General features: G+C 40.7%; 3 protein-coding genes and 1 long non-coding RNA gene across 7 annotated transcripts; 3 read left to right on the top strand and 1 right to left on the bottom strand.

Annotated features, from left to right (window-relative positions):
• The first annotated feature begins 669 nt into the window (after positions 1-669).
• LOC113023349 (uncharacterized) lies at positions 670-7823 on the top strand. The gene is made up of 9 exons (XM_026169366.2): positions 670-870; positions 974-1085; positions 1203-1293; positions 1942-2026; positions 2122-2252; positions 2369-2573; positions 4975-5059; positions 5163-5235; positions 6059-7823. The coding sequence occupies exon 9, from the start codon at positions 6170-6172 to the stop codon at positions 7037-7039; it is 870 nt and encodes a 289-aa protein (XP_026025151.2). The 5' UTR covers positions 670-870; positions 974-1085; positions 1203-1293; positions 1942-2026; positions 2122-2252; positions 2369-2573; positions 4975-5059; positions 5163-5235; positions 6059-6169; the 3' UTR covers positions 7040-7823.
• A 154-nt stretch (positions 7824-7977) lies between these two features.
• On the top strand, positions 7978-26293 carry LOC113024626 (uncharacterized). 3 transcript variants are annotated; one of them, XM_080303184.1, is made up of 12 exons: positions 7978-8330; positions 9613-9732; positions 18286-18344; positions 19153-19356; positions 19460-19571; positions 19680-19770; positions 20002-20089; positions 20185-20318; positions 20435-20639; positions 22162-22246; positions 22350-22422; positions 23174-26293. In XM_080303184.1, the coding sequence occupies exons 4-12, from the start codon at positions 19266-19268 to the stop codon at positions 24152-24154; spliced, it is 1860 nt and encodes a 619-aa protein (XP_080159310.1). In that variant the 5' UTR covers positions 7978-8330; positions 9613-9732; positions 18286-18344; positions 19153-19265; the 3' UTR covers positions 24155-26293. The 3 variants fall into 3 exon arrangements, with proteins under 3 accessions (XP_080159310.1, XP_080159311.1, XP_080159312.1); XM_080303185.1 differs by having other exon boundaries at positions 8309-9732; XM_080303186.1 differs by lacking the exons at positions 7978-8330; positions 9613-9732 and adding an exon at positions 17937-18022.
• Positions 26294-26764: 471 nt separating this feature from the next.
• Positions 26765-45054, top strand: tmprss6 (transmembrane serine protease 6). 2 transcript variants are annotated; one of them, XM_026171822.2, is made up of 18 exons: positions 26766-26997; positions 27456-27588; positions 29564-29706; positions 30471-30538; positions 32587-32774; positions 32880-32921; positions 33753-33957; positions 34212-34348; positions 34823-34935; positions 35114-35223; positions 35726-35868; positions 35985-36083; positions 38863-38976; positions 39608-39724; positions 39930-40098; positions 40675-40952; positions 43705-43841; positions 44610-45054. In XM_026171822.2, the coding sequence occupies exons 1-18, from the start codon at positions 26908-26910 to the stop codon at positions 44772-44774; spliced, it is 2451 nt and encodes an 816-aa protein (XP_026027607.2). In that variant the 5' UTR covers positions 26766-26907; the 3' UTR covers positions 44775-45054. The 2 variants fall into 2 exon arrangements, with proteins under 2 accessions (XP_080159309.1, XP_026027607.2); XM_080303183.1 differs by lacking the exon at positions 32880-32921 and having other exon boundaries at positions 26765-26997.
• On the bottom strand, positions 36617-40086 carry LOC145429543 (uncharacterized). The gene is made up of 3 exons (XR_013909787.1): positions 39912-40086; positions 37400-37488; positions 36617-36968 (listed from the first exon to the last, which is right to left on the bottom strand). It is a non-coding gene; the product is annotated as an uncharacterized LOC145429543 (long non-coding RNA).
• Positions 45055-71710: the final 26656 nt, after the last annotated feature.

Raw genomic sequence — 71710 nt, forward strand, 5'->3', positions numbered from 1 at the left:
TGTAAGAAAACATCCAGGAGATCAGGTTGTTGTTATTTATGTATCAGTTTTATTTGATTTGACATGGTGGAGCAGATCAAACCAAGTGAACACAAACCGAGCAGCCAACAGTTTGTGAGGCTGTGGTAGAGATGCATGTCTGAAAGAAAAGACCACAAATGCAACACCAATGGAAACATTAATTCTTGAAGCGCTTCATGTAAATTATGATTTCAATTCAATTTCATTTTATGTAGATGTCTCCAAACCACAATAACAGTTGCTGAACAGCACTTTGTATTATATAGTAAAGTGACTTGTCCAGGGTGCACCTTACCCCTCGACCCGTGCCAGCTGAGATAGACTCTAGCTTTCATCGCTGCGATGCTAGATCGGATAAGTAGAAGAAAATGGATGAAAGTAAATTAAAACACAGTAAGTTTAAGTGCTCCTTAGTATACACAGTAGGAGTCTGGATTACATCATCACTGCTTTTAGTTTTACAAACTGAGGCAGGATCTGAAACACTTGTGTGTCTGTTGTTCCTTCCTCTGTTTATATTGTGTTTATCTGTAGCCAGCTGTTTTTCTTCTATGTGGGTTGATGTCTGACTGTTTGGAGAAATAAAACTGTGTCGTCTCTAATCATGTTGCTAACATGGTAACATTTTATTTGCATCCTTTGCAGGATGAGAAGAATCAGAAGGCAGTCAGTCAATACCTAAAGCAACTACAGTCCTTCAAGTCTTCCAGTCACAGTCACCATCCCAGCAGCCTCTAAGAAAGAAAACTGTCGACTTAATGGAGAGAAATAAGAAAAGCCTTTCCCTGTTTATTCTGCTGCCTCTGCTGCTGCTCTGCACAAGTGATGAGTGTCCCAGGCTTCCAGAGAGTTAGTCTTTATTCCTCTTTATTCATGTTTAACTGATTTTAAGATCTGTTGTTTAACATATTTACTCATTTTCATTTAATCTCTCCTGTTTTAATTCTCACAGATCTCACTTGCTACACTGACTACAATAGAAACATCACATGTTTGTGGAACAGCAGATACGTGTCTGATGACACTGCATGCACCATACATGCTCAGTATAAAGGTCGCTACATGTAAGGACCTCAGTCACAAAGAGAAAAGCTCAACACATAAAACTCACATAACAGAAATCATAGATGTTATCAGTAACGCCATCTGCAGGAAAATCAAATTAATATTCCTCTTCTCAGTTCTTACAGCGCTTCCTGTGACCTAAAGTCTGTTGACGTCTCCAGACCAGCGCTAAAGAAGTGCTCCCTGATCTTTGAAAAGAAAAGCACTGTGAGTGTGTAAAGAAATCAAATTATTTCTGAGCCCCCGAGATAAAATCATATATCCTATATCTCAGTTTGTATTTTAATTAGAAGTGAGATCTAATATTCTACGGAAAGCCTCGGGGCAGTCACTGACTCCTTCCAAATAGTTTTTTTATCCGGTCAATGTCAGAGATTATGTTTTCTGAAAATCCTGTGCATATGATGAGAGGGAAATCAGCTTGCATGTTTAAATTCGTACTATAAGCGCAGCTGCTAAGAGGTTGGTTTACTTTTCCCTGTTGTGTATTTGAAACTAAGGTGAAGTTTTTATGGCTTCTGTACAGACATGGAGCAGTATCAGTAATGTCATTCTCAGCAAGAAAGCTCAAAAAATGTATAACACTCCTTTCAAATGTACCCAGTAATCTCATTAACTATTTTTACTAGATCTTCTGCTTGATGTACTCAGGTCATTCTCTGTCTAAAAGAAGCTTCATCTCTTCTCTCTTTATGCTGCTCTTTGTTTTTACCAAGTCTATTATCTGATTGGATATTTGTGACTCCAATTGTTTTACTTTAAATCAAATTTGAAGTTTGCCAAACAAAAGACTTCTATATTGTTCTCACTCAATGTTTTCTAACAGTAAATATTTTTCAAACATTTTTTTTCCAGTTTCAGTTTTTCCATGAGTTGTCCCTTAATCTGAGCTGCAACCAAATGAAGAGTGTAATCACTTCCTTCAAGCCATCCTGTCACAGTGAGTGTAATCTACAGTATACATACTGGCTCTTTGTGATTTACAGTGCGAGCTATTCATGGTGACCTAAAACAACTGTGTGTGTGAACTTGCAGTAAAGGTGAATCCTCCTGCAGAGCCAAAAGTCAACTTCACGTCTGTTTCCTGGTTGTCCCAAGTCCACAAACATGTAATCAGGTTATACAGAAGTGAATTGCAGTGGAAGAAGCAGGATTAGTCATGGAGTGTAAGTTTAGATTTTATGACACAATGTGAACAAGTTTAAGTATAAAGTTGAGATCATGAAAGTTCACATGTGAAACAAGATTCGTTCTCAACCCCACACTGGTTTCTGTGTGTCAGGATCCTGCTGTGCACAAAAAAGTTGGCATTCAGTGTGAGCAGGAGTGCAAGGCAGAGCTGGAGCCAGATTTGCTGATACAAGGCGAGAGGTACAAGGCACGAGTTCGTGTGCGGTCTATTTTTCGGCACCGCGAGGGAGCCTGGAGTGACTGGAGCCCCACTGCATCATGGGAGTCACCAGTAGGGAAAATAAAACCACCACCAGGTACATTTATCTCAACATGTTTTGTTTAACATAACATACCAATGTCAAAATCTTTCCAATTCATTTATGCTGGGTGGCTGTAGCTCAGGTGGCAGAGCAGGTCAGCCACTAATCAGAAGGTCGGTGGTTTGATCCCAGGCTGCATCCTGGCTGCATGCCAAATATCCTTGGGCAAGATACTAACCCCATGTTTGCCTACTGGTGGTGGTCAGAAGGCCCGGTGGCGCCTGTGTCCGGCAGCCTCGCCTCTGTCAGTGCGCCCCAGGGCAGCTGTGGCTACAATGTAGCTGCCATCACCAGTGTGTGAATGTGAATGTGAGTGTGAATGGGTGAATGACTGAATGTAGTGTGAAGCGCTTTGGAGTCCTTAGGGACTAGAAAAGCGCTATACAAATGCAGGCCATTTACCATATGCTGAGCATGATTACTGCAGTATGGAATAATTATGTATATGGGAAAATGTTTGAAGTGTGTTGGTGTATAATACACAGCATAGAGGGGAAGAAGCCATTGTGAAAAATGTCCAATGCTGTATGTGGCAGGAGTTTGGTCCCTGGCTCAGCTGCAGGGTAGACGTGGTGCAGTAAGCTCAGAGGGCAGTACTGGGATGCAGGTGAGCCACAGATGGTGCCGATTGACTGATGACGGTGTCTCTTTTTGTTTCTCTATATCAAGTGCCGGTGTCCTGCAGGTTTTAGACACAGCTGATTCAAATGGCTAAATTACCTCCTCAACATGTCTTGAACTTCTCCAGTGGCCTGGGAATGAACTAATTATTAGATTCAGGTGTGTTGACACAGGGTGATATCTAAAACCTGCAGGACACCGGCAGTCGAGGCCTGTAGTTGCCCACCCCTGCTCTATATAGTGAAGGCAGATTTGAGTGGGGAGGAAGGAGAAATGAACTGGAACAGACTGTTTGCGTTGAGCACACAATAGTCAATAAAAAGCAATAATAGTGAGCACATTTACTGTGTGTGTCGTGTACGTTTACACTGTAATTTAACTTGCAACCTTCAACATACAAGGGAGAGGTGAGAGAGAGGGCTGGCTCTCCATTCAAGGTCAATAGGACTTTGTCACCAGAAAAAGTGAAATATTTCATAAACAAAGAAATAGTAGCCGGTTGTTATGAGGTAAGAGTGATCTGTCTACAACAATCAGAGTGAGACTTGTTAGCCACCAAAGAAGAAGAAAAATGGCAGACAACAATAACACATACTACCAATAAAATATCAACCAGTTACAACTGCATTAATTCTCAGATTCAAAAGCATCAATGTCCACATCTGGACTGTTTCCTTGAGTTGATGAAAGTGTTTAGTTTCCATTTGGTAGTTTTTCATGGGAACATAAAATATGCAGTCCATATGGGGAACCAGTGCAAGGCCTTGAATGGGCTAAAAAACAAAAGAGACTTATCATAGAGGTCCTACAACAATTAGAGCAGCGGTCTCCAACCTTTTTTGCGCCACGGACCGGTTTATGCCCGACAATATTTTCACGGACCGGCCTTTAAGGTGTCGCGGATAAATGCAACAAAATAAAACTAGTACCAGTACCGAAAAAAAAGAAGATTTATTCATAACACACGTGAAAAGACCCAGGAAAACCGAGTTAACGATAAAAACGATAACAAAATAACGCTGAAAACTGATAAAAACCATGAAAACCATACATTTCACACCTGAGCCTCAACTCTCGCGGCCCGCTACCAAACGATTCACGGACCGGTACCGGTCCGAGGCCCGGGGGTTGGAAACCGCTGACTTAGAGGGTTGTCACATCAACAGCTTCATGGCACTAGCATGCATGGCTGCTGATGGAAATAGTTAGCTGGTCTTTACTGGTGAATGCTTACAGAGCAGCTACAGCAACAACAATACTTTCTTTTCTGATTCAGTCAAATATTACAAACTCACAGGATGGGCCTGTAATGACCCAAAACATGCAGCAAAAGGAACAGAGATGTTCATAAAAGGACAAATCGGTCACATGACCCCAGCCCAACATGGCGTACTTTCACTTAGTGAAGACAGACAGAAGAAAGACCCAGAAGCAAACAGCAACTGAAGGAGGCTGCAGTAAAGGGAAGAAATGGCATTTTGAAGGTTTCTGACTTCAGACAGTCACATACAAAAGATTTGCACTCAAGGATTAGTAATAATAATTAGATGAAGGGCATAACTGAAAATGTCTGTATTTTTATATTCCATGCACTTCATGCAAAATTCATCCTTAGTCTCTTGAATAATAAATCACACTCACATCTTGACTTCTATTTAAATTCACTGTATCGGCTGCAGAAGCAAACTTGTCTGTGTCTCATGGACTTGGCTGTATGACCCAGTTTTCTCATGTTTCTGAGCCACTGTGTCCTGATCTGTCCCGTATTTTTCAGGTAATACGTTTGTTGTTCCCGTAACGATAGTCGGTGTGGTGGTGTTGCTGGCAGGCCTGCTCTTAAGCACTCACAAAACCACCCGGTACGTGAGCACAGACACAAGTTTCTATGGCAAATAATATTATTATCATTAATTCTATTTTGAGTTATTTTCTTACAACTCTGATTGATCTTTAATTTTTTAGGGTTTACATAGTAAAGAAAATCAAAGGTCCACCCATACCAGACCCAGGAAAATCCTTCCTGCGAGAAATCCAGGTACAAACCGCAGATATTTCCTCTGTTATAACAAGTTATTATTACATGTTATTATTCCATGCATTAGATAATACTGTGGCCACTTCAGGGCAGTAAACATAACATTTATGAAATACTGTGGTGAATTTGTTTGCAGGAAATCAAATTATTATCATATATTCAAAGCTGTGTTTTAGCCAATAGTTTTAGTGCAATAGTGACTCTTCTTTAGTGTAGGGTTAAGAGTAGAGTGCTTCATCACAGTGTTAAAATAAAATGCTGGATAAGTTCATGGGAAGTCTATTATACAATGATTTAATTTTCGTTCAGTACAGTTTTATTCATGCAGCACCATTTAACAACAACAGTCACCTCACAGTATTTTCTCTGTTAACCTGTTGCCTGCTGGGAACAAGGCTCACTGTATAACCACAGAGGTGGACTGCATCAAGGTCTAATTTTCATGTCTAAACATATTCATTAAAAAAAAAACCTCTGCAAAGTAGCAGGGAGCTACAGAGAGTTTAAGGAGTCTAAAAGCAAAACAAAATAAGCTAATGTAGCTTAAAAAGCAGACGGACACAACATGTACCATAAGAAGACAGAGCATTGCAGATAGCTGTGAACTCTGTGGGAGGTGGAACCAGACAGACAAAGTGACTCACTAATCCAGCCACAGACTTATGACCTTTATGATCCAAACAACTCAAATTCACTAAAGTTTGAGTGAAGCACCCGAAACACCTGATGCTTTCCTATTTAATCCCATTAAAGTGCAGATTGATAATTTTATATATTTCAAATCTTTCTAATCTCTTCTGTTCTGTGACTTTCTCTCCTCCAGAGTGGGTTCTCCAGTGAATACTTTCACTCCTTCTTGAAACCAGTGGAAATTATCACTGTAGAATTAACCTCACCTGTGGATGCTGCTGTGGCCTACAAGCCAGATGAGAAGATGGTGTTGAACAAAGGCAGCTATGACTCCACCAGCTCCAGCTTCACTAACCCAAGTTACTCTGAGCTTTGTAGCCCTCCTCCTATTTCCTCACTCACTGCTGGGAATCTGAAGCCCTGTGCGGTTGACACGCCTTATGGTCCTGTTGGTACTCGGGGTGAAGGAAAAAGCGCAGAACAGGAAAGTGATGAAGCAAGAGAGAAAGAAAAGGAGACGTTAATGTTGCTGCTCAAAGGCAGCAGTAACAGTGAGCCAGTGCAGGTGATTTCAGACTACGAGAAAACTGAGAGGCTCGACAATGATCGATTTAGGCTCCAGAGTCTAGATTCAGGCATGTGCAGTTGTGCAGAGGTCAGTGAAGAGAGCATGGAGGCAGATAGCATCAATATGACTGATAGCCATGATGAGGAACCTGAGGGTGAGGAAGAGAAGGAGGGAGGGAATAAACAAAAGGCAGATTTTCAGAGGCTGTTTGGAAGCAGCGGAGGTGTGTTTGGCAAGTCTATCCAGGTTTGTTCTGATTATGAGCGAGTGGAGAAACAGCAGGCTGACAGCCCGGAGCTTCCCAGCTTGGATTCAGGTGTTAGCAGTGGGGGAGAGGAGCAGCTGAGTCAGGATGAGGGCATGGAGGATGTTGATAAGTCCACTGAATCTACACGCTTCCTGTTTCCGCCTCATCCTTCCAGTGCTTTACCATGCTCCCTGCTCTCTTTTCCACAACTGCCTCTGAACTTGCCTGGGCCACAACTGAGTCCAGCGTTGCAGCTCCAGCCAGGTCACAAGACACAGGGGTTTGCTCTGATGTCAACAGGCAGGTCGGTGGAGCCCTCTGGTGATGGATATATGCCAGTGAAACAGGAGGAGGACTGAGAACAGACAGCAGGCTCAACTAGCAGGACAACATAGCATGTAGCACATGGAGGAGTCATCACAGTCAGTCAGTTCTCAGGAAAATGTAACATCACATAATTCTTTATCCACTTCACGTTTTTCAGCAACGTTAAAAGTATTTTCTTTTATTTTCATAGTTATGCAAAATTATGTTTCATATATCAGAACTGTGCACTATAACCTTGCTTTTAAAAGTGAATTGTTACATCAGATATTTCTACTGTTAAAAAAGAAATGCATTATCTAATGAAAAACTAAACTGAAATTAATAATAATGTGGTTATAATAATAAAAGTTTTTGCATTTTTATTGTGTTTTTAGAGATCATCTAAATGGCATGTAGCTTATTATACTGAAACAAATGTTGGTGAAGGAATGTAAGTTCCAGATAGCTGAGATAGTTGTGTTATCTGTATAGTGTGTGAACTGATGTCATTTAGAGGGTATCATGATAATCACATATTAAATATAATCAGGATATTTGAAAATCAAATGCCTAGATATAGACTGGTATAGATCTTGTGAAAAATTTGATATTGTGCCAGCCCCAAGGACAACAGCAGAATAATAACAGAGCTGTGTCTGTCGCCGTCATCTGTCCCGTGTCAAATAAATATTAACATTTCTAACTTACATTTGAACGGCAGCTAACATAAAGTTTACTTCATAACATTACTGATCTATATAAGAGCTTGCATTTGTTTTTTGTTTTTAAGAATTTTACTATTTTTTTTAAATAAATATACATACTCAACATCTTTAACACAAAGTTCTTCCTGTGTTTTCTCTGGGTTTAGAAAGGGTGGCCATGCCCACTCTGATCGATGTCGGGAGACCCGCCTCTTCCTTGTCCCTGTCGTTTAGGGTTGTGGGGGCGAGGGGACAAGGCTCCACGCTGACACTGGCACATATGCACATATGATGAATCTTGGGGATCCGAGGATTGACCAGCGTCACTGCTGCCGCTGTTTTTTGCGGCAGTCATGTCGGTACGCGGTTCCGTCGCTCTGACGTCTGTTTGAGAAGAAGTGATGAAAGATTTCATTTTTTCTTGGAGAAGAAAATGTGAAATGTATACGAACCCTTTCAACAAACATACTTGAGATTAAATATTTTATTCACAGCAGTAGTTTTAAACAATTCCTTCCATGTTTAATAAGACACCAACTCCCACAACACTCCCAAAACAGGACGTAAATACGGTGACATCATCAGCTGGTTTCTGACGTGCCATTTTGAAGCCTCACTACTTTCAAGCAACCGGATGAGGGTAAATACAGCGTTATAACTTCTGAGTGTTGCGGTTTAAATTGTGTACATGAACCTGTCGTGTCAAAATGCTCCAACTAGCGAACTGTTAACGAGGACATAAAAAGCGTAAGCACCTGTCGGCTTCTATATTACCAGACGTGTCATTGTCAGTGTGAATGGATAGTTCGTTAACCAGAGTGCTTTAGTGCATGGACAGCCTGCAGCGTGCAGCCGCACTGAACTCTTACGCTCGTGTTTGTGTGTTTGTTGCGCCAAGGAGTAAATAAAATAACTTATTTCAAAGTTATATACAACTCAAAGTGCCTTTGCGTCTAAGTGAAATGTTGGCGGCATTTCTGAGGTGAAATGGGCAACATGAGGTGTCGTGGGCAACATCACCATAACGGAGATGTCTTAACTTTGATGAAGATACACGGGAGCGCACGGCTCGGGGGAGGAAGGGGAGGGGGGGACTTAGTACTATGGAAAAATCTGAAAGATTGTGGATTTTCCACTGACACCAACTCAAAGAAGCCAAAATCTGCAGGTGGAATTGTCACTGCACCCCAATGATTAATCAAACGATTCACAGAATCCATGGAAAATTTTACTGATGATAAAGTACAGGATGCTTCAATGCATTATTTTTGGAAAATGTTAAACTGTGGATCCAACAATAGGTAGCACTGTCAAGAGTGAAGTGTTTAACTGAAAGATACATCTCCAGAGAAGTAGTGGAGCTCTACAGGATGAAATTAGGAGGGTGAGTACAAGAGTGGATAGAACATCGTCAAGTCAGCTGACAGCTCCGCAAAATGTCTTTCCTACAGCAGCAAACAGGATTCAAGAAGTGACGGTAAGATTTCAAGATCTGTGGTCAGAGTAGGAAAACAAGCCAGTAGGACTCTGAGTGAAGCAAACTGTGCATTTGAAGTCATGGAGCTTGTGACCAATTCACTCATTCAAGATAAAATGTGACCTGACTCTCCCTTAGTTAAAGGAAATATTGAAAACACATCAAAAAAAACTCATGACTTTGAATAACTCGTTGTGTTTGCATTGTGATAGCTCTGAGGAAGGGATCAGTGCAGCACTGCCCAAGAGACAGTGAGGAAAGCTATCCATCACTGTTCATGGGTCCAGAACTGCACCAAAATATAATTCTCCATTCCTGAAAGTTAGAGCTTTTAGCAGTGAGGGAGGCAATTTATTAAAGATTTTGAGAACATATCTATTATGGTCTCTACTATTTATACAGTCAATAATGTATTAATCCTGTGTGTCTATCCTATGAATTCTAGTCAAAAGCACCTAACTGAGAGCATTCACACGATGGGGTGAGCAACAAGTGTCCAGAGCGCAGCGATGAAGACAGAGTGAAACAAGTTTCAAGGAAGAGGAGATACTCTCTGACCCTCTAGGTAATTGCACATAGATAAACTGAGACATATGTGAAGCATACAGTGGGTCTGTGTAATGGCTTATTGGGTAGAAACAGGGTCAAAACCAGGGGTGTTTTATACAATTATATCTGGCCCATGAGATAATCTCAATTATTAATGGCTCGTTGTATGTGGGAGCCAAAACCATGCAGGCAGACAGTGTTGGGGAGTAACGGAATACACATACGTTACGTATTTAAGATACAAAATATGAGTAACCGGTCGTGTCCAAATTCATAGGCTGCATCCTCCTGAGGACCCGGCCTTCGCGGCCTGCGTGGGCCGGATTCTCCGCAGGGCGGGTAGACCGGAAGTGAGCTGTTGTGAAACTGGATGGTCTAGCCTTCAGTTTTGCATTACCAGCTGTCTCGCTGGAGTTTAATAAACTCAACCGTTTGTTTCTTGCTATGTAAAACATAACAGGACATTGGCCTAAATTCTCAAACCATCTCACATTTCTGTTTAATCAGTTTTCTGTTTGATGTTGATTCAACTGTGTGAAAACTATCACTTTAATGTCAGCCAAACTGATTTACTCACGAACAAATAAAACACTGAAAAAAGCCAAACAAGAACATTTTTAAGTTGTCCAATTGACAGGATACATCCGACCAATCCTTCAAATCTGCACTGAAAAAAAGGCCATGTTGGATTTACTTGATTCAATAGTGGACATTGGTTGCACACAAATGTTTTGCTTTGGCAGAAACTTAAACAACTGAGTTAAATCAACACAACTTTTTCATAGTCAGTAAACCTGTGCATTTTGTGTTCATAAAACGCGATTGGAACATGTTCAGATGAAGTAAGTTGAGCTCTTGGAATATTTTAATCCTTCACAATTTTGTCATTTTATTTTAACACTATTCAATAACTTTTACCCCAATACTACTTGGTCACTTAAATACTACATGCTGTCTTCATATTACATAATGTTCAACAAAGTCTAGAGTCTGGTTACCATAAAAATTGAATGGGTCTTCAACAACTACCATCCTTCTATCTTTATCCTGGTTGCAGGAGGGCTGGGAAATAACCCTGAAGTGATAGATTACGGTGCAGGGTACACCCTGGACAGCTCACCAGTCTATCACATAGAAACAAACAACCATTTACATTCACAGGTAATTTAGAATCAGCAGTTAACCCTAACAACTGCATGACTTTTAACTGCGGGAGGAAACCAGAATACCCAGAGAGAAACCTGCAAACTAGCCAGAATGTGGATTTGAACACAGGACCTTCTTACTGTGAAGCAACAGCACTAACCACCATGCCAACAATCTAGGAAATGTAGGAAAGCTATGATTTCCTGTATTTGATGCAGAATTTTTTTGTTTTTGTAATAATACACAATAAATAGCAATAGCATGCACGTGGTGCGTGCAGTTGTCTGCCTCTTATAACTCCAGTGATTTTCCTGCAGTTTGAAATCTTGTGCGATCTTGTGAATTTCATGAGTTCAGCAACTAACCACTCTTACTAGATTGTATCAGGTCGTCTCAACAAGAACAAATTAAGTTGTTGAATTTCGTACAGATTCTTCATGATTTAATTACGTTCATAGAAACATGAAATTATTGTGTTCAAATTACAAGTTAGACTTTTTTAATGTAACAACCACCCAATTTACTTTTTTTGGTATACTAAAAAACAGTAGAGGTGGCTGCTCGACTTGACTGAGATGGATGCCTTCCTGAAACCACGATCTAAAGAGCGCGAGTCTGAAACCCGTGCAGTGTCACGGGATTTAACATTGATATATTATTGACTTACTTCACTTGAACATGATATGAACAATTTAATCTAGCCTCTCTGCATATCATGTAGTTTCTACACTATGTAGTTACACTTAACTTTAAAGCACGAGGCACTTGTGTTAAATACACGCAAGATGCTTACGTAAATACAAGAGTTGGCCAATCCCTTTTTTTCAGTGTGGGGAAAAGGAGGACACATTTGCTGTTACTCTCATTCCCTTTTATTTGGTATTCCAACTCTGTAACATGCAACTTCTGTCGGTGCTATGCTACTGGAAACTGAATTTCCTAGAGAAACCCACCCGAGGGATTAATGAAGTGTCATCTAATCTAATCTCATCTCATCTCGTCCCTTCTTGCACCAAGATGCCAGGTTCTTTCATTATCCCTCATTCACAGCAGCAAATGCAGAAGCAAGTGTAGCTGTTGCTGTTCTGTGAGTCTATGGTGCATGTGGTGTGATACAGTATGTCCATGTAGAAAGGACGGCACTGTGACGCTGGACTTGCCCTTACTCTGGGCTCCCTCTTTATTCTGGCAACTGGTACAAAGAAAACAGCACACAGTCGTCATCAACAGTGTGAAAAGCAACTGCAACATTCAGTTCACCAGCTTGGGAGTATTTTCCTTTTTTTTCCAAACATAACACTTAACAAAAGACTAATATATATTTTTCCAACACAACATTGATAAAGTCTTTCTTTAAAAGTTCTAGCTGAAACCAAACCTGTGATCATAAAGTGGCAGTATTATTTATTTATTTTTCTCCTTATGGTAACTAAGAGATGAGAGACATTATATCTCCTTTTTCCTAACCAACAACAACAATAAAAAGAGCTTTTCTCTTATAAAACAAAATCATTCTTCATCATTTTTTTATACAACATCAACTAAAACTTGTACTTAACAGTGCCTTCCTGGTACAAAGAAAACAGCATACAGTCGCCATCAACAGTGTGAAAAGCAACTGCAACATTCAGTTCTGTTAACAAGAATTAGAACTTGTAGGGCCCTTCAATTGACCCGTCACCCCACTAGGAAAATGATGGTATGACGGTATGACAGATTACCAGTCCAGCCCTGTGGGGATTACACATTCTTCCCTAGCAGCTGGTGACTGTATCGAATTCACTATAGTAGACAGCTCTTCAGCAATGTAATCATGACATCTTGTGAGAAACCATGATACTGTCACATCATGACATGAATGTCAAAGTCAATAAAAATCATCCAAGTCAACCAAGAAAATCTTTGATACTTGACATCAAAGGCAAAATATGGGCAAGATTGTATTTGGTGCTTAGTTCCCACATTATCCTTATTACTATTATTAGCTAAAGCCACTAGCCACTACCTTAATAATGGCTGAACAGATGGCCAATGTGCCTTCACATAATGTTATTTTACGGTGCTGCCCTTATTTCCACAGGGTTTCCTCAGTGGATGGATTCTTGTGCTTGATTTGGCAAAGATATACTCCCAGATGCACCCCCTTACGCAACCCTCTAAACTTTCCTGGTGACCCACTGGGTAAAATGGTAAATGGCCTGTATTTGTATAGTGCCTTACTTAGTCCCTAAGGACCCCAAAGCGCTTTACACTACATTCAGTCATTCACACACTGGTGATGGCAAGCTACATTGTAGCCACAGCTGCCCTGGGGCACACTGACAGAGGCGAGGCTGCCGGACACTGGCGCCACCGGGCCCTCTGACCACCACCAGTAGGCAACGGGTGAAGTGTCTTGCTCAAGGACACAACGACCGAGACTGTCGGAGCCGGTGCTCGAACGGCAACCTTCTGATGACAAGACGAACTGCCGACTCTTGAGCCACGATTGCCCCTGCTAATTGCTAATAATAAAGCAACTGACAGTAACGTATGTGCCAGCCAGGTTAACACTTGTAAAAGTAGTTGTTGCATCACTCCTCCCAAAGTGTTGTTCAGTGTAAACATCCTCTACTTCAGCTATTAGTGAGGGGAGGCGATGTCTGCCTGCCTGTAGCACTGCTGTGTAAAGTTGTGTGTCAGCAGGTGTGTTGGTACTGACACTGTTGCAAATAAGTATCTAATCCAATAGTAATTTTTAGTAGAAATTAGTAATGAACCCTGTACAGAGGAAAGAGATCTCAAGGTTCTCCCAGCAAGAAGACATATTTCCCAAGGACTCTTTAAAAATCGCCTTAATAAAACAGAACTTATTATTTACGTTTAAAAAGTCAAGAAAAAACAAAGACATAAAATTAAGGTTTGTGTGGCTGTTTAAACTGTTTAGTTTTGAAATCATACTACTTTCACTTCACTTATTTCACAGTCATAGTAACCATGAAACATTTTTAACACATAAAGAGTTTCACTTTAACAAGTCTACAAGGTGCTGTTCTACCTGCCGTTGATGGCTTACATGTTAAGTAACTTGATAAAGAGTACAAAGGGGATTGAAAAACTCACATACTCATAATGGCTGTTTCATTCTCAGATATGAAATGTCAAAACATGTGACCAACCATATCACTAAGTTACTGTCATCAGTAAAAAAACAAAAAAAAAACCCAATGTGCGTAGCTTCTTCTTTTCTTTGAACTCTCTTTCATAAGTCACACTAGATGATAGATATAAAGAAGTGTTATATAGGGCAAAGGTAAAGCCTGAATTATCTTACAGACATGGAAATGACAGAACACTGAACACACCCGGATGTCACTTATTTTTATTTTATTATATTTTAGTTTAATAGGCAGGCAGTCTAAGAACAAACTGCTCTATTGGGATGAAACAGAGGTCTTAAAGATAAGCTGGGGCCTGATTATTAATGACTTTGTATGTGAGGAGAATAATTTTAAATTATATTCTAGATTTAACAGGGAGGCAATAAAAGAACCAATATGGGAAAAATATGCTCTCTCCTTCACTGTTGGTGTTTTAGGAAGTTGTTAAGACAACTTGATAATAATGAATTACAGCTCATTATTATCAAAAGTATTGCTTGTAATTTCACCTCTGCACATCAGACAATCAATTTGTGCTTGGAGTGCAGACTTTCAGCTTTATTTCAAAATTCAAAGCAAAAGTTTTGTATCTGTTTATTATCTGATATTAAAGACATTTCTATACATCACCCAATGCTGTGTGTCCTCCACTGAGATGCTCTGCTAGGTCTTTACTGTTTGTGGGTCTCTTTGTCTTCAGTTTTATCTTCAGTAACTTAAAAGCATGCTGTATGCAGTCCTTGGAGAATATCCTTTCTTTATTTGAGAAACTCTTGGGTTGTTATGCTTTTACATCCATTATCTATTTGCATTATGAAGTGCTGGTCAGCCAATTCTGCAGCATTTGGCTGATTCTGAGCTGAGAGTATAAACCTGTACACTTCAGAATTTGTCCTTGCTATATCTATCAGCAGTGGCATCTTCACAGTGGCCCTGACCTCATGAGCTGTATCTTCCCTTCTGCATACGTTTGTCTCGTCATCCTTCTGGTACAAGTCCATCTTGGTTTCTCCTAGAGTCGTCTTCTCCTTCTTTCAGCTGCTTGTTTAAGAAATCATTACAGTAGATCATTGGCCTCCATTTCACCCTGCCCCGAGCACCCAGACTGTCTGGATGTTAGGACTCTTTTCTTCCTGTCTTCTTGTTTTTCTGCCTTGCAGCTCCATCTTCAACATCCACTCTCAAATATCCCTCCTCTGCACGTATGCAAACCATCTCAGCCTAACCTCACTAACGTTGTCTCCAAACTGCTTAAGCTGAGCTGTCCCTCTGATGTTCTCATGTCTAGTCTCATTCTTCTGGTCACTCACATTGAAACCTTAAGATCTTCAATTCTGCTACTTGTTAGTGCTACCATCTCCAAACACACATACACACATAAACCATACATACCAACTACCAACTTGTAAACCTTGCCTTTCACTCTAGCTATATGTCTGTCACAAATCCCTTCTGACACTTGTCTCCACCCTGCCTGATCCCAATTATTTAAACTCATCCACCTTCACTATCTCCACTCCTTGCACATGTCTCTCTCTCATTCACATGCATTTATTCTGTTTTGCTTCTACTGACTTGCAGTCCTCTATCTGACACCAGTAGAGCTGTTTTTCAGCAGGAGACTCACTGCTCCTCACTGATAAGCTCTTTCCTATAACTTCATGGTATGGATCCTCGGCTTTATCATTCTGTAGTTGTTAAGCTTTAGACAACACTGTCATACTTGAAAATTACCTCAGACATCCTCTCATTGTCCAGGATTGTGTTTAACAATGTCATCAGCCATTTCCTCCTTACTAATCATTTGCACTTACTGATTCACTAACTCTCTCTAGATCCTTTACCACCTGTTTGAAGCTGTGGCCTCAGATGCCTTTCAACCACTCATGTAAAGAAAAAACACCTAATAAGGAAGGAAGGAAGAGAAAGCAGACTTTCTGGGTAGTGAATGACGTTTTGTGTTTGTTTTTTTATCAGTGGAAAGAAAATTGTTTTCTGTGAAGAGACGAGGGTTAGGATGTGGTTTGAGCCTTTAGTGTGTATTTGTGGTTATCGTGCTTCTGACTCAGTGAGGCAAAAAGAAAGCGATAAGAGGGTCATCTTTCTCACTTTTTTCTTGTAATGCGTTAGGGGAAGTCCAAAAGTCAGAAGACGATATAAATAAAGAGAACATACGCTTCACAGCTCTGTGAAAATGATAAGAACGAGTTAGAACACAAAGATACTTTTTTTTAAATGTCATGGTCAATCATCATGACGCTGCTGGGCTAATGAAATTTACTTCAGCTGTCGTTTTCTTGCATTTATATTTAATGCACCATGTTATTAGTAATCTGCAGGCACTTTACAGGTCACACACTTACCTGGCCAACTCATCTGCATCAATCATCTGATGTAGACTAAAGAATGAAAAGACACGCAGTGAGAAACCACAAACAGTGGGAAGGTTGGTGTGACAGTAATCAGAAACATGTTTCTGGAGCTGGAGACACTTACAAACAGGTACAGAGTGAGGAAGAAGCCAGACTACAGGAAAGCGAAGCCACACAATGATCACAGATGGGATCACAGAAATGCATGGGAGGAGAAAGAAAGGAGAGCGGAAGGAAGGTGAAGTGCATCATGGAAGATCTAGCTGAAAGAAGGCAGTGCCAAAGACTTGATCTGAGGATATGTTGGAATTAAAAATAAATACGATTGTCTGGGGGTAATCACAATGAGAGTACTTGAGGCAGAGGTTATACTAAATTTAGAGCTATATAAATCTAGATTTATATTATTTATATTATATTTAGCTCAGTATTGTCTGAATTATTTAGACAATTATGACTTTAAGACATGCTTAAATTGGACTAAATGAACATTTTGTCTGGCCTCATAGATAAATATAGCTGGGCTCTGACATCACAGCAATGAAAATGCATGCAGTACTTTAGTGATATTGTTGAAGTTAAGCATGAATAAAGATGAGTGTCAGCACAGAACCTCGTGAAACCCCATGATGAACTTTTTGTGTTTAAGTTCTATGAAACAACTGGAATCTGTCTGAAAGGTTTAAATGCAGAGGATTTCAGTACAGGAATAAACAAAGAGCTGCTTCACATCAAACACTATATGACATGTTTCAACCATTGGGTAGATTTGGCAGAGTAAAGTTCAGCTTCTTCTTTGATATTTATAACAGTAGATCAGGAAGGAAGTGCTATTTCCTTCATGCATTTGGACCACCTGTTACAGAAACCATAAACTGCTTTGAAACATTTTTGTGAGTTGCAGCACACAACTGAAAGCTCTGAAAGCTCATTTTAAGAGGATCAGTCAGCATGATTTCCTCTTTCACACCTTTTATATCAACTTGAAAAGCTTTGAGCAGGAAGTGAACCTGTCAGATTAATGGAACATTTGAGTTCTCAGAAAGATCCACAGTTTTTGTTCTATAGAAGATGTGATCTGAAGATCTTCTTTATGAGTCTGGCTCTATGTTTGGGGCAAAGCTGGAGTATCTAATGTGACGTGATATTTATTATGTGAATGAGAATCTAAACCAACTTCAGTACTATGCTGTTTAAACATAATATGTTTGTATTGAGCACTATGAAAAGAAAAGTTTGTCTGAAATGTGTTCTTGCAAAGATAAAATGCTTAAAGTCAGTTAATGCATAATGTGAAGACATTAGGTGAGGATGTGGGTGTTTGTGGGGCAGCTTGCTCTTGGCTGCAAAACCACAAAAAGCACAAATCCACACAAACACACAGTTTAAATGTCAGTGTGGTCCACATGCAAAGGGAGCTACTACTAATAAGAAGTGCAGTGTGTGTGTGTGTGTGTGTGTGTGTGTGTGTGTGTGTGTGTGTGTGTGTGTGTGTGGTCAGAAATACAACAGGGTGGGGGAATTGACAGGCTGTACTAAAGTCAAGGAAGATGAAAAACTGTAGCAACAACCCAGAACAGCCAGTTTCCACCTGATGCTGCATGCTTGAAGTTATCAGCTCAGAGTTATACAGACAGGTGCACTGCAGGTACTGTTATATACAACCGTTTATAAGTTGAAGAATCAGATTCGATGAAACTAAAGGGTTACAAGGCTTCAAGTGAAACACTCAGAAGCTCAAATGTTCGTCAGAAGAGCTCTGTGGGTTGTGATCGAGAGATGATCTAGATTTGTGGCTGTAGTTCTGGCAGTGACCTCACAGAATTCACCTGCCTTTTTTGTCTTGTCAGTTTAGTTGGTTACATTTGATACGTAAACAAAGTAACACCCTCATGTGATGCTCTTTGACAGGATATCAGGTGAAATTAAGTCAGCAGTTGGAAGCAGATCAGTTGCAGCTCAGCCAGCAGGTAAGTGTCACTGACTGAAGTCCTTTAATGTACAGCTATTATTATTTTTATAAGAGAAATGTATTATTACAATTACAATATTAAAAATGTTTTACTGAATGTTGTTCAGTTTAAGATTCAGTGCAAATTTCTTTTGTGTAAGAAAACATCCAGGAGATCAGGTTGTTGTTATTTATGTATCAGTTTTATTTGATTTGACATGGTGGAGCAGATCAAACCAAGTGAACACAAACTGAGCAGCCAACAGTTTGTGAGGCTGTGGTAGAGATGCATGTCTGAAAGAAAAGACCACAAATGCAACAGCAATGGAAACATTAATTTTTGAAGCGCTTCATGTAAATTATGATTTCAATTCAATTTCATTTTATGTAGATGTCTCCAAACCACAATAACAGTTGCTGAACAGCACTTTGTATTATATAGTAAAGTGACTTGTCCAGGGTGCACCTTACCCCTCGACCCGTGCCAGCTGAGATAGACTCTAGCTTTCATCGCTGCGATGCTAGATCGGATAAGTAGAAGAAAATGGATGAAAGTAAATTAAAACACAGTAAGTTTAAGTGCTCCTTAGTATACACAGTAGGAGTCTGGATTACATCATCACTGCTTTTAGTTTTACAAACTGAGGCAGGATCTGAAACACTTGTGTGTCTGTTGTTCCTTCCTCTGTTTATATTGTGTTTATCTGTAGCCAGCTGTTTTTCTTCTATGTGGGTTGATGTCTGACTGTTTGGAGAAATAAAACTGTGTCGTCTCTAATCATGTTGCTAACATGGTAACATTTTATTTCATGTGGTTACCTTTGCAGGATGAGAAGAATCAGGAAGCAGTCAGTCAATACCTAAAGCAACTACAGTCCTTCAAGTCTTCCAGTCACAGTCACCATCCCAGCAGCCTCTAAGAAAGAAAACTGTCGACTTAATGGAGAGAAATAAGAAAAGCCTTTCCCTGTTTATTCTGCTGCCTCTGCTGTTGCTCTGCAGAAGTGATGAGTGTCCCAGGCTTCCAGAGAGTTAGTCTTTATTCCTCTTTATTCATGTTTAACTGATTTTAAGATCTGTTGTTTGACATATTTACTCATTTTCATTTAATCTCTCCTGTTTTAATTCTCACAGATCTCACTTGCTACACTGACTACAATAGAAACATCACATGTTTGTGGAACAGCAGATACGTGTCTGATGACACTGAATGCACCATACATGCTCATTATGAATCTCGCCGCTTGTAAGGAGCTCAATCACAAAGAGAAAAGCTCAACACATAAAACTCACAATATATAAATCACACCTGTCATCATGTGCACCAAAAAGAGAATAATAATGTTTTTCTCAGTTCTTACAGCGCTTCCTGTGACCTAAAGTCTGTTGACGTCTCCAGACCAGCAGTAAAGAAGTGCTCCCTGATCTTTGAAATGGAATACACTGTGAGTGTGTGAAAAAATCTAATTGTTTTCAAGCCCAAGATATACAATCATATATCCTATATCTCAGTTTGTAGTTTAATTTAATTAGAAAGAAGAGCTAATATTCTAAAGAAAGCTTAGGGGCAGTCATTGCATTCTTCCAAATAGTTAGTTATCTGTCATTTAACAAAATCAAGCTTTTATTAAGCCCCCTTCTAACATTAAATATTTTTCAAACATTTCTTTTTCCAGTTTCTGTATTTCCATGAGTTGTCCCTTAATCTGAGCTGCAACCAAATGAAGCAGAGTGTAATCACTTCTTTCAAGCCATCCTGTCACAGTGAGTGTAATCTACAGTATAAATACTGGCTCTTTGTGATTTACAGTGCGAGCTATTCATGGTGACCTAAAACAACTGTGTGTGTGATCTTGCAGTAAAGGTGAATCCTCCTGCAGAGCCAAAAGTCAACTTCACGTCTGTTTCCTGGTTGTCCCAAGTCCCCGAACATGAAAGGATCAGTTCATATAGAAGTGAAGTCGAGTGGAAGAAGCAGGATCAGTCATGGAGAGTAAGTTTAGATTTTATGACACAATGTGAACAAGTTTAAGTATAAAGTTGAGATCATGAAAGTTCACATGTGAAACAAGATTCGTTCTCAACCCCACACTGGTTTCTGTGTGTCAGGATCCTGCTGTGCACAATAAAAGTGGCATTCAGTGCAAGCAGGAGTGCAAGGCAGAGCTGGAGCCAGATTTGCTGATACAAGGTGAGAGGTACAAGGCACGAGTTCGTGTTCGGTCTATTTTTCAGCACCGCGAGGGAGCCTGGAGTGACTGGAGCCCCACTGCATCATGGGAGTCACCAGTAGGGAAAATAAAACCACCACCAGGTACATTTATCTCAACATGTTTTGTTTAACATAACATACCAATGTCAAAATCTTTCCAATTCATTTATGCTGAGCATGATTACTGCAGTATGGAATAATTATGTATATGGGAAAATGTTTAAAGTTTGAAGCGTGTTGGTGTGTAATACACAGCATAGAGGGGAAGAAGCCATTGTGAAAAATGTCCAATGCTGTAATATAACTCACAACCTTCAACATACAAGGGAAAAGTGAAGGAGTGGTAACTGCCACTCAGCCACTAAGGGAGAGGTGAGAGAGAGGGCTGGCTCTCCATTCAAAGTCAATAGGACTGATCTAGGAGTGGTCTGTCTGCAACAAACACTCGTTAGCCACCAAAGAAGAAGATAAACGGCAGACAACAATAACACATACTACCAATATTACAACTACATTAATTCTCAGATTCAAAAGCATCAATGTCCACATCTGGACTGTTTCCTTGAGTTGATGAAATTGTTTAGTTTCCATTCGGTAGTTTTTCATGGGAACATAAAATATGCAGTCCATATGGGGCACCAGTGCAAGGCCTTGAATGGGCTAAAACACAAAAGAGACTTATCATAGAGGTCCTACAACACTTAGAGGGTTGTCACATCAACAGCTTCATGGCACTGGCATGCATGGCTGCTGATGGAAATAGTTAGCTGGTCTTTACTGGTGAATGCTTACAGAGCAGCTACAGCAACAACAATACTTTCTTTTCTGATTCAGTCAAATATTACAAACTCACAGGATGGGCCTGTAATGACCCAAAACATGCAGCAAAAGGAACAGAGATGTTCATAAAAGGACAAATCGGTCACATGACCCCAGCCCAACATGGCGTACTTTCACTTAGTGAAGACAGACAGAAGAAAGACCCAGAAGCAAACAGCAACTGAAGGAGGCTGCAGTAAAGGGAAGAAATGGCATTTTGAAGGTTTCTGACTTCAGACAGTCACATACAAAAGATTTGCACTCAAGGATTAGTAATAATAATTAGATGAAGGGCATAACTGAAAATGTCTGTATTTTTATAATCCATGCACTTCATGCAAAAGAATCAGAATCAGAATCAGAAACTTTATTGTCATTGTCATGAGAACAACGAAATTAAGAATGGTCCCCGATCATTGCATCATCCCTAGCAATATCAAAATATAAATAAAACAATAAAATTCAATAAATAAAATAGATAGAATACTTAAAATACTAATAAGATATAACAGTAAAACATTCACATACATTCCCACACACATGCTTCAGACCGTGCATAGATTAACACAAGAGTGGCGTGATGGACATTTTTTTGTAGTATTCAGATGTGTTATTGCAGTTGGATAACAGCTGTGTTCATCCTTAGTCTCTTGAATAATAAATCACACTCACATCTTGATTTCTATTTAAATTCACTGTATCGGCTGCAGAAGCAAACTTGTCTGTGTCTCATGGACTTGGCTGTATGACCCAGTTTTCTCATGTTTCTGAGCCACTGTGTCCTGATCTGTCCCGTATTTTTCAGGTAATACGTTTGTTGTTCCCGTAACGATAGTCGGTGTGGTGGTGTTGCTGGCAGGCCTGCTCTTAAGCACTCACAAAACCACCCGGTACGTGAGCACAGACACAAGTTTCTATGGCAAAAAATATTATTATCATTTCTTCTATTTTGAGTTATTTTCTTACAACTCTGATTGATCTTTAATTTTTTAGGGTTTACATAATAAAGAAAATCAAAGGTCCACCCATACCAGACCCAGGAAAATCCTTCCTGCGAGAAATCCAGGTAAGTGTACTTCAGGGCAGTAAACATAACATTTATGAAATACTGTGGTGAATTTGTTTGCAGGAAATCAAATTATTATCATATATTCAAAGCTGTGTTTTAGCCAATAGTTTTAGTGCAATAGTGACTCTTCTTTAGTGTAGGGTTAAGAGTAGAGTGCGTCATCACAGTGTTAAAATAAAATGCTGGATAAGTTCATGGGAAGTCTATTATACAATGATTTAATTTTCGTTCAGTACAGTTTTATTCATGCAGCACCATTTAACAACAACAGTCACCTCACAGTATTTTCTCTGTTAACCTGTTGCCTGCTGGGAACAAGGCTCACTGTATAACCACAGAGGTGGACTGCATCAGGGTCTAATTTTCATGTCTAAACATATTCATTAAAAAAAAAAACCTCTGCAAAGTAGCAGGGAGCTACAGAGAGTTTAAGGAGTCTAAAAGCAAAACAAAATAAGCTAATGTAGCTTAAAAAGCAGACGGACACAACATGTACCATAAGAAGACAGAGCATTGCAGATAGCTGTGAACTCTGTGGGAGGTGGAACCAGACAGACAAAGTGACTCACTAATCCAGCCACAGACTTATGACCTTTATGATCCAAACAACTCAAATTCACTAAAGTTTGAGTGAAGCACCCCAAACACCTGATGCTTTCCTATTTAATCCCATTAAAGTGCAGATTGATAATTTTATATATTTCAAATCTTTCTAATCTCTTCTGTTCTGTGACTTTCTCTCCTCCAGAGTGGGTTCTCCAGTGAATACTTTCACTCCTTCTTGAAACCAGTGGAATTTATCACTGTAGAATTAACCTCACCTGTGGATGCTGCTGTGGCCTACAAGCCAGATGAGAAGATGGTGTTGAACAAAGGCAGCTATGACTCCACCAGCTCCAGCTTCACTAACCCAAGTTACTCTGAGCTTTGTAGCCCTCCTCCTATTTCCTCACTCACTGCTGGGAATCTGAAGCCCTGTGCGGTTGACACGCCTTATGGTCCTGTTGGTACTCGGGGTGAAGGAAAAAGCGCAGAACAGGAAAGTGATGAAGCGAGAGAGAAAGAAAAGGAGACGTTAATGTTGCTGCTCAAAGGCAGCAGTAACAGTGAGCCAGTGCAGGTGATTTCAGACTACGAGAAAACTGAGAGGCTCGACAATGATCGATTTAGGCTCCAGAGTCTAGATTCAGGCATGTGCAGTTGTGCAGAGGTCAGTGAAGAGAGCATGGAGGCAGATAGCATCAATATGACTGATAGCCATGATGAAGAACCTGAGGCTGAGGAAGAGAAGGAGGGAGGGAATGAACAAAAGGCAGATTTTCAGAGGCTGTTTGGAAGCAGCGGAGGTGTGTTTGGCAAGTCTATCCAGGTTTGTTCTGATTATGAGCGAGTGGAGAAACAGCAGGCTGACAGCCCGGAGCTTCCCAGCTTGGATTCAGGTGTTAGCAGTGGGGGAGAGGAGCAGCTGAGTCAGGATGAGGGCATGGAGGATGTTGATAAGTCCACTGAATCTACACGCTTCCTGTTTCCGCCTCATCCTTCCAGTGCATTACCATGCTCCCTGCTCTCTTTTCCTCAACTGCCTCTGAACTTGCCTGGGCCACGACTGAGTCCAGCTTTGCAGCTCCAGCCAGGTCACAAGACACAGGGGTTTGCTCTGATGTCAACAGGCAGGTCGGTGGAGCCCTCTGGTGATGGATATATGCCAGTGAAACAGGAGGAGGGCTGAGAACAGACAGCAGGCTCAACTACCAGGACAAAATAGCATGTAGCACATGTATCCACTGTTGCCAACTTAGCGACTTTGTCGCTATATTTAGCGAGTTTTCAGACCCCTTAGCGACTTTTTTTCTAAAAAAAGTTGCTAAAAAAAGACGTGAAAGCGCGTATCGCTTTTACTCTCAACAAGCAGCGGGTGCTGTAACGCAGTCAGTTCTTCTTTTACTCTTTTACTCTTATGCTGTTTTGTGGATCACAAGGTTTAAAACTACTTATAAACACACACACACAAAGTAACTCCACCAGAGTGCCAATTTCGGGTCACTTTTGCCGGTCCAAGCCCGGGTAAAGGAGCAGGGTTGGAACTGTGACATTAAAAAAAACAATAATTGCTAAAAGTTAATTTGTAGTTCTAAATAAACTCTAAATGCATTTAGGATGTTTTTTACTCACTTTATGTTTCTTCCACAATGTTATTTCTCTCTCCAACAACATAGGTTACAATTAGATTAGCATGACCAATTATGCAAATTAGGCGATGATGTCATTTGACTTCTAGCGACTTTTAGGACAACCAATAGCGATTTTCCTTACTGAGGCGTTGGCAACACTGCATGTATCACACCCAATCCGGTCGTTAAGTGATGACGTGATGAATCCTACTTCCGGGCCTAAAGTAGTCTGCGTTTAATATGGCTTTTGTGTTGTTAACATGTTTAATGTTTTGTATTTTCTTCTATTTGATCTCAAAAAGCTCCTAAAACAGTCAGTGATCACTGTTGACCTCCCTCGGCTTTTATTACCACTAATCATTTATTTAAGCTCAGTTTTTAAAACCTTAGGATGTAACTACAGCCCAGCCCATGCAGCAGTATATGAATGACTAACCTCATATTGTGGATGGATTATCTCAGTTGTTCTCCTGGCTGAAGTTTGGTCCTTTTACAGCATCCTGCCATGCGATTACATTTGTTCCTGACCACCAAGAACACTCACGTTAACTTTTATCGAGTGGAAAAAAAGTTAGCTTGTTTATATTATGCTAACATAGCAGTGTCACTAGCGGTCACGTAGCACATCATTATATACCAGCTAGCCAAACTTCAGTAACCCTACAAACGTCCCTGCTGTTTAGTTTTCTGTCTTCATTTATGCTGGAAGTGATAACAGAGCTGTACGTTTTAATTTGTTTCCAAAACCCCGCAGTCAGGACATGCTATATTGTATTTAGATAGAAGCTAGCGAGCTAACTTCCTGCTAACTTCTAACTCTGTTAAATGTCATAAATTCCGTTTTCATGGATGCCTGGATGTTAAACTCAATTGTTACACCTGGTAGAGCAGAACGCTGATCATTTTATTAAAGATGAAAGACTTCAGACAGTTTTTCAACTCTCAGTAATGCCACAGTGATCGTTTGATACATGGCGCTGCAGCGGAGTTTAGACCCAGACACGGCTAGTGACGTCAGACTGAACAACCGGATAAGTTCTCAGGAAAATGTAACATCACATAAAACTTTATACACTTCACGTTGTTCAGCAGCGCTGGTGGTGATATTTATAAGTGTATTTTCCTTTATCTTTAATATTTAAACAAAATAATTTTTCATATATCTGAACTTTGCACTTAAACTGTTACTGTTAAAAACCAAATGTATTATCTAATGAGAAACTAAACTCAAATTAATAATAATGTGGTTGTAATAATAAAAGTGTTTGCGTTTATATTGTGGTTTTAGTGAGATCATCTAAATGGCATGTAGCTTATTGTACTGAAACAAATGTTGGTAAAGGAATGTAAGTTCCAGATAGGTGAGTTTGTGAACTAATGTTGTTATCATGATAATCACATATTAACCATAACCAGGATATTTGAAGATGAAATGTCTAGATGTAACAGATCATTAATAGCATAAATGACTTATATAAGAACTTGTATTTGTTTTATAAAAATAATTTTACCTTTTAATAAAATAAATATATGTATACGTCTGTAATGGAATGGAAGTATGTCAATGACAAATAGTCTAATAGTTCACATTATTGTTTTGATCTTGGTTTCCCTGTATGTTGTAGACCATCAAGTCAGTCGTAAAACATGTTGTTTACTGTGATGAACTTCACAATAAAATAAATGACAAGTGTAAATAGCTTGTGGGCCTTTTATTTTTAAAGTTTAATGTAAACCGAAGAAAAGATTTTACATGAACATTTTCAAAAAAATGTGCTCCTGATAATGAATTGATTTGCAGAGGCAAAATTTAAATCAGTGAGAAACTCTTTAGTCCCTGAGATAAAGACACTCATATCTCTGTGTGTAGTAGACTCTTGTTTGCAGGGAAAACTAACTCTGGAGAATAGAGACTGTAAATAACTTATTATTCCCTGCAGTCCTACCTGTGCAGGCAGTTGCCTGGGTGCACTGCTGTTGCTTGGTTATGATTTGTGATATCAGGTTGTGTACCTGACTCACTTTTACTCCTCCCAGTTATATCGAACCATCAGTTCTTGCTTTGCTGATGCATAGAGGTAAGTCAGCTAACTCTGAGTGACATGCTTAAGCCAAATGAGGTTTGGGAAATATTGACTGTCTTTTTTTTTACCTTTGGACTTACAAACAGAAATTGGACTGCTCTTTGTCTGTCAGAGCAACATGTGCAGCTTTGTGATTACCAAAGATGGCTGGTAAAAGACTTTTGGTTGGAAATTCAGAACTCAGCGACCCCTCATGGATGTCAAGATGATTTCTCAAGGACTAAGAAATGTGGTGTGATGCAATGGCACTTGGCCACGGGTCAAAGAAGTCCGTATCCTGTGACCAGGGGATCACACATGCTTCTCTAAGCAATGGGGTCAGTAATACTGAAACATTAAAACTGCAGCAATGCACTCTGATCTATGTCCTTTGTAGGGATTTTTGCATATCTAACATTTTTTAGAGTAAATGCATGTTTTAGAGAATGCACAAGACCTTTCAAAATGGAGGCTCCTTCTGTGCTTTTAATGCCATGACTGATGCAGGTTCAGGCACTTCTACATACATGTTTCCATAAACTGTGTCAGTATGCTTTGTAACAATCAGTTGTGTTTGATTGGGATTTGCAGATATCTAATAAATACAATAAATAAATATAATAACATTTTAAACAAATCGATACCTACTTCCCAAACATAACTTACTCAAAAACCAGGTTAGATGTTAACTAAATGATTCACTACATTTTCATTTTTCTCTAAAACAAAGGATGACACAGCGTTGGGTCTGTCTCTGTCAGATTTTTTGTAGATCATGTTAAGCTTTTGTTTTCAGGTGGGAGCTGCTACACAAGCTGTGGCTCCGCCCACTAGGAAGTCTCGGTCCTGCAAGTGTGTCCTTGCCTTCCTCATCATCCTCATTGTCATCATTATAGTTGCAGCAGCAATTTTGGCTTGGTATTTCCTGGGTGAGCAAAACATTGTCTCTCATTTTGTTAATATTTTAATCTCAAGTTGTGCTCCTGACAATGACAATGCTGTGTGAGTGGCCACATGTATACAGCATCTACAAAATGTGGTTTGCATGTTTACCTATGATCTTTTGCAACATGCTCAGTTTCAAATAATTGTCAAGTCATGAGGATTATTTGAGGATAGTAGTCATCATGTGCATGAGAAGCTGGCTCCGTAATTGTACTGCTTATCGGGATATAATTTAAAGACCCAAACCAGAACACCATACGTTTGGATCCCTGTAGAATTGCTGTTTTGGCAAAGGATTTGCACTTCAGGATATGATGGAACTGGAGAAACATTTAAATGCTTTGCAGCCAGATCAAATTTGCAACACGCCAACAGGATTCACATCCTGAACCAAGGCCAACTCTTCCAATTGCCGAACATTAAATACCAAATAATATTTTACTGACGTACGCTATTGACAATGCAGCCGTTATGGAGTACTATCTAAATGTAATATTTTAGTTCTCCCTCGGCTGACTAAAACATGTTGGTCCTACAATGACTACAGAAGCCAGGGTCATGCATTTTTATCGGGAGGAGTAGGGAAACAGAATTCAGTTGACCACAAGCTGTAATTCAGTGACATCTAGTCATGAAATTTTACAAACTAACTTAGAGTTAGGCGGCACAGTGCTTAGCACGGTTGCCACACAGCAAGAAGGTCCTGAGTTCAATTCCACCATCAGGCCTGTGTTGAGTTTGCATGTTCTCCCCATGTTTGTGTGGGTTCCCTCTGGGTTAATAGACTGATCTAAATTGCCCATAGGTGTGAATGTGGGTGCGGATGGCTGTCTGTCTCTGTGTGTTAGCCCTGCAACAAAGGGGGACCTGTCCAGGGTGTACCCCACCTCTCGCCCAATGAGAGCTGGGATATGATAGCCCCGTGACCCTGAAAAGGATAAGCAGAAGCGAATGAATGGATGGATGGAACTTAGAGTTAGTGTGTAAAATAATAAGAGTTGATATTGTCCTCTGTGTTGTAGTTTAGTGGTCAAGCAGGTACCAGCTGTGATTCTAAAATGTAAATGTAAGGCTTGAATTAGGTTGACAAGGATGTGGTAAAGAAGCAGAAACTCACAGACAGCTAGGGAAAGCAAATCAGAGTCAGTCTGAGATGCTATATTTATAATGGTACCGCACACGTATACTGAAACAGAGTGAGCAAATATTTTCCAGTTTCCTTTTTTCTTGCCTTTCATGTGTTACGAGTTCAAAATTGGGGATGGAAACAAGAGAAAAAACCACAATAACAACACTGGTCCGGTCGGGTTGAGTCAAACGATGATTTTAATGAACACACGCGTGGGAGATGGACACTGATGCAGACAGCCTCAAAATCTCAAAATGGTGGAGCATTGCTCAAACTTTTATAGCCCCTGGTGCCTCCACCTTATCATAAAAAGCCTACACATTTACATGCTTTCTCTCACACAGCGCCTAAGCTACGACCTTGGCTCCCTGCTTATCTGCTCCTGCTGCGATGGGGCAGAAAACTCCAGCATATTCTGTTCTCTTCTAATCAGACAAATAAGACAATAACTCTCTGTGAGAAGTATTTCTTATAACTCAGCAGTATAATGCATCATAAAACAATGTCATTCATTCACAACAAGTCAGCAGTTTAATGTCATGCAAATCAGTTTAACTAATGCAATAGTTATCAGCTTCTTCTAATTCAGGAGAATAATGCAAACTAATCTACATAATAATTCACAATCTTTAATTCGGGGTATAACATGGCATAAAATAACACTACAATCCAACACATGCCTATTCTTAGCACAGATGGGCTGTCCCATGGATCATTATCATACGACAGATGAAGAACATTGGATCACTGTTATGATACTATTATTATGTAGCATCACAGTTACTCTTTGATGTCTTTAATTTCTGTGTTGGTCCACATTTCTGTAACAGAATACAAGGTTTGGGTGTTAGAGGCTCGTGTCCAGCAGCAGTACACTGCCTACTTATCCATCCTCAACAGGAACTTCTCTACTGATCTGTCCTCTCACAACAGTCCTGTTTTCAAGAAGGAAGCCAAGGGCGTCGAGAGTATGGTGAGCAGGGACCACGAATTCCTCTGATGCAGATGTCCTAAAAATTTAGGTCACTTAGGTGATCCTGTCAGTTTCAAAGGCTTTCTGTTTTTCCACTAATTTTCACAATGTAATCTTAACAAGTAAACAATAACAAAAAAGGGGGCTGAAACAAATAATGCTTAGCAAGTTTGTTTAGGTGCTGTAGATTATAATAATTCTGAGATATTACCACAAACAGTTGTTATCATTAACGTACATTACACTAGTAAGTCATAGACCAGAACAGAAGTCCAGAAGTTTTGTTTTTTTTCATGTGCTCTTATGTGCAAAGGTGTTTTTTTTCTGTTCTCAAACTGATCTCCCTGTTGGAGCTCAGTCTGAGGGGAGTTATTTTTTTTCTCCTTATCTTTCCTCATGTGGTGCATTTTCCATTGTTATACCTCTCTGACCTGTCTTCCCCATGTGATGTTTTGTGTCATGTATGTATGGTCGGAGGGTAAGATGGCGCCGGCATTACGTGCAATAGGTCGGCAGCCTTATGAAATTTCCCCTTGTGGGACTAATACAGGTACATCAAATCAAAAGAAGAGCAGACTGTAGTCAGATTGACTACGCTATAAAGAACCACATAGCACAGCAAAAATAATACATTAAATTAGCATTCAGGAGGCTATGTTTGGCAGTATAAAGTACATATAGTGCATGTGTACTGACAGGAACACTACCATCCTGCACCTGAATGATTTCATGTGAACAGCTGATAGTGTTTTGCTTTCTTTCAGGTAGAGAATATTATGAAAGGTTCGATTCTTTCTCGATACTTCAACTGCACCACTGTGTTTGCCTTTGGGTATGTACATTACATTTTTTCTTCACATAGTCATAAGTCAGAGTCATAACAACAGGAATGGGGCAGTACTGTAGTTTAGTGGTAGACTAAGTGCCAGCTGTGATTCTAAAATACAAATTGAGCCTTGAACTAGGTTGATAAGTAGTGAATATTGTGCCATCATGACTCCAAGTTCAGTTCAAGTTTTTGTCAACAGGAGGATATTTTCTACTGATAAGCTTTGAGTAAAATTTAAAATCTACACTGTTCTGCACATTTTTTCTTAAAACTAACCTCTGAAAAATATCTTTGTGGCTTTAACATACGGTAAGCTTTTACTCTGTTTTCAATAAGGGAGCAGCCACCAGTTGTTTCTTTATAGTGGTTAGTGTTTTATGCTAACTGCTACAATACTGATGTGTTTCAACAAGTTCAGAATCTACCGCTTTCTGAACTGACAAAAACTGAAGATGATCAACTTTATCTTACCAACAGTTTTAGGTATATTATGGTAAATGGTCTGTATTTGTATAGCGCTTTTACTAGTCCTAGGGACCCCAAAGCGCTTTACACACCCAGTCATCCACCCATTCACACACTGGTGGAGGCAAGCTACAGTTGTAGCCACAGCTCCCCTGGGGCAGACTGACAGAAGCAAGGCTGCCATATCGCGCCATCGGCCCTTCTGGCCAACACCAGTAGGCGGTAAGTGAAGTGTCTTGCCCAAGGACACAACGACCGAGACTGTCCGAGCCGGGGCTCGAACCGGCAACCTTCCGGTTACAAAGAACTCCCAACTCTTGAGCCACGATCGATTATAATCAACCCAAGATCATGAGGTAAAAGTACCAACTGTATTGCAGGTCATGCGTGTTTCTATAGACTGTATACAAAAAGCTCGACATGGCAACCTTAAAATGATAAACCACAGACTATAGACTGATTGTAGAGTTCAAAATTCACCTTGTTCAGATGTTGCTGTTTTATTTTTCATTTCTTTTTTCTTTTTATTTATACTGTAAATTTGCGGATTTTAGCTGGGAAGTTGCTTTTGGGCCCAAACAAGTGAAACACTGTGACTATTTAAGAAACTGTCCTTTTTGGTATTTCACCAAATACCTGCAAAAACAAGCATACTTATGACAACATGAAGCCATAGGCACCAAATACTTTGAATCAGTAAAGACAGTAAAACACTAGAAGTCAAAAGTTTGGACACACCTTCTCATTTAATGGTTTTTCTTTATTTTTACTACTTTCTACCTTTGTAGATACATTCTGAAGACATCATATATGAAGCAAGATATATGGAATCATGTAGAAAAAAAGTTGGTAAATATATCTAAATAGGTTTTATATTTTAGATTCCTGAAAGTAGCTACTCTTTGCTTTGTTGATAGCGCTGCAAACCCTTGGCTCTCTCTCAATGCACTTCATGATGTAGTCACCTGCAATCATTTTCATGTCACAGGTGTGCCTTGTCAGTGTTCAATTGTGGAATTTCTTGCCTTCTTCGTCTGACACTGTTGGGGATTTATTCAAAATTGAAGGCACACTGAGCCAGCATGGCGACCACAGCAGCCTGCAGCGACATTACATCCCATCCAGTTTACCTTTATTTTGACCATAATTTCGTTTTCAACAGGACAGTGACCCCAAACACACCTCCAGGCTGTGTAAGGGCTATTTGACCAAGAAGCAGAGTGATGAAGTGCTGCACCAGATGGCCTGTTCTCCTCAGTCACATAAACTAAACCCAAACGCAATGGTGTGGGGATAAGACTGTATAAGACTATTGGAAAACTATTTCAGGTGACGACCTCATGAAGTTCATCGAGAGAATGCCAAGAGTGTACAAAGCAATCTAAAATATAAAAAGCGGTTTGAGTTATTTCACACGTTTTTGTTTCCTACATAATTTCATATGCTCATTCATAATTTTGATGCTTTCAGTGAGAATGTACAATGTGAATAGACATGAAAATAAAGAAAAACCATGAAATGAGAAGGTGTGTCCAAACTTTTGACTGGTCTTTCATCGAGTCTTGGTTGTCTTTTTGTCTCTGCAGGGAAGGAAGTGTTGTGGCTCACTTCTGGATACTGCTGAATATACCCAGCAGCCATGCTGAGGGAGTCACGCTGGAGAAGGTCAGAAGGAGCCTGGTGGAGGGGCTGAAGGGGTACAGCAGGTCAAAGGTGGAAGAGACAGCCAGCTTTGATGGATACCTTTTCCATCTCCCTACACTATCTGTCAGTGGTGAGAGGAAGAACATGGGCAGAAAAACAGTTAAAGGAAGATTTAAATCTAAATTTAATGTACATTTAATTTAATTTCTGTTTCTTTTTGTTCTGCTCCCTACAGAAACTGACCCCAAAGTTGTAAAACTTTTGAAAGCCTCATTTGGTATCAGATTTTATTTCAGTTTGTTTATAATTTTTTGTTTTGTATTAATTAATTCATGTACCGGAACTTTAATTACAAGTAGCACAGTCCACTGTACATTAGACAAGAAATAAAGTAACTCATGGGAACAAAGGTAAACAGGATTTTATGTTGAGCATGCTTCTCAGTATAATTTAATTTATTATACTGTATACATAATTCACTGAACAAATGTGATTTTGGGGTGAAAGGCAAAAATTTTAAAGCCTTATTTTGACATTTGAACTCCACCTCTATTAGGTCGCATCATTATTTAATTGGCAACATTTAATACCCATTTTTTGACTTGCTTAGATGGGCACTCATTGGTCATGGTTAGAGTTTAACTACATCATAGTACAGGTAGTTTATATGTTTAGTTTTGAAATGACTTTAAAATGTTTTGAAAGGGGCATAATAATAACACGATAAAAACAATGGAACTTGGATACTAACTAACAACTGAATTATTTAAATTTGCTAACAACATATTTGACCTACAGCTTTATTAGCACAGACGCCAAAAACTCTATAAACTGATTTTCTCTTGTGTTATACTTTTACATGGCACATTGTTCTAGTTTAGTCTGATCTTTTAATTGTTTCTTTTTAGACAATTCCTTTTAACGTAATAGCTCCATATCTAAAGTCAAAGTAAAACTTTATATTTAGTGTAATGTCATCAATCCCTATCAGCTTAAGTTAAACCATAGAAGCAAAAGCCATTGAAGTTTAACATTTACAAATCCCATCATCTGTGCACAAAAGTACAAACTCAGTTCTGACTTTAATTCTTGCCTTTTTTGCCCCAAGACTGCTACCGCTATCAGAAGGTGGTGTCCAGCAGCCCCATTCTGCTCCTTGGCCCTAACACGCAGCGTTCCTCCTGTCTGTGGCACCTCCAGACCACCCCAAGCTCCCAGCTTGAGCTCCATATGGAGTGGCTGCTTCCAGAGTGCAGTGACAGACTGCTGGTGTACAACTCGCTCACCCCTGCTGATAATCATCTCATCACATCGTGAGTCTCTCCTAACAATATAAGTATATTTAGACTGATACACAGCACTGTGAGGCATTAATGTAAAGTGACAGGAATATTTAAAAACCACAAAAATGAAATCAATATTTGGCCTGACCTTTAAAATAGGATGATCTACACATATCTAGGCCTCTATAGTTCCTGTTATAGATGTCCAAAATAGAAACTCATACTAACACGTTATTATCACTATCATTTATGGGCTCTGTGCAACTTTCCTTCCTTCCTACCAGTGTGTATGGCTGCAGCAGACATGAGCGCGTGGTCCGTGTCCTGTCATCAGGAGAGTGGATGACAGTGGTTTGGAAACAGGGTCTATACAATTACAAGGAATCCTTTTCTTTGTCTGTGCAGGCTTGGGAACACCAGGGTAAGCCTACCTGAATGTTTTGCACTTCTCTCTGGTAAAAAATGTATCATACAATAATTTGACTAAAAGTCAGCATCCTAACATGCAATGTCAACCTTTGGTGGCACATCAAAAAGTTACATCATCTGGAAAACGTTTTGGTATTCTGTCCAGTAGATATTTAGATATATCACACTGTAAATGAAATTATTGACCGGTTAGTTGTGCAAGAGCTACAGGAATGACCAGAGTGAGTGGGATTTAGTCTCTGGGCAGCAGATATCAATATCCTCATGTATTTTTATGGCAATCTATCTTGGTCTCACAAAACCAAGAATCAATCAAGTTGTGTTCTGAAAGACATGGTAGAAATCAATCTTGTGTGGATCCTGCTATATTCATGAGTCCCCCTCTTCTTTTCTGTATATATTCACATTAAATGATTATATTGTGGACTGAACAATCTTTCTTGCTTTGTGTCTTCATCATTCTTAGACTGTAATTCCACTATACAGTTGGAGGCAGTATCAGGGGTCCAAGGGACACTAAAGACACCCTTCTTTCCCAGCTACTACCCTCCTGACACCAACTGTACCTGGAACTTTACTGTAAGCCTCTCCTTCAGCCGTGCATCTTTTATTGATCCACACATTGATTGATTATTTTATTTATCATCAAATGATCCACGTCAAACTTTGAATCACTAAAGGTAACTCGTATTATAATAAAGAACCTGTCAAGTAAATGACTTGATTGATACATTTACTGTCCTGTGTGTGATTTCAGATGCCCAGTGCAGGGATGGGCTTGTGTTTGACATTTGAGGGCTATGAGCTAAGCAGAGCCAGCTACAACCAGGCCTGTACCCAGGGACAGTGGGTCATCCAGAATCGCAGGTAAGCTGTGCCACAAAGACCTTTTTCAGCCCAGTAAAGCAACGTTAGTGCCTATTCTGGAACTTATTAGACATGTTTACACACACAAAAAGAACATTTGAGATAGCCCAACACAACACAAATCTTCATCATAACTGATATAGCGGGTCGTGCTTTCAAATAGTTCCCTTTTTAGCAAATAGTCATGTGTAAAGGATTTTGTCTTTCTGTGTAATGCACAGGTGCTGAGTTCTGCTTCTTCTTAGCCTCAGTAAAAAGTATTTAGACCCTGAGAGGATTTTGTTCCCTACTGAACAACAGGGGGCAGTGTTGTACCACACAAGCCAACCAAATCCCCTTATGTTCGAGAGCATTTTAATTCCAGTATAGGCAATAAACTCACAAATCCCTTACTTTCTTTATTTAATCAGGAAGAAACCGATCAATAGTTTCTTGTACAAGTGGAGAGGTGATGCCTTCAGGGACACGTCCCTTCACTTTCACCCTCCCTCTCCTTTCTCAGGCTGTGCGGCACCAGGGCTCTGCAGCCCTACAGCGAACGTCTCTTCCTGCTCTCTACGACAGCCACTATCTTCATGACATCTGAGGTGTCACTCACAGGGCCGGGCCTTCAGCTGCAATACAGCGTCTTCAACCTGTCAGATCGTGAGTTGTGGATGCTGGAACTGACAGCCATGAAATGTTGATGAAAATATTGGGATGTCATTTTGTGACCTTTTCTCAGCATAATTTCGAGCTCTGTGTGTATTTGTGTTTTATAGCTTGCCCAGGACAGTTCCTGTGCACTGTGAATGGTCTCTGCGTGCCCATCTGTGATGGAATCAAGGACTGTCCCAATGGCCTCGATGAGAGAAACTGTGGTATATACAGAACTCCAAACATAAATAACTCTCCCTTCACATTGAGAGGGTAGAGTAAGTGCTCAAATACTGAATGTGACACATAAATGTGCCCATTCTAAGTAAAATAATGTTGAATTTATTGTCTATCAGCCACCACCCTCTTGGTGAGGCCACTTGTGACACTGGAGAGCCAAAACTGCCAGATTTATATGACATGGATGAGAGTAGAACTGTTCCAGAAAAACATCAGATATGTGAGGCTTATCAGAGTGCTGCTAATGAAAGCTGCCTGGCTTTAAATCCAGGGGTGATGTTGATCTGATCTGATGGGCCTACTCTTTAAAAACCCCATGAAAGCACTTGGAAGGCAGAAAGAATCTCTAATTTTAAAACCTGTGAGTGTTGGCAGCCTGTCAAGCTACAATGCTCTCAGTGGTTTGACTAAGGTCAAGTGTTCACTATTGATTCAGTGCTGTGAAAAAATGTTCATCCCCGTCCTGATTTTTTTGTTTTTGCACATTTTTTAAGACCTAAATATTTCAGATAGCATCTTTAGCATAGCATCTTTATTTATAACGCACTTTACATCCAACAATGTTGACCAAAGTGCTACAAATATAAAACAGAGAGGAAACAGTTTAAATTACATATAAAATATCTTAAAATTAAAAATAATATAATTAATAAGAAAATATATTAAGAGACATCAACAAGTCCTGCTGTGCTAAAAGCCAAGGAAAATAAAATGTTTTAAGACGTGATTTAAAAACAGATAAGGAAGGTGCCTGTCTAACATGTAAAGGCAACTCATTCCACAATTTTGGTGCTGCCACAGCAAACGCCCGATCCCCTCTGAGCTTACGATTAGTCCTGGGCACACTCAGGAGGAGCTGGTCTGCCGACCTGAGGGACCGGGAAGGTATGTATGGATGAAGAAGCTCAGAGAGGTACACAGGGGCAGCATTGGACCAACATTTAAAAACAAATAAAAGCAGCTTAAAATGGATCCTAAAATGCACGGGCAGCCAATGAAACTGGGGTGATATGCTCGTATCTACGAGTGCCAGTTTAAAGCCGTGCAGCAGTATTCTGGACTAGCTGCAGTCGAAAAACAGAAGATCGACTCACCCCAAAATAAAGAGAATTACAGTAATCCAGCCGAACGGTTACAAAAGCGTGGATTACTGTTTCAAATTGCTGTCTCGTAAGAAAGTGCTTAATTTTGGCCAGTTGCCTCAGATGAAAGAAACTAGACCTTACAACCAACCCGATCTGGCTTTCAAGCTTAAGCTCAGGATCCATTTTAAAACCCAGATTAACAAACTCTGGTTTACCTGCCTGCGACAGACTGGCAACCTGTCCAGGGTGTACCCCGCCTTTCGCCCTATGACAGCTGGGATAGGCTCCAGCGCCCCCCGCGACCCTGAAAAGGATAAGCAGAAGCGAATGGATGGATGGATGGATGGATGGTTTACAGAATGATTTCAGGGATTGCAGATCAACACACGGAACAGCAGTGGAAGCAGGTCTAAACACCATTACTTCAGTTTTAGAATCGTTAAAACAAAGAAAGTTTAGCGCCAACCACGACTTGACGTTCTGCAGACATCATCAAGAGAATTTTAATATTAGACAAAGATAACCAGGGATAAGGGAAAAAGCTATCTAAACCTTCCTGGCCCTGTGTGATGAAGTAAGACATCTAAAAAAGGTGAGATAAAAAGTCAGTGACATCTATCTGTCTGGAAAGGGTTAGAACGCCATTTCTAAGGCTTTGGGACTCACAGTAAACTACAGTGAGAGTCATATCCACAAAAGGAGAAACCTTGGAACAGTGAACCTTTCGAGGAGTGGCTGGCCTACCAAATTTACTCCAAAAGTGCATTGAAGACTCATCCAGGAGGCCACAAGAGAACCTAGAACAACATCTAAAGAACTGCAGGACTCATTTGCCTTAGTTAAGGTCAGAGTTCAACAACAATGAGAAAGAAACTGGGCAAAAATGGCCTCCATGGGAGAGATCAAGGAGAAAAAAAGAACACAAAGACTCGTCTGACATTTGCCAAGGTTTACATCTGGTGTAAAACTAGCACTGCATTTCATGAAAACATCATCATACTAACAGTCAAACATGGCGGTTGGTGGTAGAGTGATGGTCTGGGCTGCTTTGCTCGATGACTTGCTGTAACTGAAGGAACCACAGATTCTGCACGAAGATCCTGAAGGTGAACCACTGAACCACTCAGGCTGAACGACCGCTTGGTTTATCGGAACACCAACCCTTTTTCACATAGGGTCAGGTAGGTTTGGATGGCTGTTTTCCATTAATAAATAAAATCATCATCATTTAAAAACTGCATTTTACTCAGGTTATCGAACATTTAACTATGACAAACATGCAAAAACATAATACCAAAAATATGGAAGCGACAAATACTTCTTCATGGCAAAGACTAATGCTAATACTATACTAATTTACAGAAAGTAAAATATGCTAGCCACAAATTCAGACATATTTACTGTATATTTCTGTTATACAAAAGCATCAAAAGCACTTTATTTAATAACTTTTTCAAATGTACTCTCTAATAAAACTCCTCTTTTGCTTTTCTCCTAATAAACATAATCCAGCATACATTAAATCAAGCTATTAATTATGTACTGCGACACACTCAAAATACATTTAATCTGTAAATAAGAAGCACCGTGGGCTAACTCATGTTACACGGCTGAGTTTTTCTACAATATTTTGTCAGTGAACGGTTCTGAATGTAGTGTTTACATGTGTGTCTCTCAGTATGTGTGGCACAATACAAATGTCCAGAGGACAGTCAGTGTGTGGACTACTACAAAGTGTGTGACCAACACCCGGACTGCCCTGAAGCTACCGATGAGATGAACTGCACTGAAGGTAACAGGCTGCAAGTGTCCTTCTTTTCACACATAAAATACTTCCACAGCCGTCGGCAAAAGGTAGTTGGAAAAATCACTACGATCCCCCTTTTTGGAATATATGTAGTCAGATGCCTCTAACACTACATTTCCTGTGTGCTGTATAACCAAAGCCTCCATTCACCTTTTAAAATGCTTAGCTTATAAAAAGTGTGCTTTAAGATGTAACCACCCAGACGTCATTTTATATCATTGATTCATTCAGTCGTTCAATTCAGTCTGAGGTGTCTGACTTTTTAATTAGAAGGTGACAGTTAGAAAGATGCATGAAGGTGAGGGATAGGAAGGTGTGGGTTGCATGCAGCAAAGCGCCCACGGCAGAATCAAACCCTGCCTGTCTGCTGCCACAGGGACAGCCAAAAACATATCAGGAATATCTGTTTTCAGTGAGGTAGTGGCCTGTTTTTATCTTGTCCTGCATCCTTTTGGAAGACCCACATGACTTTATCCTGAACATCTCAACAGTAACAGTGCATATTGGTTCCTTTTAGCTTCAAGCTGAACTGATGAGGGAAGCAGACACAGGCCATGATGTAAACTTTATTGTTTAATTGCATTAAATATAAATTTATACTTGTGTCCATGCCCAGGCGTGCAGTGTACAGATATGACCTATGTGTGTGCTGACGGAACGTGTCTGAAGAAACCAAATCCTGAGTGTGACTTTGTCACTGACTGCCCTGACGCCTCCGATGAGAAACATTGTGGTAAGAAGACTCGATCACCTAACACCTTCTAACATTCTAACTTTATTCTCATTATTTTAATTGTATCACATTAAAATTTCGAGACTTCTGTGTGCTTCTATGTCAGAGAATTTGTTTCAATAACTCGCGAGCATTTTATTTGAAAAGTATTAGCTCACACTGCGCACATCAGTGTGTTTAAACATACCTGCGTGTGTGTATCCAGAGTGCGGCCTGAGGCAGTTCTCCAGCCGCATCGTTGGGGGAACGGACGCCTCAGAGGGGGAGTGGCCATGGCAGGCCAGCCTGCAGGTGCGGGGTAACCACATCTGTGGTGGCACTTTAATCGCCAGTCAGTGGGTGGTGTCGGCTGCCCACTGTTTCTATGACGACCGGTAAGGGCAGGAAACAAAAAGGAAGGAAGTGGTGTGATGACTTAAATGTTAGAAAGTGATGTTAATAAGAAGACAACCAAAGACTCTCTGTTGTGTAAAGATTAAAATATTATCATCCTCTGCCGTGACTTTGATGGAGCATTTTAGTCGTGGTTTTATAAATCAAGTTTATTTCTGCTGCAGCTTCCTCCTTCTGTCCTTCGGTTGCATCTTTGCTGACCGGGGTTTAACTGTCACAGCCTGTCTGAGTCAGAGGCAGAGTATTTATGGATTTGTATACACTTGTGTTTTTCAACCCCACAATCTGGACCATCCCCAAAACTATAGCTGCAGCATCCTCTAGAGCATTACCTATTTTTCTCTGCTTAATTTTCTTGCATGGTGATTAAAAGCTTAAGCAGCCTTCAGAGTCTGTGGATGAGGAAGATAAAAAAGCTGAAAAAGTATAAACAGATATTTCTTGGCATGAGTTAATACTGCTAACTGTGTGGGTGTTTTCTTTTTAAATAGCTCAGGAAAAAAACGCTTTCTTATTGGCCCTACAACACATTTGACCTCTTTGTGTTCCTGCTGCAGTCTCTACTCCCCCTCAGTGTGGACAGTCTACCTTGGCAAACTTCTGATCAACCGCAGCAGCCCTACAGAGGAGGTGGCGCGGGTCCAACGCATCCATCTTCATCATTACTATGACGATGAGTCCCACGACTACGACCTGGCCCTGCTCAAGCTGGACCGGCCCGCCGCTGCGCTGCTGACTGGGCATGCTCGACCCACCTGCTTGCCCCCACCAACGCACCAGCTGGAGCCAGGCCTGCTCTGCTGGGTCACTGGCTGGGGGGCACTCCGTGAGGGGGGTGAGCTTTGAAAGCAGGGAAGGGGAGGGCTTGAAGGATGTGCAAAGAAGCTAGAGTATGGAATAGCAAATTACAGATCTTTTAATAACCAGTAAACCTGCTATGGCAGTGATTTCCAAGTTTTTGGTTTGACCTCTCAAAATGCCTCCATATCTGCTACACTTTATCACCTCAATTTGCTTTATATTGTAAAGTAAAGACTCTACAATAGTATAGAAAAACCCCAACAATCAGACAAACCTCTATAAGCAAGCACCTCTGACAGGTCTTGGTGAGACTCCCCTGGTGAGCTGGGGCTTTTTATGTTCACTCATTGCCTGCACGGGCTTCTTTCAGAAACTCCAGTTTCCTCCCACAGTCCAGAAACATGAGTATTAGGTTAACTGGTGATTTTGAATTTGTTGTAGGTTAGATTTTAGAGTGTGTGGTTGTCTCTGTTTTGGCGTTATGATGGACTAGAGACCTGTCCTTGTGTATCGTGCCATCTGGACTACTTTTTCTCTGGGAATGACATTAAAATATTGAAATAAAACTGCAAAACACAGGTCCATTTCAGTAACTTGAACGAGCTGACAGAAGGTTTAACCGTCTGTGACCTAGCCATCTGCTGTTCAGAGCAGCTGTGCCAGTAATAAACCCAAACTTTAAACCTTTAAAAAATGAGTATTAGCCACAGAGACCAGTTTTTTTCCCATGTTTATTTCTGCTGTAAAGTTGGGCAGTTTGATATAGGAGACCGTGGCAACTGACTTGCTTTCAGAGCCAGCCTCAAGTGGCCATCCATATTTATTAGAGCAAAGTTTAATTGGTTTCCTCTATGATCAAACATCTTGGAGGTTTAAAATTCATCTTCTGACATTTTAAATGGATTGGGGACCTCTATCCTACCTGCCTCTCAAAACAGTCATTTTTCATTCTCCACGATCATAAATCACATTGAGCTACAGGCTGCTTTATGGACAGACACAACAACAGACCTTAAAAGACACTTAAATCCCACTGAGCAGTTTCATAAACACTACTGGTCCTAGAGTGATGTTACATTTACTGCTTTAAAAATGGAAGGTTTACTCTAAAAGAAGAGCACTCACTCACTTTTTAGTTTTTCTTTTAAGCAAGTTTGACTCCTGTTGCAGAATGATTACCGACTTATGTATTATTCAGTGTGATGCATCATTTTCACAACCAAACGACTGTGTGGTTTTTAAAAACATCCTTTTGTCAGTGCGTGCGAGATATGGGGAGTTTTTGTGCAGACGGTGATGTGGAGGCAAGTGGGTGTGCTATTTTGATATCTGAGCAAACACACATGCAAAAAAAAACCTAATTTAAATCAAAAAGGCAGGAGGAGATGGAGTGGTGTGGGTGGAAGTGGTTTCTGCTATCACGATGAACTTAATAAACTGAAGGCTGAGAGAGAGAAAAGGTGTGGGAGAACATATACTGGCATGCAACGCTTCATAAGAATCAATACAACTTTTGAGAAAAATCGAAGGTAAATTTGAATACATTAAAATGCATTTGCATGATCATAATCGGAATAAAGTGTTTTCTTGTTACCGTAAGGGAAGACCTTTGTTGTTCATTATTAGTAAGTGAAGACACGTCAACCAGGCTTTCCAGCAAACATGGGTGCATCTGGGTTCTACACTATGGGGAACAGCAGCTGCCCACACAAAGCATGCTAAGTGTGGTCTGCCCAGATGTACCCCACATTTCACACCAGTAGCAGGGATCACAGAGGGCTGCCTAACTGTGCCCCGTGGTACATTACAGCCACCAGCTGTATGCAGCGTGGAACAGCGTTTCTGAGGTTCTGCATCAATCACCTTCTCTCAGCTTCTCAGTCTCCTGTTATTTCTCGCAGTGTACTAAAACATGTTCCGTGGTTTCATTACCCTGTATAGTGTTTCATTAATATAAGTAATATGCTGGCAGACATACCCATGTAGGCCCAAAGTCGGGTGGCTGTGCCTCATTAGATAGCATGGGTAATATAGCAGCTGGAAGGTTGGTGGATCAATTTCTCTGGATACTTCAGTCTACAGTGTGTCGGGGAATGTTAGACAAATACCTGTGCACACACAGGATCCACAGCACCTTTGCCCCTTTAGGACCCCTGTATGAGCTTTCTATGGGCAAGCACACAATGGGTTCCCTCACACCAGTCCATAAAGGGCACATTAGGAATGTTTATTGGACGCTGGAGGTTGCAGAGTGTTATTAGTGCTGTTGGGTGATATCTATTGCAAATGGTGCTGCACCAAAATCTTCTCTGTGATTGCTTTGCTCGCTAGCAGATTGCTGCAGTTTGCATGAAAGTATGCTGATTTGTCTGCAGACAAGTCAACAGTGAAAGTTGAAAAGTGTGATGGGAAGTGAAAACGGAGAATGTTTGGCTTCACGGTAAACGTTGTGTCTTACAGTTGAAACCAACATGTTTCAGAAGACACAGATTTGACTCTGAACGCTAGTTAGCATTTTCCAGGCGTACTATGAGTGATGACAACCAAAACAATCAAAAGAAGGTTGTCAGTGCAGAAATGTATACCTTTTTGCAACAACCTCCCAAAAGCACTCGCAGTCAGGGAAAACTTGTTTTTCCCTCATCGCTGGCCATTTCCAAACAATTGCTAATGGGTCTCTAAGCTGGTGTTACTGGGGCCTTAAGCAGTGCACAAAGACTCAACAGCATTATGACTGACAGGATATTCTTTTGCCCTCTGTCACTCTGTCCTCTTACTTTTCCCAGGCACAGCCAGTAATGTGCTTCAGAAAGTTGATGTGCGCCTGGTTAGCGAGGAATCCTGCATCCGTTCCTATGGACACCTGGTTACTCCCAGAATGCTTTGTGCCGGTTACCGCAATGGAAGGAAAGATGCCTGTCAGGTACAAAGAAATACAAGCTGCATGTGCTTTGAACTTTGGCAGCAAAAATGGATCAAATGACTAAAAATTAAAAAGCAAGTGGAACTCAGAATGTCCAACACAACACTTAGCACTTCATCCCCTCAGCTCTACACATTGTTTCCTTTACAGCCTGCACTTTTACTGTTTTGTCACAATCTCACCATTCCCGTCTAAAATATCTTTACCTACATTTGAAAAAAGAAGAGTGAACAAAACAAGTCAAAAGAAGACCAGGCTTTGGTTTGCTGGGTGGAGATACAGCAACAAGTGTGTGTAGAACTGCCAAGAAACTGTAGGTAAAATCAAAGCAGAGATTTAAATTAAACTGATTTTGTATGGATTCTCTCTTTAATATAACTAATATTACAAAAAAATCTAAATTCAATAAGTTCCTGCAGTGTTTTAAAGTTGATATGATGCAATGAAAGTAAAATTCTATGTATCACTTAGAATCGTGTAGTCCTGCTCTCTGTCAAGATGTCCTCAAAGCCACAAAAAAGGAGAAACCGATTAAAATTTTAAATATTAAAAAAATCTATAACGTTATTTCCTCTTTTTAGCCCAGTTTTTTTAAAACACATCGATGTTATAAAATGAGTTTTAAAAGCCACATATCTAAGAACCCCTGATGATGATGATATAGTGAGTCACTGTAGTAATTATAAGTACTGTCAATTATTATGGTGCCTCTGTGCTGTGAAGACCCAGTCTTATTTGTGCCTCGTTAACGTTACCTTTGTCTGTTAGGGAGACTCGGGCGGTCCCTTGGTGTGTCAGGAGCCTTCAGGTCGCTGGTTCCTGGCCGGGGTGGTGAGCTGGGGTAGAGGCTGCGGGCGTCCAGACTACTATGGTGTCTACACTCGCATCACCAGGCTCACCAACTGGATAAAGCAGGTCATCAGCAGCTCCTGAGTTACTGATGTCATACTTGCACCAGAACACCAAACCGGAAGAGAGAGAAAAAATGCCTTAAGGTGTTCACAGATGACCTGAGACTGGTTCTTATCCAAACAATGCAACTGTGAAATGTTAAAGGCTTTTTTCCAAAGTAACAAAAGTAATGAAATACTGAAACGATACGCCTCTAATAACTGATAGTAAAAAAACGCTTTGAAATTGTACCCAGCAAAAATCATTTACAAGCTGAATCTTCCTCATTTGAAAGATAATAAACTTCACATATAGCCTCACATATTCTGTGTTTGCATCTCTGATTTAAAATGAATGTAAAATATGTGTAACAAGACAAGTCCACAGTCGCTGCGTGAGTCTATTTATACCTTTAGTACTTTTAGCCTCCAGCTGGGTACTTTGGAGGAGACTGAGACTCCTATACTTCTGCAGACTCCAACTTGTTTTTGCAGCGGAGAAGGCGCCCCCTGCTGGTTATTAGAAAGAATGTTGTTTTAAGGCTGCACCTTTTGGACCTGGAAGTTTTGGCTTTTGTTCATATATGGTCTTTGCATATCTAATTGCAACATAGTAAAACGTAAACCAAAGAAAGAAAAGATCATCTAATTAAGGGATGTTAAGCTGGTTTCAGTGCCCTACAGTTTGCCATTATTCTACACTACAGAAAACTCTGTCAGCACAACTCTTTCAGCTTAAACTGTGAGAGATAAATGTTTAAAATTACAGAAATGTTTTGGTAGATCATTGCAAAGACCACTCTGTAAGTATAAAACTGAAAGTTTTTTTGGTTAATTAACAGAAGTCCAGTGTTTTTGCTATTTTTGGGAGGACATAGGAGTGTTTTTACTGTGGATCCACTGGTAAGAAACAGAAATTTCTATAGTAGATAGATTACTTTGGTGTGACCTTGGGAGCATAACAGTCAGGAAAAAAAATTAAAACTTGTGACAATACAGTTAAAATCTATGACTTCTTTCAGATTTTCTAAAGATGTCCTCCACGCCTTATGTGTGACACCCCTGATCTAAACTTCATAGTGTCTAAAGTATCTTAAGAGACACAATTACAATAACAAGCAGGTGGGTTACGGTTGCCTTCTTAATTAGGACACAGAAAAGTGAGTTTTTGGTTAAACGATGGATCATTCTGGAGAAAAAGTGGGGGGAAGCCATAGCAATCATGTAGGAGTTGCATATACAAAAAATGTTAATATTTTTTTCAAGCCATTTGTGACAAATACATAATGCACACTTCACACAGTGCACATGTCTGTGAGCAACATTTACCTCCATGCAGCTCCTGCTGAGGTAAAACTTCATGCTTTGGAGGTACAAGATACAATATCATACGTTACACTTTGGATGTTGGTTTACACCAGGACTATTTTATGAGCTGCCATAAGCAACATTCGTAAGTGTTAAAAATATGACTTTATCAGAAAGTTATTTTGACAGAGATGGAATAGTTACGTATTTTAACACAGTATTAAAATAAGGTACAAAGAGATATTTGTGTTGGGGTGGCTGTAGCTCGGTGGTAGAGCAGGTCAGCCACTAATCAGAAGATCCGTGGTTTGATCCCAGTCTGCTCCAGTCTGTATGCCAAATATCCTTGGGAAAGATGCTAATCCCATGTTGCCCTCCGATGCATGCATCGTAGTGTCAATGTGTGAATGGTAGATAGAGCTTTGAAGAAGTGAATGAATTAGTTGTGTAAAGTGCTTTGAGTGCTCAGACAGAGTAGGAAAGCGCCGTTTACGTTTACCTTGTTTTGAGCAGACAACTGTCCCACATGGTGATATAACACATGGGATTATGCAGACATGACAATGTCGTGTGGCTAACTCCTCAGCTTAAGACAAGATGACGGCTCAAAAATATTCAGAAAACAAAGTAAATTAAAATGCACCAAATTTCAAACCACCCCTAATTGTGTGGCATCATTAAATGTACTGAAACTACTCCATGCAAAAAAGGAAAATTCTGCTGATTAGAGGAGCTCAGGTGGCAACTTGTTTCAGATTGGGTTGATTTTATTTGGAGTGACCCAGGTGCAAGGTTTAATGGACTCTCACATGACAGACGGTTTTTCTTTTCAATTGATTTTATCATGTATAACAACAACATTCTCAAAGGGACTGGGAGCAGGTGTTTGGCATAACTCCCTGTTCTTGGATTCTCATGAGTCACTGTGATCTTTTCTTTTTAATCGGATGAAGGGCGATGTTCTCAAAAGGTAGATTTGATTACAGATATTAACATCTATCTGTCTATTGGTAATTGTGCTCACTCCAAAGAAACCAACCATCTCTCCTAAAACACACATTACATAAAAGTTATAAATTGATTTTCAAATAAGTATTTTGACTCCATAGCAAAACACAGCTTAGTACTTGGTGGAAAGATCTTTGTTGGTAAGCACAGCAGGGTATCTATCTATCTATCTATCTATCTATCTATCTATCTATCTATCTATCTATCTATCTATCTATCTATCTATCTATCTATCTATCTATCTGTCTATCTGTCTGTCTATCTGTCTGTCTGTCTGTCTGTCTGTCTGTCTGTCTGTCTGTCTGTCTGTCTGTCTATCTATCTATCTATCTATCTATCTATCTATCTATCTATCTATCTATCTGTCTGTCTGTCTGTCTGTCTGTCTGCCTGCCTGCCTGCCTGCCTGCCTGCCTGCCTGCCTGCCTGCCTGCCTGCCTGCCTGCCTGCCTGCCTTCCTTCCTTCCTTCCTTCCTTCCTTCCTTCCTTGTCCTCTGTGTCTCTTGCCCATCTGAGAAATGAGCCCTGATCCTCGGGGGATATTTCAATATTTTGAAGTTTCCATTTTCAGTGTAATTTCTCTTTTATCAGGTTGTAAACTATAATAGCAGTTCTGCTCTATCAAGCATAACTACAGTGCTCAAACAGGCCTTTGGGGGCCACGAAGAACAATCCATCAGTGGTGTGTTGCCTGCCCCATAATGTATAATGTTTATAATTGACCTTCACAGATTTTGTTTATTTTTATTTATTTATTTTGTAGCCCATGCATTAAAGGGTGACTGCCAATCATGTCTGATGTCTTGAATGTATAAAACAGGTTTAATTTCACTTTTGTACAGCATTAAAAATGACACCAGTTTGCGTGATTCTTAGATCATGATATTTCAATCATTCCATCCTGGCCACCATTAGGGGGAGACATTACACACAAGTGGCAAATAGAGATTTAATTGATGAATAAAAAAATGACTCATAATTGATACCCATTTTCATCAGATGTTTGTGATGACACATGTCACTAACATGACTGACAAACTCCAGACGCTGAGGCCGCTGAGATGCTGACTCACAGTGATGTGTTAGTCTCATAGAAAGAGACTAACAGAAGGACAGTTAGACAAGATAATCAAAATTCAAGACTGTCTCCTGTTTATGTTTGCAAATTTTACACACTACTGAGAAAACAAAGACTTTTTTCCTCAGCTGCTACCTTTGGAAATACCAAATCTAGTGAGCTGTGTACACCAGATAAAACATAAAAAGCCTGTAGACTTTCCTACTTTCCCACATAACACAACACAAACTCCCCGAGGTCCCAAAATAAGATCCTTGTGTCTGTTAATGTTCTTAAAATATGTTTATTCTCATAAAACAAAAGTCTGAATTTGTAGAAAAAGAAGCTGAGGAACTTTCAGGTGTGAACTGATGCTTAGCTCATCATTATCAAACAGTTAAGCATATACCGTATACAGGAACAAGAAACCAGTACATTCATTCAAAAGTAGAAGGACATAAATCAGATGAGAGAGCCTGAAAGAACAGGCCAGCTCGCTTGGCCTGAGATGTTGATTAAGTTATGGACATCGGCCATCTCGCTGCTCGTATGTTTTGCTTTGCCTGCGAAAACAGTCAGAGGAGGACAGATGGGGTTCGTTTCATTCCAACTACGATACCACCATACTGTGTGTCCTGTCTGTACTGAGCCTTTTTGAGACATTAGCAACAATATTTACATTAAATATAAACACACATGTAGGGATGGGTACCGGTGTCATAAACGGTAGTAACCAGACCGAAAAGCAGCGCACATTTTGGTGCTTTATTTCGGTGCTTTTTTTTCCTGAGCTGTGATACACTTCTAGCCAATCATTTTATGTTTCCGAGGATAGTAGGCGGGCCCAGGTACGTAGTTCTTTTAGAGCAGAGCTACAGATTAAAAATGCCCAAGGCGAAGCGGTCAAAAGTCAGGCTGTACTTCACAGCAAAATATGCAAACTCAGCAGCCTGCAACAAGTGCTTTAAGCTGATACTGTGATACTGTCAAAGGAGGTAACACCTCGAATCCGATGAAACACCTGGCGACGCATAGCGTTTTTGTTTTTTTTTTAAGCCAAGAAATGCGCTGTATTTGATAGCTTGCTGCGAGACCTCACACCGAGCGCATCTACTGCGGGTGTGGTGCCTGTTATCAGACCCGGAGTTAGCAACATCCCCAAAAACCAGGTAAAGGGCCTCCTTGACGAGCTCAAACCAGCGTTGCTCCTCATCATTGAAAGATTGTCCACTGGCCTGCAGGTCTGAATAGACTCCGAGGTCTTTGCCCTGATGAGTTAGCTCTTCTGTGTTGTGCCATCCACTTCGCCAGAGGTCATTTGGTTTCCCCAATGTATAAATCATGGCAATCCTCCTGGCACTTCCTATATTCTGTTGCCCTCTCTTGCTACATCACACCACACTCTTCTCTTCCTTTTCTGTGAGCAGGCTCCTCCACGTCCACATATTTTTCTCATTCTGTCATGCTCAATCTCTCTGAATACACTTTGCAAAATTAACACTCAGCACTTCTACCCGTTGCTTCAGCAAGTTATGATAATCAAAGTGTTCTGGGTGTGATAATTTATGCAATTGTGTTTTTTGTAATGTTCAAATGCTGGAGACATTGGTACAAGACGCAGTCACCGAACTTTACCGGTGTGTAGTTGGGATCAAAATGAATACTGAGTATGAAAATAGGTGTGATGCAACAACTCCTTGCTGTTGTGCCAATGTCAATATAAGATGTTTTTTTAATAACATAATGTGAAGTTTGCAGTTGGCTAACAAAAAGAGTAACTTGGGTCTGCAACAAAGAGCTGAGTTTAAATGTGATAGATTCCAGCTGTTTGGTTTATGATTTATAAATTACCACTTACATTCACCAATCTCTTTGCCAGTTACATCTTGCTTGTACCAAATTAAACCCTCTTTTCCCTTCAGAACTATTTTAATTATTCTTTACAGAGATTCAGAAAGGTTGCTGCAGTAAGGTCATTCATGAGAGACTTTGGTCCATACTGACATGATAGCTGCAGACTTGTTGACTGCACATCGATAATGCAAAACTGTGTGTTTTACTGCTGAAAGCAGCCCAGATGGATGCACTGTGGTCATAAAGGGATGGACATGGTCAGCAACAATACCCAGGTAGGCTGTGGCAGTCAAACAATGCTCAGTTGGTACTAAATGACTCAAACATTTTCAAACAATGATTATTACACCACCAGAATCCCGAACTGTTGATTTAAGGTAGGGTGGATACATACTTTTTTTTTTTTTTTTTGGCCTGTCCCGTTTGGCTCTTTTGCCATCAGAATTGTTGTCTAAAGGCAAAGAAAGATGCCCAACAGATTTACTTTACCAAACTGACCATACCAGCCTTGCCGTAATGGTCCATTTGATTCACCTTTTATTGTTTCTTTTATTTTCACTTACTGAATACGGGACAGACTTGACTGGGGGAAAGAAGGGGAGAAAGAAAGAGGGAAAGAGAAACAGCTGAGAAGAGGGACGGGGGAGAAGGGCAAAAAACAAAAACCAACAGAACGGGCAGAGAAAAAAAATGCATATATCAATCACCTGGATCACCTGCTGAGAAAGAAAAAAAGAAAACAAGCAGAGGAGAACAAGAGTAATAGAATAAACAACATCACAATGATATATGGGAATATGACAGTAAATACTAAATGTTAAACATTATTGTGCAGCACATAAGATCAACAGAACACAGTGTGCTTTGAGGTAGGAGCCAAAAAGGGTGTAGTTTGTGGGTGCGATCACCCGTGTGTACACCTGTGAGCATGGACGCGCTTGTTTTTTTTGTTTGTTTTTTTTTTAAAGGTTCCTTCATGTAATGATCTGCTAGAGGGTGTGGGGGGGGGCACAGCCCCGTCCTCCAGGGCATGAAGCAGGTATGGAGAGATCAAAACTCCAGACATCCAGAGGCCCCCAGAACACAAGAGACCAAGGAAGACCAACAGAGGGGCAGCTGCGCCACTGTCCCAGAAAGAGCTGAGGAGAGTCCCAGATGAGGGCTCACTCAGCAGCCGCGGAGCAGAAGCCAGGGGGAGTTGCAGTGACGCGCCCGTGAGCTCCGCCGGCAGCCAGCCGTGCCTGAGTGACCGAGCCCCAGGCCGAGAGGCCGGGGGCACCCCACCTCCGAAGTGGCCCGAGCGAGCCCCAGGCTCCAGGCCCCGATAAGCGGCCGCCAAGGAGTGAGCCGGTGTGTACCTGGACCCCCATCCCCGGACCCAAAGAACCACCAACGCACCGATGTCTGAGGGAGTCCGCCACTGGCAGGGGAAGTGGTGGTAGGGGGAGATAGGCCTCCAAACCTTGGAGGGCCTGAGATGTCCCCAGAGAGGTGGCGCCTGACACCCAACCTGACATATAGACACAGACATACAGGCACACACAGATACAAACATCCATTCCCACCCTCATGCTCTCATATGCACTTACTCCACACTCAACCAACGTGGAGACAGACATAAAGAGACGCTGTACACACGATCACACTCCCCAAGCGTACTCTACAAACCGGGTCTAGGTACCCTTGCCCCTGGAGGGGGGAACTGCACCCAGGGTGGATACATACTTTCATTTCGACTCTACAGTCTGAATGTTGCAGCAGAAATTAAGACTTATCAGACCAGGCTATGTTTCCATTCTTCTATTGAGTGGATTGTAATCTCAGTGTCCTGTGGTGACAGAAGGTGCTAACAGGGTGATCTGTCTTTCTTCTGACCTCTGGGATTAACAAGGTAATTTCACCCAGAGAACTGAAACTCACTTGATACGTTCTTCTTTTTGGACCATTTTCTGTAAACCCCAGAGACGGCTGTGTGGGAAAATCCCAGCAGATTAGCAGTTTCTGAATTACTCAGACCAGCACCAGGGACACCAACAATCATGTCACGTTCAATGTCAGTTAAATCACCTTTTTTCTCCATTCTGATTCTCAGTTTGAACATCAGCACGCCACATCTACATTTCTAAATGCATTGAGTTGCTGCCATGTGACTGGCTGATACTACATATAGAGATTTGCTTTAAGGAGAAGTTGAACACATATATTTAAGTAAGTGGCCAATAAATGTAGTAAAACCTCTAATATTGTCTTTGTCTTCCAAAGAAATGCTGCTGGATGGAGATTTTGAGTATTTAGGCCAAGTATGAAAACGCCCTGTGACAGAATTAAATGACTCAGCAATTCCAGTGAACCCCCCTGACTTCAACATGAGCTAATAGCTCTCATTTTACATTGCACAGCTGAACAACCATGTCAAACTCTGACCAGCTGGCCAATTTTCACAAAAGCACAAGTAGAGCAGAGAAAACTAAGACCTGATATTTACATAGTTGTCTCGAATACATGGACATTCCAACAAAACACTCTTTGGAAGCTTTTATATGTGCCAACACGCAAACCACAAACCACTATTGCTGGCTGCAGTATCAAATGCCACTTAAAAATGGGGTCAAACCCAAAATAAATCTATACTAAATAGCGTAGGTATAACTAAAGGCTCGTGTGGGTGTGGGTGTGCAGTAATAACATTGTCCATAGCAACATGAAATCCACTTAATCTCAATCCAGTAGTTAACTTGCTGTCCTCGGGGCTGCTACATTAAAACATCTTCACTGCGCTCACTCAGCCGTGAATACTGGCTTTGCAGCAGTGTGAGAAGCGTCATCATGCACAATAGGATTTATTTACAAACCAATTTTTCACAGTTAAGGAAAGAACTGAGTAGATGCCATGGATGCAGGCTAAGATGCAGTGTATTTATCTTCATTTAAAAAAGAGCATCAAAGAAAACCATGAAGGAAACTGCTCGGCAAAGACAGCGAGACGGTGAGAAAGTTGTGTATGTCCTGCTCAACAATCAGTTTTCAGATACTTTGATCACTGTTTCTGTCATGGTACCCAAATTGTTTACACACTTGCCATGAACTGAGTGACACAATGTGAAGCTGGGGACTTAGCTTCACTTTCCTACCCATGGACAAGTGCACAGACTGGGAACCAAAACGCCAAACATGTGATTGAACAACCAACATTGCTCCCAGAGCCACAGCTGCCAACCTTTTGTTGTGAAATTCTGGTAAATTAGAGTCTTAAAAGTAGAAATGTGAAAAATCGTAAACTTGATAGACTGACAGATGGCTACAGTGAGTCTTTACATGCAATGAAAATGATCATGAGTCTCACCCAAGGAGATATTTGCAGATTAAAGCAGACTAGTTATGCTCATTTCAAACTCCAAATGTTTCATCTTTTTATTTTGGACACTACTTGAGCAGCTCAATAGTTTCCTCCCTTTTAAACCTGCTTTCTTCTGATTGGCTGCCCCTTGCAAACTGAAGGTTTAAACAACAAGTGGGTGGGGCTGCTCAGAATGACCATGTCTGCTCTCACTTATATCATACAGAGATTAAAAACCTGAAGCCTAGCGCTTGACCTTTTGTACAGTGGCCCTGAAAGGTCAAATGTCCCCGCCACCCCACTATCAGTCACTCTTCCTGTTGAAAGGGAGTTTTTCTGTTCCATATACACACACACACACACACACACACACACACACACACACACACACACACACACACATATATATATATATATGTATATATATATATATATATATATACACACATATATATATATATATATATATATATATATATATATAGCACAAGTCACCATCAAGTGCGGGATCTACCAAGGAGATGCTCTGTCCCCACTGCTGTTCTGCATAGGCCTGAACCCCCTCAGTGAGATCATTAACAAGACTGGCTACGGATACCGACTACGGAACGGAGCAGTTGTCAGCCACCTCCTGTACATGGATGACATCAAGCTGTATGCCAAGAGTGAACGAGACATCGATTCACTGATCCACACTACCAGGCTATACAGCAATGACATTGGAATGTCGTTCGGACTGGAGAAGTGTAGTCGGATGGTAACAAAGAGAGGGAAGGTAGTCAGAACTGAGGGGATTGAACTACCAGAAGGCAACATTGCAGACATAGAGGACAGTTACAAGTACTTGGGGATCCCACAGGCGAATGGGAACCATGAAGAGGCCGCTAGAAAAGCTGCAACCACCAAGTACCTGCAGAGGGTCAGGCAAGTCCTGAGGAGTCAGCTGAATGGTAAGAACAAGATCCGGGCCATCAACACGTACGCCCTGCCCGTGATCAGGTACCCTGCTGGGGTAATAGGCTGGCCAAAGGAGGAGATAGAAGCCACTGACATAAAGACAAGAAAGCTCCTTACCATGCATGGAGGGTTTCACCCCAAGTCCAGCACCCTGAGGCTGTACGCTAAGCGGAAGGAAGGGGGCCGGGGACTGGTGAGTGTCAGCACCACAGTCCAGGATGAGACAAGGAACATCCAAGAATACATTGGGAAGATGGCCCCAACTGACCGAGTGCTCAGTGAATACCTCAGGCAGCAGAAACCCAAGAAAGAGGAGGGAGACGAGGAACCATCATGGAAGGACAGGCCCCTGCACGGTATGTACCACCGGCAGATAGAGGAGGTGGCTGATATCCAGAAATCCTACCAGTGGCTGGACAAAGCTGGACTGAAAGACAGCACAGAGGCACTAATCATGGCAGCACAAGAACAAGCTCTGAGCACAAGATCCATAGAGGCTGGGGTCTATCACACCAGGCAAGACCCCAGGTGCAGGCTGTGTAAAGATGCCCCAGAGACAATCCAGCACATAACAGCAGGGTGCAAGATGCTAGCAGGCAAGGCATACATGGAACGCCATAACCAAGTGGCCGGCATAGTGTACAGGAACATCTGTGCCGAGTATAACCTGGAAGTCCCGAGGTCAAAATGGGAGATGCCCCCAAGGGTGGTGGAGAATGACCGAGCTAAGATCCTGTGGGACTTCCAGATACAGACGGACAAAATGGTGGTGGCTAACCAACCGGACATAGTGGTGGTAGACAAACAGAAGAAGACGGCCGTAGTGATCGATGTAGCGGTTCCGAATGACAGCAATATCAGGAAGAAGGAACACGAGAAGCTGGAGAAATACCAAGGGCTCAGAGAAGAGCTCGAGAGGATGTGGAGGGTGAAGGTAACGGTGGTCCCCGTGGTAATCGGAGCACTAGGTGCGGTGACTCCCAAGCTAGGCGAGTGGCTCCAGCAGATCCCGGGAACAACATCGGAGATCTCTGTCCAGAAGAGCGCAGTCCTGGGAACAGCTAAGATACTGCGCAGGACCCTCAAGCTCCCAGGCCTCTGGTAGAGGACCCGAGCTTGAAGGATAAACCGCCCGCAGGGGCGTGCTGGGTGTTGTTGTTGTGTATATATATATATATATATATATATATATATATATATATATGTAAACAAAATGAAATTGAAAAAGTCTGCAAAAGCACACAAGACACTATCAATGACAGTGGTATTGGAAGGTGTTATGTCAATCAGAATAAGACCTTCTTGGTCACACAGTTTACTTTGGGTCCCGCCCACTTTTGGTCAGCAGCAGTTTTTTTGCCCACAGTGCTTGAAATTGTCAAATATCTTTCTATGGTCTCTGGTCACTCTAGTCTCTGCAAATCACTTCCAGTGTGTGTATCTACACAGCTTTAGTGATTAGTGTGCAGTTTGACCATGATGATCCATTGTAATGGACCACTGTAACAGGAAAATATGAAAGAAAAAAGAGTGGAAAAACAACAGGTCATATATGGTTTTCATCACTGAGCATCATGTTGTTATTCAATCATAGCTTCACATGAGTTCCTTCCACCTCTGTTCATGTTTGGGTTATTGCCAGAAATGATTCAGAATCTACTGCATCTGAAGTGTGTTTTACTTAGAAAGTGGAGAGCAAGGAGAAAGCCAGTGTCTGTGGATTTATGTGGATAACAGATTTCACAATTCACAATTACTGAGCTGTGATCCATTTACTAATAATGACATGCACTCTCTCTGAAAACAAACTGACCAATATTTCCATGGAAACTAGTGGATAAAGACAGCTGCATTTTTCACTTCTTCTGTATTGCCAAATTTAAAAACTGTCTCCAAAACTCAAAGCTCTAAAACCTTATCCATCAAATAATTTTCTGCCTTATCCATTAAAATGATAATAATAATAATAATCAAAGCATTGTTTAAGATCGGTCCCGCACACGAGCAGTTCTGTTAAATTAATGGAATACAACAAAGTAAATGGTAATACAGCTTTCTTGGAACTCATTTACTTCACTCTTGTGTCTCAATGAATACAAAATATTGAGCAATGAAAAAGCAAAAGAAATAAAGTGTTGAATAATTACTGTAATTTTAAACCAAACTTGTCATAAATCTTGGTTTTAATTATTGTTATGGGGTATAAGGCTGTTATTCAGTTGATCTCTCCATTGTTGCCCTTAGCTTCTTTCTCAATGGTTTGAACATCTTAAGGCTTTGTGTGTTTAGACAGGAAGAGAAGGGTAGTCTGGGAGGAGAACACTTGTGCGGAAATCAATCAGGAAACACGAAAGGGAGCAAAAACACAAAAATAAAAGACTGGTAGCTAAGGCAAAAATCTTTTTAATAGAGTTAAAATCCTGCCCTCTCTGGCTGCATGCACAATATTCCAGTTTTATTCTCTTCACCTTTTGTTGTTGAGATTCATATAATGTTGTCACGCTAATAAAAAAGCTAAAAGTAATGTAGCTAATGTAATAATAACTGGTCTGCTACCAATGCATCTTGTTTAACTAACATTATATGACATTAATTTCAGTCGGAAGATATCCTAGAGCTGCTACCCATGGTCAGAACAATCATACAAAAATCAGTTTATGAGGTGGTTCTAACATTACAAGTCACTAGCTTGATGGCTAGCAAGAATATAAAATATATGACGCCATTAACGAGGGACCAAATGAAATGAAATTGAATAAAATTACAGATTTCTGTAGATTTGTTAGAAATATTTAGGTTATTGTAAAAGTATAGGACAATAAGAGAAATAGAATTAAAGTCAAATGAAAAATAATGTGGCAGGATGAATAATCAAAAAGTCCAATCAGTCCAGTATAGTTACTTACAATGAAAGTAACTGTACTTACAAAGGAAGCGGAGGCTGATACTTAAGCTTTGCAGTGAACTGAGAAGATGAGAAACAGGTGTGCAGAAGACTCACTGCTGTGGTCCTCATTCAGGGTGAGCAAGAGGAGGTAAGAGAGACAGAGACGCAAAAGCTGCAATGGAGATGTCAAGACCAGGACAAGCCTAGCTTTAAAAAAAATGACCAACTCAGTATTACGTTTGATGAGAAACTGTAATAATTTCTAAACTAGACACCTTAGACGCCAAGCAAATTTCCAAGTTCATAGAATATGCTAACATTAAGTATCGACAAAAAGTGTTTAGGATATAACTACAGCCAACTAAGTACCAACATTAGCATATTGGCTGTCTCCATGTTTTGTTTTGTTTTTTAAGACAAAAGTTACCGTCTGTAGATTAAAGTGTGGAGTAGTGATTTATCAGCTAACGCAAGCTGGATTGATAAACCGCACAGGTGCAGTGCAGACACACACATATGAGCTAAATAACGAACAAGTAAAATACTAGAATTTTACTTTTTAAACAACACTGTAATTATTTATGCTTCAAATAATAATAATTATAAATAATAATAATAAAATACTTTATTGCCATTGTCCAAGAATGTACAATGAAATTATACATTTTATTATATATACATTGAATGCTATAAGTTGAACATTTGAACACTGGAGTATGTAGGGTTTTTAACATGTGACCATAATAATTAGCAGGGCACATAATGCTGTAATTCCATCCAGTTGTAAAGTTGGTGTCTAACCAGTTATGTAATGGAAAAAAGACGTTGGTATTTCTGGGAACCATGTGGGGTCCCTGGCATGAATCATCCTAATCCTCCTAAAGCTATTATGACATGTTTTAGCCTTAACATTATGACTTTGAAGTAAGTTGCTGTGATGGGATGCAGTATGTTTGTATACATAAATGAGCTCACATGTGTGTCAGTTTCAAGCTGGGGTGCCCACAGTCTTTCGTGCTGTTGGCCGTCACTAATTTCATTTAGGATTTTTCTTTACTTTTTTTTTTTTTACAGAAAAATGTTGACAGTTTTACAGCTTCAGTGTTTTTAGCTTTCATGTGAAAAATAAAGTTTTATAAGAGGAGTCCTGTGAAAAACTACACCCCATGATTCAGCTGCTTGTAGACTCACCTGTACAAGTAACAATGTGAAGTAATTATTTCCTGTATGACTTTATCAGTTTTTCCACATCATTATGGATGAATTTTGGCCCATCTTCTTTCCACCGTTGCTTCAGTTCATTGTGGGCATCCATTAGCATTCTTCACAAAATTTTAATTGGGTTAAGTTCTGGACCTTTACGAGGTTTGTTGCAGCAATGTGATTGAACAAGTATGGCAGCTACAAAATAAGACAATATGAAGCCTTCCATTCAGTAAGGTCAGCTTGGCACAGAGGAGCAGCAGAGTCTCAAAAGTTTCCACTCTGAGTCTGGTGTACACTGAACCAACTGTATCAGCCTCAGACATGGTGCTACAAAACAGAGAAACAGGGCTGGAATGATAAGCACGATTATCATTGGAGTGGAGAGCCAGCCTCGAAACAAAGAATCTAACAGGGGGTTTGTGTTAGAACTGAGTTTTAGTGACTAAGACCAAACTCCAGACTGCAGCCCTGCTACGATTCTATCAAAAGAGTCATGCTCAGAGTGAATGCTGAGGCTTTTCACAGAGTCACGGTTTCCACCGCTGGGCCGAGTCGCTACATTTCTGCATGTCTCCACACCTGCTGGTAATTGAGCTGCCAGTACTTAGACCAGCACGCAACACTACTCTTTGCCAAGTCATCAGCTAATAGCAATTAGTGCTGACCGTCATAGTGTTTCACAGAAAGAGTTTTGTTTATAGTAATATTTATTCACCTTGTGTTTTCCTACCCTCAGCCATCCTGTCACTTCCCTCTGGCAATACACTCTTTTATCCGGACACTGGTTTGTACTCGGCAGCTCTTTGCATCACAGCACCTTTTGGATTCACTCACCTGCCTGTCCTCCTGTCACAGTACTCGACTGATCCCCTCTTCCTGTAGCCCACACTGCCTCACTCAGACCACTTATCCCTCTCTTGCCATTGCTCCACCTGCTAAAGTAAGATAAAATCTGTTTATGGTTCATACTCACCAGGACTTCACAGACCCAGCCACTAAACCTTGTCTTCTCTCTTTCTAGTGTTCAGAGCGTCCTGATCGTGTTTCCTGTTCCTATTCCCTTGTCACAGTCCCCAAGTGCCTTTTTGTAAATCTAGTATTTCACATAGTTTAGTATCACTTGTGTTTGCTAATGTTGTTAGAGTCTCATGTTATTTGTCATAGTTCACAGTTTACAGTTGAATCACCTTCGTTATTATCTTGGGCTTGTAAATAAAGTTCTGTAAATGACGCTCACAAGTGCCTCCGTGTGTGATCAGCAGAATCTCAAAAGTTTCCACTCTGAGTCTGGTGTACACTGAACCAACTGTATCAGCCTCAGACATGGTGCTACAAAACAGAGAAACAGGGCTGGAATGATAAGCACGATTATCACTGGAGTGGAGAGCCAGCCTCGAAATAAAGAATCTAATCAGAGGGTTTGTGTTAGAACTGAGTCGATCAGCCAATGTTTCCAATTTATCATCAGTGACGAGGATTGTCAAGAGAAAACAGGAGAAAACGATCATGACAGCGTGGCTTAGGTGACAGCATGGCTTAGGAACAAGGTGGTGATGTTTGCCCACAATGCTCAGTTTCACATTTGATGAAAACCACAGCATATCAGCACAAACACCTCATACTAACTGTCAAACATGGTGGTGGAGGTGTGATGATTCAGGTTTGTTTTATAGTCACAGGACCTGAGGACCCTGCAGTCAGTGAGTCAACTGTGAACTCCTCTGTATACCACAGTATTCTAGAGCAAATGTGTGGCTGAAACTGAGTCATGAAACAGGGCAGTCTACAACAGAATGGCTGAAAAAGAAACGAATGAAGGTGTTTTAGTGACTAAGACCAAACTCCAGACTTCAGCATTGCTAGGATTCTATCAAAAGCTGTGATGGGACCTTAAGAGAGACCTTATGAAATATGTAGCACTGGAACAGAGAGGTGATGGGTTGCACGTTTTACCACAGAACAAGGCCTCAAACTCAAAAGTCAAACGTGGGCAGTTGTGAGTCACCTAGAAACATGCCTCCATACAAATGTGTTGCAAAGCCTAGGCACAAGATTTCCAAATATATCTAGATTTTATCAGTGTTGGTCATTTATAGAATATGATGACTTTAGTTTATATAGGTGTAATGTTTGTGAAAGGGAAATATTAGCTAATGGTAGCAAAGAAAAATAACATTTTCATGTCCAGATTCTTAATGATTGATGGTTTCAGAAGTAAACTTTCTAAGCTAGTATTATTCAGTAAACTTATGGAAATGATTAATGTAATGGTGACATAATACTATGCACTATGGAAAGGAGAGGAAGAATATGAATTATCAGAGGAACATAGGCTAAAGTTCAATAAATGAGCTGAGGGAACAGCTCAACTAAAGGGAGAGGGAAGACTGGGCACAGAAAGATATAAAAAAGGAAGGAAATGTGATTGAAAGATGATAAAGAAGTGAGGAAAACAGTTCAAAAAAAGAAGGGAAATGAGGAATATAGTAGGAGGATAGACAGATAGAAAATGACCCCAAAGCTAAAGAATGAAATTCCATAAAGGCAAGCTCCAATCAAATAGACAGCATGACCGAGAGATGAAAAGACCTAAATGATGTGAGGGAGTGGGGGCGGACAGTGAGGAGGACAAGGGATGACAGAATGGAGGAAGAGGAGAAAATTGGATTGAAAGAGTGAGGGAGATATTAGGGTGGAAAGAAGAAGATATGGAGGAGGAGGTGAATGAGGGGGCGTTGCAAGCAGAAAAGTTTGGCAATATCTCTGATTAGTTTGATACAAGACATATTAAAGTTTTCCAATACAAAAGTGAACTTCAATGTAGAGCATGGGAAAAAAACAAGCCACTGCATGTGACTTGGAATTTAAAATCCTTCTCATCACATACACGGTCTTGAATAATCAGGCCCCATCTTATCTTAATGATGCCATAGTACCGTATCACCCTATTAGAGCACTTTGTTCTCAGACTGCAGGCTTACTTGTGGTTTGTAGCATATTAAAAAGAATGGGAGGTAGAGCCTTTTGGTTTCCAGACCCATCTTCTGTGGAAACAGCTTCCAGCTTTGATTTGGGAGACAGATAAAGTCTCAATTTTTAAGATTAGGCTTAAAGCTTTCCTTTTTGATAAACCATAGAGTTATAGGACCCTGAATTCTTCCCTAGTTACACTGCAGTAGGTCTAGGCTGCAGGTTGTTTCTTCTTCACTTACTTTTTTCACTCACTCATGTGTTTATACACCCCTCTGCATTTAATCAGTACTTATTATTAATCTCTGGTTCTGTTCCACAGTGGGTCTTTGCCATCTTCTTTCCCTCACCCCCAACTGGATGTGTCAGATGGCTGTCCCTCCCTGAGCCTGGTTCCGCTGCAGGTTTCTGGTAGAGGGAGTTTTTCCTTCCCACTGTCACCAAAGCATTTGCTGATAGGGGGTCATATGATTGTTTGGATTTTCTCTGTTACCTGTATTACTGTAGGGTCTTTACCTTACGATGTAAAGTGCCTTGAACTGTTGGATTAATGTATATAAACAAAACTGAATTGAATTGAACTCATTCAAGGCAACACAATCACATTTAGTCCTTTTTCATTAATATCTACTCTGATTGGCTCAGCGTGACTCATTTTTGAGTTATGGTGAGTAATGTGCGTTGGGTTATTACCCAAAAGTCCCGTGATGTCATTTGTATGCAACACGAGGCGATGGTATAGCAGCTGCTCAGTCTGTGGCTTTTGTCAGACTCAGGGACCTTTCTCTGCTTGTCCATCACTACTATGTGCAACCCTTATATTGTCATTAAAAATTGTGTCTTAATGGGCTACAGACAAGTTTGCTTCCCAGATATCATTAGATGATGAATAAATATGTTAACATATAGATCCACATTCATATTCAAAGTTAACATAGACTGTATATCGAACCTTTGTGTCAGTATAGGTTTTGGAGACAGTTACAAAACATTGTTCTCCATTGTTTGAGGTAAAAACCTGTCATATAGAGAGGAAACTGTAATCCCATAGACACGTATCCAGACTGACAGAAACGAGACATTTCTGCAGCGAGCAGATTGCGGTTTGATTTAATTGATTTGGATTTACAAATGATGACTAGAAACCATTTTAAAGCCTATCTTAAATAGATTTTAAATAGAACCTTAAATAAGCACTAAAACATACTGACATATTTCCCACAATGAATACACAAATCCATTTTTTTTCCAACGCCCAAGAATTACACATGAAAGTTTGGCAGGTTTGACAAATCTTTTTTTTTTTTTCATATTTTTTCTGCATCGAAGCATCTGAACGGAACGGAAATCAAATTTGCGAGTGACACAGAAACTAAAGAAAAGCACAGAGAGAGAGAGAGTGAAGTGTAAAAATTTTGGCCCAGCTCTGCAACTGTAGCAATAAATCATCTCGGTGCTAAGTTCACTAACTGGAGCTCAGCTGTAGCAGTGAAACAGTATTTTAAAGGGACAGAGCAGGATGCAAAATTGAGCAAACTTTCAAAACTTTTAAGGTGACATAACTTTAACATCTGATAAATCTCCAAAAGCTGTGCACACACATTGCACGGGTAACGTTGCAGTTATTAACTTTGCACAAGAACACACAGCTGGCTGCTGCAGCAAAGAACATAACCTAATGTATTATGTATCATGGTGGTGTCTAGCTGTGTGCCTGAGGTAAAAAAAAATATTACTTTACCATTTCCATGTGATTGTATATTCAGTGAACTACGAGGACACTTCTTGGCAAATGCAGTGGTCTGATTGGTTCGATCTGTTTATTCACACACGAAATGGAAATTATTCATTGTCAGTATGAATGGCTGCATCAACAATAGGTGGGTCAAAATATTATGAACGTGCAAATTTTACTTTACACGTCTGCTGCTAAAAGAGTCTTACAGCCAACACTCATGCTGGATGTGGGAGGTAAACACAGGAGAGATAAATAAAAATTAGTGGAACAACAGAATTACTTTTTGACAGAAACCATTGTGTCAAGGTTCAAGGTTCTTTATTTGTCACATGCATAGTTATACAAGTATAACACACAGTGAAATGTAGCCTGACACGCTCCTCGACAGGTGCAAAAAAATTGGGGGGGTGTAGAGGAAAAACATATATATATATATATATTTATATATATATATATATATATATATATATATATATATATATATATATATATATATATATATATATATATATATATATATATATATATATATATATATATATATATATATATATATATATATATATATATATATATATATATAAAAACACCCAGCACGCCCCTGCGGGCGGTTTATCCTTCAAGCTCGGGTCCTCTACCAGAGGCCTGGGAGCTTGAGGGTCCTGCGCAGTATCTTAGCTGTTCCCAGGACTGCGCTCTTCTGGACAGAGATCTCCGATGTTGTTCCCGGGATCTGCTGGAGCCACTCGCCTATCTTGGGAGTCACCGCACCTAGTGCTCCGATTACCACGGGGACCACCGTTACCTTCACCCTCCACATCCTCTCGAGCTCTTCTCTGAGCCCTTGGTATTTCTCCAGCTTCTCGTGTTCCTTCTTCCTGATATTGCTGTCATTCGGAACCGCTACATCGATCACTACGGCCATCTTCTTCTGTTTGTCTACCACCACTATGTCCGGTTGGTTAGCCACCACCATTTTGTCCGTCTGTATCTGGAAGTCCCACAGGATCTTAGCTCGGTCATTCTCCACCACCCTTGGGGGCATCTCCCATTTTGACCTCGGGACTTCTAGGTTATACTCGGCACAGATGTTCCTGTACACTATGCCGGCCACCTGGTTATGGCGTTCCATGTATGCCTTGCCTGCTAGCATCTTGCACCCTGCTGTTATGTGCTGGATTGTCTCTGGGGCATCTTTACACAGCCTGCACCTGGGGTCTTGCCTGGTGTGATAGACCCCAGCCTCTATGGATCTTGTGCTCAGAGCTTGTTCTTGTGCTGCCATGATTAGTGCCTCTGTGCTGTCTTTCAGTCCAGCTTTGTCCAGCCACTGGTAGGATTTCTGGATATCAGCCACCTCCTCTATCTGCCGGTGGTACATACCGTGCAGGGGCCTGTCCTTCCATGATGGTTCCTCGTCTCCCTCCTCTTTCTTGGGTTTCTGCTGCCTGAGGTATTCACTGAGCACTCGGTCAGTTGGGGCCATCTTCCCAATGTATTCTTGGATGTTCCTTGTCTCATCCTGGACTGTGGTGCTGACACTCACCAGTCCCCGGCCCCCTTCCTTCCGCTTAGCGTACAGCCTCAGGGTGCTGGACTTGGGGTGAAACCCTCCATGCATGGTAAGGAGCTTTCTTGTCTTTATGTCAGTGGCTTCTATCTCCTCCTTTGGCCAGCCTATTACCCCAGCAGGGTACCTGATCACGGGCAGGGCGTACGTGTTGATGGCTCGGATCTTGTTCTTACCATTCAGCTGACTCCTCAGGACTTGCCTGACCCTCTGCAGGTACTTGGTGGTTGCAGCTTTTCTAGCGGCCTCTTCATGGTTCCCATTCGCCTGCGGGATCCCCAAGTACTTGTAACTGTCCTCTATGTCTGCAATGTTGCCTTCTGGTAGTTCAATCCCCTCAGTTCTGACTACCTTCCCTCTCTTTGAGATAGTGAGATATATATATATATATATATATATATATATATACATACACTGGGTGAATGTGCAGTAGTAGCAGCAAGCAGGTGAATTCTGTACATTAATATGAATAGACATCTGACTATTTTACAGGATAGACAATATAAACATATTTAAAATTAAAGGAATTGAAATGTACATTGTGCCTTGGTTTAGAGTGTCTGGAGTGTCATCTCTAATTACTCAGAACTTTAGGTTATATGGAGCTCCTAGAATTATTACTGTCAACTAACCAACATAAAGAGATACATCCACATAGAGAGACTGCAGAAACTGCAGTCCAGATTACATTCTCACTCACACACACACACACACATAATGTTAAGTCCCCCTGTCTGCCCCACCATCTGTTTAATTTTCTTCCATGCTGAGTGTCCACAGATGGGACCCGAGGAATCATGCAGAGCTGGGAAATAACATAACTCGATGCAAGAAAGAAAATCGCTGGTAAAGCTATCGACAGATACAGACACAGACACAGACCAAAGGATAAAAATAAAGTAGCAGAAAGAAAGGAAGTGTTATAGTCATGCAGGTGACCAGAGGAAATGGATTGTGGATGATTTTGAGAAGTGGAGTCGAGTGGAAAAACACTTATCACCAGCCTGAAGTGGAATATAATACTTACACTGAATGTCTCCACAAAGATCACAGCTACACTAAGTACGATCTTGGAGGAGAGTGCAGCGGTTTGTGGGGGTGTGTTTCACCTTTTCAAATTAGTGTGAGCTTTGATTTACGCTGGTGTTGGCTGTAATTTATTTGGCGTCACTGAGCAAAATAACCTTTCAGTGTACTGTCTGCAGTCTGCGAGAGAAATAAGCCGCTCCTTTTCATTTTGACTTTGTTTTCTAGGCTTTAGAAAATGTATCCCACAATGAGAGATTTTAAACCAACTGCAGCTATAGGCATCATTTTTTTTTGACCATGGAGGTCCGGTGGGAGAGAAAGAACTACGTGATCTCTGAAACTGATACTCATCATCTCTCCCCTGCAAAATCGAGATTTTTAGATATTTCGAAAAGACTCTTAGAAACAAATCATGTTCAGCCAACATATATTCACCTATTTGAAAATCTGGATTCATTAATACTCTTGTCTGGTTATAGATGGCATCACATCTGTTAAAAAAGACCTCAAGACACCCCAACCTCCAGGCTAACTATAACTATTTTCTCCAAGGTCACTGTTTGTCATAAGCTGAACAGCTAAACAGGCTTCATAGAAAGGCACATCTGCAGCCAAGTCATGGAGCACTCCTCTGTTAATAGTAATTATGTAAACCAGATAATGTAGCTGGAAGGCGATGAATGGATGGAAATCTGAGAAGATTAACTTTAACATTAAAGAGAAAGTGAAAATGAAAGACCGACTTTGCCAAACATACTTGTTTTGTTAAGATTATGTACCAAAATACCTGCTCTGAAGATTGGAAGATGGTTGGTTATCTGGCCCCTCGTGCTGAAGGTCCCAAAAGACTGAGATTGTGTTTACTGCATGTGATACTGTGACATGGATCTAATCATTTTGTTTATTAAATAAACTTTATGTATACTGTATAATGATAAAACCAGTGACTGTATAAAAGACCCCAAGTCTGTTTTTTATCGACTATGACAGTTGTGCTAATCATGCAAACATTTTTTTCTTGGCTGGAAGCCCCCCAATTTATTCTTTCTGGGTTTGATTCTTTCTCTCAGAATTTTGTCCCAGGTTATCGTTGGACTGTTACAATGGCCAACTTTAAGCTTTCTCACAGGTCAACTGAGGACTCTCACCATGAAACCACAGTCCCAGTCTTATACTAGAGCATCTCAAATGATTTCAGTATAATGAGAATGCAATTTTTCTGGGTAATTCGTTTTGTTTTAATGGCTCATGAAAATCAGAAAAAAATTGAAACATTATTAGAATATTTCCTTTTGAGTTTGAGTACTAGTGCTAGTAGTACTATTCAAAGAGTGTAAATGCAGTCTTTTTGGTCCAGTGCAGTATATGTAACCATGGACAGTGGGAAGTTGTCCAAATTCAATTCAGTTCAGATCACAGTTCAAATTTAGGTTTATTTATATAGCGCATTGACTGTTATTGTGATTAGGAAATGATAATAACAGTACTGCAAGGTACAGACCCTAAAGTATTTTGCAGAAAAGAATCACACGATCCCCTTTCAGCAAGCAGTTGGCAACAGTGGGAAGGAAAAACTCCTTTTTAAGAGGAAGAAAACTCCTGCAGAGCCAGGCTCAGAGGGGAAGCTATGTGGTATGAAGGGTTGGTGGCGTGATGGAAAAGTGAAAAGAAGAGCATGAAGAAGATGATCATCAACATGGAAGGAAGAAGCATGGTAAATTAAAAAAAAAAGATGCTAAAGCAGTAGGGATGACTTGGGAGGATTGTCATGAAAAGTTAATTCAAGAACTTGGGAGAGTTTTGCAAGGAGTGGACTGAAGCTGCTGCCAGTGCATCAAGAAGTCTTCCAAAAAACAGCTACAACTGTCACTTATATGAAGCCATTCTGAATCAGAAACAAGTAGAGTTACATCAGATGCGTCTTACCTGGGCTACAGAAAAAAAAAAAAGAAGTGGAGCATCAGTCAGTGGTTTAAAATACTCTTTTCAGATTAAAGTAAATTCTTCATTTCATTTGTAAATCAAAGTCCTGGATTCTGTAGGAAGAGGCTCAATCCAAGGTTTCTGAAGTCCAGTGTGACGTTTTGGTATCTGTGATGATTTAAGGTTTCATCTGTTGCTGTTGGTGGTGGTTGGTCTGCTCTGCTTTGTCAAGTCCAAAGTCAACACTGCCATCTGCATGGAGACTTCAGAGCACTTCATGCTTCCATCTGTTGACACACTCTGAGTGCCAAAACTAATACCAAATCGTTCGCTGACCATCTTCTCACACTGCTTGATTGGCCAGTCATCTCCTCCGACCTGAGAGCCACGGAGAATCTTCTGGATTGATGAAAAACACCTGAACCAAAAATAAAAAGAGCTGAAGGCTGCTATCAAAGCAGACGGTGCTTCAACAATATCTCAGCAACCCAAAACAAGTATCAGTTGTATAAAAAAGATTATTGTCAGCAGCTGGAAGTACTGTACCTAACTCTCATCTTCTTCCTCTTCTGCTACCCCTTTCTTACATCTTTCTCCATCTTGGAAAGTTGCATTTGAAATTGCCTGGCACTTAAAAAAGCTTTACTCTATTTATGCCACCCTCCTTTGTAGATCCTCAAGTACTGTGACCAACTCTATTTGACTGCATCATAGGGATTAGAAAAAAACGATGCGAGCGAGCCACAGGATGTCATTATTTTCATTATTGTCTTATTACTCAACTCCAAGCCATCATTGGAAGCAACGCCAGGCTGCAGGACACAAAAAATGAACTCACTCGACAGTAATCTTCATTAGCTGCAGATCAGATTTAAATGCTCATTAACTGAATGCTGTTTAACCCCTGGGCTTGTCATTTTGATTGCAGCGGAGTTGTTGCACAAACAGAAGACAGCCTCTGTAGTTCATTTAGTCACAAACTGAATTCCTCAGTTGTGTTCCTGTCGATATTAATGTCAACATGGCTCTTCCTGAGCCAACAAAATGTGGATAACTCTAACAATAAATTAAGACTGAAAAAAGAAAGAAGAAAAAGAGCTTTTATAAGTAAACAGTCCCCCTGACTTGAGAGAACATGAGCCCACTTCTTTCACAGTTTAAGGCAACTAAAACCACTGCTAAAAATGTGATGTGGTTCAGAAAAGTCAAACAGCACGGACTGAAACGGGTCAAAAGTTGATCAAAGTTTGCAAATGAGCTGAGAAGAGCCAACTAAAAATGGAGTTCTACAATAACAAGCAGAAATAAAAGGCAAGCAACAACAACTTAACAACTCACTCACACACAAAGAGTAAAGAGGCAGAAAAGCACAGGCGTCATTCTCAGACACAAGCTATGAGTGAATGGAGGTGAGTAGGAAAGTGGAAAAGAAATGAGCTGCTTTTGTCTCCAACAAAACAAAGCAAAACATTTGATCAAAGCAAGCGATGCTACATTGGACACACTGTTATATTACCCGAGTGTTGCACCAGAGGCCGCTGATTCATTGGGCCAATTTAACCCTGGCCCTGCGTTCCCAAAGCACACAAAGGGAACAATTCATTTGTGCTTTCAAATGTTGAGTCTGGTCCGAGCCAAACCAGATCTTCTTTGCACAGTGAGATTTATATACATGTTGCTGCTGACTCTATAACACTTCTGAGAGAGAACAGGTTCCTCAAAGACCACTCCCCACTCCTGTTGCACATTCTTACTCTAATAACCAAGCAGCAGCCTGTTGGCTGGCACCAACACAACAGAGCCAAATTGTTCATTTCCTGGAGGCGTCACTTGAGACTGACTTCAAAACAAAGTCGGCACCCATACGTGTTCAAATGACCAATATAACTGCAATAAAAAGCATTTCTACAGCCTGCATAAAACTAGTTTTGGTCTAAATGGATCACTTTTATTTCAGTCAATTCCATAAATCAGTAAGTGACATAAATGTGGCCACATAAACGTTTCACATCATTTTTTATTATTTTATATTATAAAGAGAACATTGCACGTGATCATCTGTTTGAATGGCTTGACTGAGAAAATGTAACCCAGGCAACCAAAACAAAATGAATACTGAGACGTAAAACCGTGACTCTTGTTTACGTGACTGCAGTGTGAGGTTTTATATCTTTATGTATCATTATGCATTCACATTTACAGTCTTGAACTTCTGAACTAGTGTACTCTGCAGAGCTGCCAAAACAAACATGTCTAAATGACGTTTTTCAGAAATACTTTTTTTTCCTCAGAAGTGCTGATGGCTGTGTTACATTTTTAAAATAAACATATAATAATGGAGTGAATTTATATAGCGCTTTTCAAGGCACCCAAAGCGCTTTACAATACCACTATTCAGTCACTCTCACATTCACACACTGGTGGAGGCAGCTACAGTTGTAGCCACAGCTGCCCTGGGGCAGACTGACAGAAGCCAGGCTGCCATATCGCGCCATCGGCCCCTCTGGCCAACACCAGTAGGCAAGTAGGGTAAAGTGTCTTGCCCAAGGACACAACGACCAGGACAGAGAGCCCAGGGATCGAACTGGCGACCTTCCGGTTACAGATGCGATTCCCAACCCCCTGAGCCACGGTCGCCCATTAAATATGACAGAGAGTAATTTATTGGTAGGGAACCCAACTTCCATTCCTTTCTCCCAGCATACAGCACGGTCCTACATGCTCAAGGCCATCACCGTTTGGGTCAGTCAGAAGCTCTTGACACAGATTTCATGAGTATTCTCTGTGTTTTTGCTTTGTTTTCTACTTTCACTTCTGTGGCGTCTGGTTGGCTGAGGGCTCAGCACTGACCTGGACAGGAAGCAAAACATGAAGGACCCAATCAAAAACCCCGGAGAATAGACGAAAGCCCGTGTGATGGAATGCTAGAAGGAGGAGGAGGGGGAGGAGGAAGCAGGGCTGTGAGTTTGGACAAAGATAGATCATGGGAAGTTTTGGGAGGTAACTCTAACGAAACACAGTTTGATTTTTCTAAACCCTGTTGCTGTCTTGCTTCTAGGCTAGAAAACTAAAAAAATGACCAAATTAGTGTCTAAACCCCAAAACCCATGACATCATCACTAAGCCTGTAAGCTGGGTGTACTTAGGGTTTTAAAAGCCTCTGACCGCGTTTGCTGCTGAAGCGTCATGAAGGAGTTCAGTGAAGCAGGGACCTGGTAAAAGAGAACGGATCAAAGGCAAAGGATCTTTATAAAACAGCACCTGGGTACGCTTGCTTTATAATTAGCTGTTTTTACCATCACAGCTATCCTTTTGTGTGGGTGTTATCCAAAGAGTGTGCTAAGTACTAGCTGGTTTCAGGTAGAGGCAACTAAAAAGTGACTTTATTACTTACTTACTTTCACTTTTGGCTCTAATCAGTGCTAATAGCAGGGAATTTCCCCTCTGTTGATCTTACAGAGATAGCCTAAATGAATGCTTCTCTGAGCACAGATGCACTAGGCTAATTTATTTCACCCAAAAACAAAAACACCCAAGCTAATCATGTCTGTTAATGATTCTAGCCAGACTAGCAAAGGCAGAGGATCTTTTTTCCAAAGTAAAGGTGTTACCACTTGAGAATGAAAGCAAGATAACTGACAAACAGAAAACTGTAGAGTAGACCTGGGGAAATAAAAGCTCCATAATGCTTTCATGTATTTGGCTTGAAGGAAGGTGCCTAATCAGGTGGCCTAAATGGTGGGGCAGTGGATTCATTCAAATGGACTTATTTGAGGAAATCCCAAAAAGTTGATTCTGTTGATCTGGATGCAGCGTTTTCAGTGAAAAAAACGTTTTGTCACTCATCCAAGTGACTTCTCCAGTCTCCAGAGACTTAAGAAGTTTGAAGAAGTCACTTGGATGAGTGACGTCTGCATCCAGATGAACAGAATCAATTTTTTGGCATGGTTTGCATCATGGTTCCTAGTTAATACTCATCCATCCTTCCATCCATTTTCTTCCACTTAGCCAGTTCTGGGTTGTATGGGGCAAGAGGTACACCCTGAACAGGTTGCCAGTCTGTAGGGCTAAGACAAGGAGACAGCCAACCCTTAACACTCACATTCAATCCTATGGCTAATTTAGAATCACCATT

Source organism: Astatotilapia calliptera, chromosome 6 (assembly GCF_964374335.1).
Source record: "Astatotilapia calliptera chromosome 6, fAstCal68.1, whole genome shotgun sequence".
Taxonomy (NCBI): Eukaryota; Metazoa; Chordata; class Actinopteri; order Cichliformes; family Cichlidae; genus Astatotilapia; species Astatotilapia calliptera.

Excerpts from the sequence above, each read along its gene's own strand:
- LOC113023349 (XM_026169366.2), top strand. The coding sequence starts at position 6,170 with ATGGTGTTGAACAAAGGCAGCTATGACTCCACCAGCTCCAGCTTCACT.
- LOC113024626 (XM_080303184.1), top strand. The coding sequence starts at position 19,266 with ATGGAGAGAAATAAGAAAAGCCTTTCCCTGTTTATTCTGCTGCCTCTG. Across the intron at positions 20,319-20,434 it reads AGCAGGATCAGTCATGGAGA|GATCCTGCTGTGCACAATAA; the intron begins GTAAGTTTAGAT and ends TCTGTGTGTCAG. Across the intron at positions 20,640-22,161 it reads GAAAATAAAACCACCACCAG|GTAATACGTTTGTTGTTCCC; the intron begins GTACATTTATCT and ends CGTATTTTTCAG.
- tmprss6 (XM_026171822.2), top strand. The coding sequence starts at position 26,908 with ATGTGGTGTGATGCAATGGCACTTGGCCACGGGTCAAAGAAGTCCGTA. Across the intron at positions 34,936-35,113 it reads ACTGTACCTGGAACTTTACT|ATGCCCAGTGCAGGGATGGG; the intron begins GTAAGCCTCTCC and ends GTGTGATTTCAG. Across the intron at positions 36,084-38,862 it reads CCTCGATGAGAGAAACTGTG|TATGTGTGGCACAATACAAA; the intron begins GTATATACAGAA and ends TGTGTCTCTCAG.